Genomic DNA, 72089 nt, shown 5'->3' on the forward strand with positions numbered 1-72089 from the left:
CAAAGGTACTAGCTTGTGATGGTTAAAGGTTTGATGTAATGTGTAGCCATGTAAATTGGTTTATATTGGCTAATTGTTCATAAGCCCATATCTTTATTCATAAGCATATGCCAATGTCTTATGATGTGGTTTGTATTTATTTAATATATGTGATGGATTGCGGTTTATGACCTAAAGGTTTAATAGTTGAATGTGGCCAAATAGTCCTATTATTGAATATGATTTGGTATGTTTGGATTTGGTAAAGTATGATGCTATTAGCAAGATGGATGTGGGTATGTGATTGACATGTTATTGTTTGTTTGTGGTTGGTTTAAATGAATTTATATGCTTAAGATTGTGCCATGTGATGTATATGAATGTGCGCAAGTGAGGGTGGCAAAATGGCTTGGAAAATATCATTGTTTTTGTCCACACGGGTAGACACACGGGCGTGTGTATTGACCGTGTCTGACACACGGTCTGCCCCCATAGGCGTGTGATCCTGTCGTGTGTCCCCTGCACCTTAATTTTGGAAAAAAACAGAATGTCTAGAATTGAGCACATGGGCAGAGACACGGGCGTGTGTCTCAGCCGTGTGACGTCAATTTGATGATGATGTCATAAACATAATGCACCCTAAGATGGACACGGCCTGGAGCACGGGCGTGTGATATGCCACACGGGCATGTGGTCCTACTTTATGATGAAAATTTTCTATGTTTCTCAAAAGTCTCCAAAGTTCTCGGTTTAGTCCCAAACCACCCCTAATGTATGTTTTGGGCCTCGTAGGCCTATATAAGGGATGTTATAATTGAAGGTGAAAATTTTTAAATTTGGGTGGAGATTCATGTCTTAATTTTATATGTTTGCTTACGTTTAAACTTTTACAATTAGGTCGTTTTATGCATTTTCATCGAAAATCACTTAGTAAAAGTTGTTTCTCTAACCATAAACATACATAATCTACCATTAAACATCAAAATATACAACTTTCTAAAATGGGTCAAAACCTAGACCTTCATCATATCTCAAATTAATGGTAGAAATAGCTAGATCATGTTACAAGGATTTCAAAAACGTGAAAATCATTAAAAAGCGGGCTAGAACAAACTTACAATCGAGCTTGAAAGCTTGAAAAACCCTAGCCATGGCTTCCTCTTGCAAATTTCAGCCTAGGAGGAAGATGGACAAATTTTTGGGCTTTTATTTTTGTTTTCAATTCATTTTAATAACTAAATAACCAAAATGCCCTTAATGAAAAACTTTGGAAACATGCCTAACCATGTCCATTTTTGTCCATCAACTTAACCAATGATCTAATTACCATATAAGGACCTCCAATTTAAAATTTCATAACAATTGGACACCTCTAGCATGTAGAACTCAACTTTTGCACTATTTACAATTTAGTCATTTTGACTAAATTGAGTGCCCAAACGTCAAAATTTTCAAATGAAATTTTCAAGAAATCATTTCGTGAAATCGTAAACCATTAAAATATAATAAAAAATAATTTTTTTCTCGTCAGATTTGTAGCCACGAAACCACTGTTCCAACTAGGCCCTAAATCGGGCTGTTACAATACATCCATGACCCATTTTCGTACTTTGATAACTTTTCAAATTAATCTCTCAAATAGAGAGATTAAGCTATCCTGATTTCAAAATACCAAAATTACTAAAAACGGGACAAGGGAACTTACCCAATTAGGCCTTGAAAGTTTTTTCTCTCTCCTAAGGTTTCCATGTGTTTTAGGTTGAAGATGACGAAAATAAGATGATTTATTTCTTTTCATCTTTTAATTAATTAAGTATTTTAGTATTTCCAATTTAGTCCTTGCCCTTTTTCCATAATTCCATGGATGAGTCACCAAAAAAATCTACATACTTTTCTTAATGGTCTAATTAATATATAAGGACCTTAAGTTTTGAATTCCATAGCTATTTGATCTTTATAGCTACTAAAATTCAACTTTTGCATTTTATGCGGTTTAGTCCTTCTCATAATTAAACACTTAATTGATAAAATTTTCATATCAAAATTTTCACACATCATTTCTAACATATTACGAGCCATATGATAAAATAAAAATAAAATATATTTTGGGTCAAATTTGTGGTCCTGAAACCACTGTTCTGATTTCACTGAAAAATGAGCTGTTACACTACCATCATGTTTTTCACAACTATTCAATCAATTAGCTTAAACCTTAGCCACTTATTATTTTTCCTCTTATCTATCGACTTAAATCTTGAAGAATTTCTCCAATTTCTTTCCCTTTTCGCAAAACCTCATTATTGTCACTGCGAGTCTTTTGCTGCCGCAAGTCCATTTCAGTCGTAAGTCCATCACTGTTGCAAGCTTACAACCTTTGTAATCCCATTGCTGTCACAAGCTTATCGTTGTCGCAAACTCCTTGCTCCCATCCATTGCCGATTCTTTTCCTTCCTTTTGCCGAAGTTTTGCCTTTTTTTTTTTTGGAAAAATCACCATGTCTCGCAAAATAACTAGATCCTTTAAGACTTCTGCTAAAAATCCAATTGTGATTCAAGATGAGGAAGCGAAAGAAAGGTTTAATTCCATCTTCAAAAATCAACCCATGATGTCAGAAAAATGTTTTAATTTGGAGAGCAATGACAAGATGGTTGTGCCTTGGCCAATACGAAAGACAATTGATGCCCTCAATTGAAACTATTCTTGCAACACCCCCTAACCCATATCCATCATCGGAACAGGATTATGGAGCATTATCGGACTTTTCAGATTAAATACGAACATTTACATAATCATTTAACATACACATCATAAATTAATCATATTGTCCCTCTATTAAGCCATTGAGGCCCAAAATATATGTTAGAAATAAATCAGAACTTAATCGGGTATGTCAGAAATTTTTCATGAAATTTCAAAAGTTTTCCTAGATGTAAGGCACACATGCCCGTGTGGTGAAGGGCTCGTGTGACCATAGACACGCCCATGCCTCAAGCCGTGTCCAACCTTGTGTAACTCTCTAACTTAGATCACACGGCCAACCACACGCCCGTGTGTCTCACAGACATACGCTCGTGTCTATACTAATGTGAAATTACCTGAGTAGTCTATTTTAAAATTTTAAGGTTATAGGGGACACACGGCCAATTCACATGCCCATGTGTTAGCCTGTGTCTCACACAGTCTAGTAACACACCCCTGTGCCTGGCTGTGTGGACTCAAGATGAACCTGAAGCATCAAGTTTACCATACCTTGCAATCTTTAACAACAAGCAACTCAAAAGCCAATCATTCAACCAATCAAAAACACATTCAAATACATCTAAAACATGTCAAAACAATCAACTTATTGACCTTATCAATGTTCCCTCATAGATACTTCATATCTATTATCAAAACAATCCATTAAAACTTCATTCATGCTAATTTTAAAATCATGTCAATGTCAACCCATATATTCCTATATCATACTCACTTATGCATTTACTCAAACATCTCATATTAAACCTCAACATATCACACACACACACACACACACACACACACACACACACACACACACACACACACACACACATATATAAGCAACCAATGTCATCTTATGACATCATTTACAATCATTTTTCAAAATGACAAACATAAGACATCCTAGGTACATGCCATTGCCAAAAAGAAGTATACTTCACCATGTTTTGAGATTGGGATTATTGTGGATGCCGAATCAACGATCAACTTTAACACTTAACCAGCGCACAGAAAACAAATCATACGCTAAGTATGAACTCAGTGGTATTTCTATAATCCGAATGCTTAAAGGTAAATTAATATAACATATACATTAAATCATACAATAACCATATTTATATAATTAATTAATTCATAGGGATGCATTTAAAACACATTCAATTCTTATTATTTTCTATCCCAGATAGCTTTTTACAATGTAAACTCAATTCATTTGAACAATAATGTTGTTCATTTTTAACCAATTCATAAATTCACAATTCTTATGTTTCTATTCATATAGCAAATCATCATTCAATATCAATCATGTCACTGTTTACTTCAATTACCCCTATGAACATGACTCAGACTCGAATGGATACACGACCAAAACACACCAGTTTGGCACCCAGTGCCTTATTAGATAATTCGAAGTGACAAGTTGACACCTAGTGTCTCATCGACCTTGCCGAATTAAATTGGTACCCAGTAACTTATCAAATTTATTCGAAGTAATAATGTGACACCCAGTGTCTCATCAACTCGAAGTCGAAGTATCCCTGAACATTTCCAATCCTATGGCATGCCATCTATATCTGACTCAGCCCGATATAATTAATAAGGTTTCAAATCACTTTTCAATTTCAATCAATATTCATATCTATTCAAATAATCACATATACTCATAAGATCGATTTATTTCAAATCAATATCAAAATATCTTATACTCACCTCAACTATTTACCATGAACATTAAATCAAAATACCACAATTTAATAATTAGATTTAGATTATAGAAATACAAACTGTAATTTCTAAGCTACTCCTCGTTATCTTTATCTTTTCCTTTCTTAGCCGAGGTCTCCAGCACAACGTTAGCTACGGAATTGAAACAATTGAAGTTCATCAATACAATACAATTTCACATTGAATATTTCAATTTTTATTCAACTTTTTCCAAAATTCCAATTTAGTCCTTAAACCGATACTAAGTTTATTTCTTCAAAATTAGTTCCATATTTTCATTCAATTTTCACTTTAGACTAATTTCAACTCTCTAATTTCACTTAAATCCCTAAATTTTGAAAATTTCTCAATTTAGTCCCTATTACTCAAAACTTATAATTTATTTTACAATTCGATCATTTTTTTCATTTCTAACTTAGAATTCTATCAATTTAACCCCAAGTACTTAAATTATCCAACATAAACATCATCTAAAAATTCAACATTTTCTAAAATTCCAATATAAATTAAGTAGTATTTAACTCTAGGATTCTAAAAACATAAAAATTACAAGAAAATGGACTAAATTGACTTACCAATTAAGCTTTGAACTTGAAGCCCTAATTTTTCTTTTTCTTTTTCTTTCTCCCTTCCTCTTCCCTGTTTCATTTATTTCTTGTTCTTTTTATTCTTTTAGTTTCTTTCTTTATTTTGTTTTATGTTTTTTTTATAATAATATAATATAATATAATATAATATAATAAAATTTACTTAAATAATAAGTAAATATATATAATATAATATAATTATATGAATATTAATTTTACAAATGTCCTTTTCAACACCAAACACTTGTAAATTTAGATTTAATTACTCAATTAGTCCTTTACTTTTCTTTAATCTCTAATTAAACTTTCATATTTTATTCAATTTAATCCTTACACCTAATTATTCTTAATTCAAGCTAATTGATCTAGCCAAAACCTTATTAACCACGTAAATATAAAATATTTACGAATCTGTTTTACGAAAAATGAGACCTGAAAATAGACTTTCCGATTGCCCGTGACTATCGGGTCATTACAATTCTTGTGATGCATGATCATTACCGCAAGAGGAGTTAGTTCGAGAGTTCTATGCCAATTTAACTATGCCAGATGCTATTGATGTTCTTGTTAGTAAGAAGAAGGTACCCTTAACTTCTTAGTCCATTAATGGTTTGTTTAACCTACCTGATGTTGAAGAAGATGACACGTCGGTGTGAACAGGCCGTGTGCCTCAGTCGGTCACGGACACACCCGTGTCACAGGCCGTGCGAAAACAGAGCATACATACTGACTTGTATCACACGGCCAGAGACACACCCGTGTGCCATGGCCATGTGAAATCAGGAGGGTATACTGACTTAGGTCACACGGCTGGCCACACGCCCATGTATTAGCCCGTGTGCCACACACGACTAGTAGACGCGCTCATGTGTCTAAGCCGTGTAACTCGCTAACTTATTTTAACTAGCTTACAATAGGCACACGGTTAAGTCACACGCCCGTGTGCTCAATCGTGTGGTTCGAAATTAGGCTTGGTTTAAACCACATTTCTCACCCTTATCAAGCATACCTAAACCACATCATTTTCTACCATTTTAATACATTTATAGACATCCAAAACATGATATTTCATATACATTTCATGCCATTTAAAATTCCATCCATTCAACAATCATTTCATAACCAAAAACTTACCAATTCATCATCTTAAAACCAAGTCAAAACATGCCATACCAAACATGCCAAAACACAAGGCAATTTATACATCACATATCACTTACCAAACTCATAAATTAAGCCAACCTAATTGGCCAAATACACACCAACATTTACATCATTTACAAGCCAACTCTCATGACTAATATCATTACTCAAAACATATCATCATAACACTAGCTATACATGCCATATACCACATTTACAAAGTATCAAAAGTACCAACAAGTTGATTGATAGTGTAACAATGTTTCCTGATGATCCCCGAGTCCGAGCTAGCTTCGATTATCTATAAAACAGGGAAAGAACACACAAAGTAAGCTTAAAAAGCTTAGTAAGCCATAAAAAAATAAATTATTTTATGAAACATCATTCCTATCATATAGACAATTTATGAATAAGCACATATAAATTCATAAACCTTTCTCATTGTATATCTATTCAAGGAATACATGTAAATTCAACAAATACTTTTATTTTCAATACTCGTATAAATCTCGTATGTACCTGTATCACTTCATTCAATCACACATTCTTTCTCGTCTTGACATTTCCCGTTAAACCTTTTGGAATCGTTAAGGATACTCGAAAATCACATATAGTTCATACAATGCCATATTCCTAATATGATCTTACATATTATCACATATCGATGTCGATAGCCCAGCTATGGTCTTACACGAAATCAAATAAAGATACCAATGTCCCAGACATGGTCTTACATGTAATCTCATCTCGGTAATCCTAATGTCATGACATTAGTATCCTATACTATTCCTGAGGTTTGTACGCGGCTTTCAGATATTGTAACCCTGTCGATCCTTGCTCATATTTGATCATTCGATATTCAATGCAGTTTAATGACAAATAAACATATACAATTCAATTTAAAGACATTTATTTGTATATGGACTTACCTCGTATTCGGGATAGACGGGCCGGATCGACTATTCGATAACCTTTGATTTTCCCCGATCTAAATTTGATTTCTTTCTTTCTTGATTATATAAACATGCAAGAGCCGAACCTTCAAAGCTTGTTAATGGCTTTTCTGCTTTTATGAATCAGTGAAGAAGATGATAATTAAGAAGGAATTTGGTTTGTTTTATTTAATCTTTACTTATTTTACATTTTACTATTTTAACCTTTATTAATACATCAAAACATGTTTAATATATGTCCATACATGTCCATCCTATTATCCATGGTCTAATTTCATAATAAGGACCTTTAATTTAATATCTCATAGCATTTAAACACTTTTAACAAATAGAATGAAACTTTTGCATTTTATGCGATTTAGTCCTTTTTCTCAAATTAAATAATTAAATGATAAAATTATTTCACGAAAATTTCACACATTCATACTTTCATGCTGTAAACACCAAGAATAACATTAAAATAAATTTTTGACATCAGGTTTGTGGTTCTAAAACCACTGTTCTGATTTAACGAAAAACCGGCTGTTACACAAACAATCCAGAATAGATAAAGGAACCATAAGTTTCTAAACCAAGAGAGGAGTTGAATGCTAATAAGCCGTGTTGATCTTGAGTTGACCATTATTATGCCAACTTCTTCAAATACTACGAAGAAATTAGAATTTTCAATGATGATGGATATGATGAAATTTATGAATAACCAACAACAGGCTTATTGGAAAGATGTGAAGATTAAAGATGATTCTATAAAAAAATGCTTTCAAAAATATCTCTAATAATTTTGTTCCTAAGTTCCCAGATTATATCTTTGGATTATGAAATAGAGAGGATAAGGATGAAAGCGATGATGAAGCATCAAAGGAGGAAGACAAGAGGGATAATTCAAATAAATAAAATGGGGGAATTTCTTGTCTTTAATATTTATTTATTTTCGGTGTTTATTTTTATTTCCTAACTAGTATTTTACTTTAACATTAGAAACAACAAAGTGATATGGTAATGGGAATAAACATGTCTAGGATTGGATTGTTAAGAAAGACTTAGTACTTAAGCAGTCTTTATGACTCAACTCTCTTTTCTTACAACCCTACTTGGTGTTCAATTTTCAGTCATTACTTTATTTTCTCAATGAGGACATTGCTTCTTTTTAAAGGGGGTAAGATAATACTTTGCATGAATTTTTAAATTTTGCAAGTATGTTTCAATCTTTTCACCTAAGTATGCTGGAATAAGTGAATGTTCAAAGAGAGTTTTTGTTCATAACTTTGTTCAAATACAAGCATGATTTTTTTTTTATCTAAGTTATTTTTATGTTATCTTGAGTGATGGAATGCTTGTATGTTTTTTAGTCTTATGTAGTATTTTCCATGAAAATTTAATTTCTTGGAAAGTAGACATGCATGAAGGTTTAAGTCTTTAGAATTGACTTAGTAACTTTCTTGAGGCAAAATCCTAGGAGGTACAATAATCTAAACATGATATAGACACTCTTTTTTGGATCGTTTGAGCCTTTTAAGCCAACCTTATTAAATTAACCCTTGAAATTTTACTTTTAAGCTTACTGGCCTGTTTATTAAAAATTACCTTCACCATGAGCCATATTATTATCTTTTTAATTTTATCCTATTTCTTGTACACCTATCTTAACTAAATTTGTCTTGGTGATCAAAGTTTGTGTAACAACCTGATTTTGGGCCTAGCCGAAACAATAGTTTTGGGACCACAAATTTGAGGTCATAAAATTTATTTTAATATTTTTTTGAGGTCTACAACATGATAATATGATTGTGTAAAAATTTTGTTAAGAAATTTTACCGTTTGAATGCCTAAATTGTGAAAAAGGACTAAATCGCTAAAGTGCTAAAGTTGTGTTCTATTAGTTAAATGTGTTAAATAGCTATAGAAATTAAAATTTGAGGTCTTTAATTAGAAATTAGGTGATTATATGTGTGGATGGCTGTACATGGAGTGTAATAAATGAAAAGTCAAAATTTGGTGAAAGTTGGTATTTGATGACAAAAGCAAAGATTAATAAAATAAAATAAATGGCCACCTTTCTTCTCCATCTTTTATCCACCAAAAAACACAAGAGGAAATGGGGTATTGAAGCTCAAATTTTCAGCAACTTAAATCCTTTGCATGTAAGTGAAATTTGTGCTTGTTTTTGTTGATTTTTATGTTTTTGGAACCCTTGTAACTTAATCTAACTAAATAGGGGACTAATTTGCAATATGGTTGGAAATATAGAGTTTTTCCATGAGAAAATTTTTGATGTTTTTGAATTTTAATAGAATAAAATGAAACCTTGTTTTGTGTTGAACAACTTTTGTTAAGGGACTTTTGATGAAAATGTGAAATAGGGACTAATTTGTGAAATGTGAAATTTATGAGTTAATGTGTGAACTTCTGAAATTTGTGAGCTTCTATAGGCATGAAAATGATTCGTCTATGCATGGGTAGTAAAGAAATTGAACACATTTCATTTTACGAGCCTAGGGGAAAATTGTAAATATGTTAAACATTATGGCAAAAATGTAATTTTGCCATAATATGATTTTTGGATCATATTGAATAATGTGACTAATAAATAGGCTAAATGTGATCTTATAGATCAAATAAAATGAGATTTGGGCCTAGAACGGGGGAAAAATGTGAAATTGATGATTAGGTCCCTTTTTGCCATTTCGGTATCGAGGTAAGTTCACGCGTAAATAATGCAACCTTATGTTGTGTATTTACTATTTTGATATTGCATGAATTGTATACATTTGTTTTTATGAAATTGATTAATGACGATTTCAACGAAGTTTCGAGAAATGAGAAATCTCGATTTAACCTCAAGGGTAGAATACAAATGTCATGTTATTAGTACTACCTTGATTCTGTATAAGACCATATTTGGGATATGGCATCGGTATGTGATTTCATATAAGACTATGTCAGGGACATGGTGTCGATATGATATTTCATGTAAGACCATCTCCGGGTATGGCATTGATACGGTACTAAGAGTATGAGAATGAAATTACTATGAGTAAACAGGCATGTACATAAGCCTAAATTGTAAATTCATGATTATTGTGGAAATAATTGTTTACTACACATTGTGGTTGATAGTGTACAATGAAATTACTATGAGTAAACAGGCATGTACGTAAGCCTAAAATTGTAAATTCATGATTATTGTGGAAATAATTGTTTACTACCCATTATGGTTGATAGTGTACATACTTGTGATGCTGGATATATGATAAATATAAATGATGATTATGTGTTAGGTTGTTGGGCTGAATTAAGATATGATCTAATATGTTTATATGCTCGAATTGTATTTCAACGAGTATGTTAAGAACGAGAAAGTATGTGACTATATTATAAGTGGTACAAGTATGTACACAGTACTCATGTGAAGTGAATTTGATATGTGATGAATTCTTGGTGAGAATATACATGAACAAGTTATACTTGTGAAACATTGATAATCTTGTGACAAGTGATCTACATTTATGATGAATGGATGCACGATAAGATTTAATAATGATAATGTGATAGGCTTAGGAGCCTAATTGATTAGTGACATTTTATGTTTCATTTATTTAAACAGAGTTTTCTTGGATATGAGGAAAAGAAAGACGGGGACAATTGCTGAACAAAGTCATTATGGGAATATAGTAAGATACGAGTTTAGACAAGTGAAAGATGGTTAAACTATATGATGAAATTATGATTACTCCCAAATAATGTGCATGTAATTAAGAGGATGGAAATAACTTGATAGTTAATGCGATATGTTATAGTGGGGAGACTATAGTGGCTAGGCTAATGCAAAGGCATGTAAACGGTGTTTATGAGATAAATAAGCAAGCACTAAGAATGAATAAGCGGAAATCTTATAATTTAAGGTCAATTGTAATTATGGTATTCTTATAGATGAATAAAGTAAATAAAAATTAATGGTTGTTTATTGTTTGCATGTGAACTTACTAAGCTTTAAAACTTACTCCCCTTGCCTTCTATCTTTTATAGGTTAATTTAGCTAGCTCGGGTTGGAAACCGTCAGAGATGCCATCACACTATCAAGCTATCACTATGGGTATAGTTGAATTCAAGTAGTTGAGTCTATGGCATGTAGAAGGACTTTGTCTCTTGAGTAATGATGACTTTGTTAATGTGGCCAAATGTGTTGACCTAGAATAGCTTGTGGTCCAACTTGTATAAGGCCATTAGATGTGGCTCATGTTGATTATTGGGTTGTAAACCTAATTGTTTATGTATGCATGCGTCGAAGTCTTGGTGATGTGAATGCTTGATGATGATGGATGATATGATATGGCACATAAGTATAATGAATGAATGATGACAAATTGGTATGGCTATGATCATGGTTTAAACGTGTAAATTGAGAATAGATTAATAATAATATTGATTGGATAAGAAATTATTGTGGAATGCCTTAAGTAATCTTGTTAATTTGAGTATGTGAAATGGTAGCATTGCTTGGGCATGAATTAGTCTTGTTTTGGTATGAATGATTGTCAAAAAATGTTACATGATGTGTGCCATGAGATATGTTTAATTATGCGAGTGTCAAAGGGTGACAAAAGGCTTGGAAAATAGCCTTATAGTGGTCCACACGGGTCGACACACGGGCATGTGTCGAGACTGTATGTGACACACGATCTGTCCCATATGCGTGTAATCCAGCTGTGTGTCCCCTGCACCGTAATAAAAGCAAAAAAAATGCTTAGTAGTAAACACATGGGCAAATACACGACCGTGTGTCTCAGCCATGTGAAGGACACAGCCTCAGGACATGGGCACGTGCTCTGGCCGTGTGAAGTCTAGACTTGATTTTGGAATTTAAGTTGCCACACGGCCTAAGCACACGGGTATGTGACTTGGCCGTGTGAACCTATTTAGTTGATGATGTCATAAACAGAGAGTTACACGGGCTGATGACACGAGCGTGTCCCAAGCCACATTGGCGTGTGTAACCACACGGCCTACCCACACGGGCGTGTGACTCTTGTGTTGAAGAAAGATTTTCTAAATGATATGAAAGTTCCAGAAGTTTTCAGTTCAGTCTCGAACCACACCCAATGTATGTTTTGGGCCTCGAGGGCCTAGATAAGGGACGACATGTATGTGAATGAAAAGTTTAAAATTTGGACAGAAATTCAGGACTCGATTTTGTATGATTGTGTGAGTTTAAGTCTTGTAATGCCTCGTACCTTGTTCTGGTGTCAGATATGTGTAAGGGGTGTTATAGTTTGAGGAAAAATACAAAAGATGTACGTGCTCTTCACATGTTCAAAAAAAAAAAGAAAAGAAAAGAAAAAGAAAGGAAGATGAAAGAACAAAGGAAAGCTAGACCACCTCCTTTTAAGAGAGAGCTGATGCTTGTTGGGTATTTTGGTTTGACACTGCTTCACACCCAAAAAGAAGCGAGCTATGTCTAAATTAAACTTGGAGATGGAAGCCTTCTTTCATTTCTCGAGTTGTTCAAAAGAATAAAGAGCAAAGAAAAGTTTGCTTAAATTTTGAAAAATAAAGGTTGAGCATGAGTTCAAAATAAGTTTGGGGGGTTGTAGAGGCCCATGAAGATTATGACACAAAAGAATCCAAGACAATGTTAGAGTTAAGATGATTAAACCTAAAAATTCACTTCTGTTTATCCCTACCTTTAGCCTAGCCATGTTACAACCTAATAAAAGACCTATTGATTTGATGATTATACCGACTACATTAGTGGAGAGGAATTGCTAAGTTCAACATATGGTGACCACTAATTAAGCCTTGTGATTGCTATGTTTACATTGATAAGAAAAGCTTGTTGATTGGTGACTGTTATATATGACTTTGAAAAGCATGCATACTATTACTCATGTTGACAATATTTTTACTTAATATAAAGTTTGGAAATAATATTTTCATTCTAGTTCCTTATCAATAAAAATAATTTATGAGCATGATTTTATAGATGTATGACTTGTACAAAGATTGATGCTGCTTAACCATATTGCAAAAGTTACCTTAACAAAAGTTTGTTGTGCCTGAACATTGCTCGGGACGAGCAATGGTTTAAGTTTGGGGGTGTGTAAACTTGAAATTATATAGGATTTTTCTAGCAATTTTTACCATCTTTTGACTTAATAATTATATTAATCTTGGAAAATTAAGTGGATTTTGTTTAAATGTTAATATTGGACATGAATTTATAAAGCAAGAAAAATTATGCTTTATTACAGGATTTTTGTGCATAAATTCTATTATTTTCATGTTAATTTTTATTATGCAGAGGGTCCATGGAAGATGATATTATCACAATGTTGCATGGACATGAACACATCCACCTTACTTAGACAGCAAAACCATGCAGAATTAGGTCATAAGGATGTTAATTTTACCCAGCTAAAGTGTTGTTACAAAGTGGACATGTTTAGTTATTTATTGGATCATGAAACCGTCCAACAAGAGAATGTCAAGCCCAAATTTGGCACAAGCACATGACTGCCCAAAAATCAGCTTTGGGATATTTTATTGAAGGTCTCTGTAGTTGCAATTTAATCAGAAAAGAGCCTTGGAATATTGCCTTTAAAACCGTTCTATGCCTAATTGTAGCACGATTTTGTGCTTAAAATAAACAACCAAATCAATTCAATTTCTACATATTGTGGCCAGCCAAGCAATAGAGAAGATGGAGGGACTCCAATCCCTATTTTTATTAAATTTCACCCTCAACCTCACCTATAAATACCACACTACTCCCACCTCTCAAAACATCCCTCATCCTTCATTTTCAAAAACATCATTCATTCTCTCATTCCCTCTCTTGTTTTATTCTTCCCATGCATAGCCATTCCATTTTACCTTCCATTTTAGCCAACAAAAGCCTTGAAAAACCACCTCTTGGCCAGCCACCTGAGGAACCATTAGCAAAAGAGCAATGGGTGGATCGGTGGAACACTTTTAATCCAAATTTAAAAGGCTGTTGAATTGAAATAGAGTTAACTCTTTCCATACTAGTTGTGATAATACTCTAAAATGACATACTTTTATGTGTTAATTACATACATATTTTGAGTACGATCCTACTAATTTGGTTTGTTTATGGTTTTTTTTAATCTTATAGGGACTAAACGATAAAAGGAAAATTGGGGGCAAAAAGCATGAATTTAAAGACAAAACGGGTGAACATGAGAAATAGAGAAGAAGTGGTGCCGAAAATGTAAAGTGTAAAAGACTTGGGGAAAAAAAATTTCAAAGAAAAGATTTATGAACGTAAGACTTTATTTAAATTTGAATTTTATTTTTAGGATTATTGTTAGGATTATTATGGTATTGTTTAGATCTAATTTCAAATTTTATCTTTTATTAGCTTCTAGAGTTTAAATAGGAACAAACTAGGTTTTTTATGTACTATAAATAGGGGATGGAATGACATGAATATTCACTCATCATTTCTGGAAACAACTCCTTCCTCCTAAGGCTTTTAGCATTTTTGTTCCTTTTATTTTCTAATAAAATTCCATTCCACTAAACTTGTGTTTTATTTCCTAAAAAACATGAGCCACTAAACTCATCTAGCCAAAGGTTATCAAGACTCCTCCAAAAAAATTCATGAGGCTTAGAACCCGTACTTAACCCGTCTCAATGAGTATTCATCATTTCTCTGCATTACGAGACTGACACTTCTGTTCATGTCCTTCCAAATGTAATCTTTTCATCTTATGCAAAGGCGACTGCTTTGTATGTTTTACGAAGCTTGAACAGTAGATTTGCTAACTTACTGCGTCAATTGTTGTTGAGCCCAAGAGACGAAATGGCATGGCATTTGCCATTGAGAAATGGTGATCTAGTGTAAGACGGTCCCACAAAAGTGACGGTTGGCTAAAGTCAAGTTCCTCTAAATTGTAATGTAATAGCTCGATTTAGACCCTAATCGGAATGGTGGTTTCGGGACCACGAATTCGAGTCAGAAAAATATTTAAAAATTATTTCTTGTGTTTATTTTGTGTGAATTTATATCTGTGAAATTTTCGGGATTTAATTTTGTAGTTAAGGCGTCCGATTAAATAAAAGGACTTAATTGCATAAATTGAAAATTTGATAGTTTAAAGTAAAAGGGCCAAATAGTTAGTGGTTTTCTAAGTTGGAGTATTTGTAATGTAATTATTCCATTAACATGTGGCTTGTGTGGTAATGGACATAGGTTATATAATTTTATTATTATTTCATTAAGGTTAGTTAGGTAAATTAATAATAAATTAATATATGTTATTATATCATAAAATAATAAGCCATATTCATGTTATTTCCTTCATCTTTGCACCGAAACTAAAACAAAGAAACAGAAAGAAAACAAAGTAGGGTTCGGCCTTGTTCAAGCTAGATTAAGGTAAGTGTTCAGCTCGGTTTTTGATAATTTTTACGTTTTTGAGATCGTTGCTTCGAGTACTACAAAACCCATGCTTGAATTTTTTATTTTGATGAATATTTTGAGTTGTGCCATTGTTGATAGCTTGTGGTTTTTGTTGTTTGATGATGTAAAATGAAATATATGTTTTAGATTAACATATTTTGTATTGGAGTTTTTGATGATTTTGAGTAATTATGACTAAATTGCAAAAAATAATAAGTTGAGGGACTAAAATGTGAAATAAATTGAATATATGGACTTGTTTTTGAGTGAGTAAAATTCGACCCAACATAAGTATAGGGCAATTTGGTGTATTTTGTGTTTTATGCAATAGGGACTAAATTGTAAAAATTGTAAATGTTAGGGGTAAAATGGTAATTTTCCTAATTATGTGTTTTTGGACTAAATTGAATGGAAATATTTTTAATGAGCTTAATTTGAATATGTTTAGATCAAGAACTAAAGAAATCAGACTTGGATCGGGGAAAAACGAAAGTCGTCGACTAGCTGCCCGATTCCGTTTTGTATCGTCCGAGGTAAGTTTATAAGCAAATAAATGTGTTTATTGGTAATTTAATATTATATTTATGTGCTGTTATGAAATGTTCGAATTTAAATATACTATTGTCGAATATGATTAAATGTGGCTACTACACTTCTGAGTTCGATTCGACCGAGATACATCGTCCGAAAGCCCCGTATGAACCTTAGGAATAACTAGGATACGTATGTCATGACATAGGATTCTGATATATGTGCGAGTAAGTCCATGGCACCGATTTATGATTTTGATATGTGTTTACGAGTAAGACCCTGTCTGAGACAGTGGCATCGATATGTGGCTACATGTAAGACCACGTCTGGGACATTGGCATTATACGATTTATGTGATTATCCGAGTGTCCTATCCAATTTCGAATGGTTCATCGGGCAAAAGTAAACCGTGTACGGATTGTATAATATGAGCTAAGTGGTCAGGTACGAGTTAATTTGGTATTTACTCAAGACAAGGTAAGAAAGTATTGTAGTTGTATGCTATAAATCATATATTTTGCAAATGAGAAATCCATGTATATTTGGATATGTACATTCGGCTTGTGATGAACAAATTATGTGGTATTGAAATGTCGTTTAGTATGTGTATATGTATACTTGCGTATTCGGCTACTTAGGTTTAAGCTATACAAGTGATGTTATCTAATGATTCTTATGTTATATAAGTGAATAAACGGATGTGTGATTTATTATGACTATTTGGCTGGAAGTAAATTTACAAGTGTTAAATGGTCATATATGCATTCGACTTAGGTGTATTATAGCTTATGGAAAATGTTTCACATATATAATTTATAAGTTTGAGGTCAAGCATAAAAATGTTAATGTATTTGTTTGATTATCATAAGATATTTATAGTAATGAGTTGTTTATTTGCTTATGACTTACTAAGTTTTGATAGCTTATTTTGTGTGCTATGTTTATTCTGTTTTATAAATTTTGAAGTCAAGCTACAAGCTCGGGGATTGTCAGCCAAGCTCATCACACTATCTATTGTTTTGGTACCTTATAAGCTAAACTTAAATTATGGCATGTATAGACTAGTTTTGGGATTAATTATTTTGAATGTGTTTGTATATTAGCCATGTGAAAATGGCTTGCTATTTATGTTTGAGTTTGACTTTATGTGGGCTTTGTTATAATGTCTTGTGATCTTGTTTTTCATAATTTTGGCTGTATTTTGTATTGTGGTTTGAGCACACTTTTGCTTAAATGCTATATCCTATGCAAGAATAATTCACATGATAGACGTTATATGTGTTAGTAATGGTTTGACAATGGTTGGTAAACTTAAAATGGATGGTGTAATGATCATTGTGTGTATGCATTTTCATAGCATGTTAAATTGATTTGGTCAAGGTTTTGAACATGTAAGACATACATGAATTAGTTTGAAACTAATTCAATAATATATTGGTATATTCGGTTATAATATACAATTGAATAAGAAAATTTGATTTATTTGTGGCTTGGCATTACTTATATGAATATTTTTGTATATGATAATTTGATTTGATATATTTGATATAAAGTATGTAATAATTACGTTCGTATATGTCTATATGTGTGATCAATATTTTGAAATTTCAGGAATAAACTCTTTTAGTTATTAAGTATTTTCGATCAACTAGTTGAATTATGGATGCATGTTTTTGGATGGGTATAAGTTGTTTAAATTTGGCTGTGGAAGCTAATCAATGCCTTGAGCTAATAATGACAAGTTGGGATTATTATATGAAATCATTAATTTATATTGTATCATATTTTGGTAAATGTGATTAATATAGGTAGTTATAGTAAATTTGTGTCCAATCTGTAGCATATTAAATGTTGTAATATTATATTATAGAATAAGTATAATGATTTAAACAATTAAAGTATATATATATATATATATATATATATTTATAAGTCAATTGATTTGAACCGTGAATGAGTAATAGTTAAGATCAAACTTGGCTTAGCTAAATGCATGAAAGAATGACTAGATGAATAATGGCATATGCAATAATAAATTATAATAATTATATGTGTTTTGGTGTGGTGAATAAGTGTTTAACTTAATATTAAATGAATGTCTAATTTGATATGATTTTTAAATAAAAAAAATAGTGGTACATTTGCGTAATGTAATTGTATATGGTTACAGTGTGCGATTAAAGTGTAATGAGGTCTGTATATCTGCATGTATTATGAGTTTGAATTAAAAGTATATTCAACTTTGTAGTACTAGTAATTAAATAGACTATGAAATTACTTAACGATTGTTTATATTTTCTTCCTTTTAGTTATTATAAGTGTGTGTGTGTACATGATTATCTGAAAACGTGTTTTTGACTGGTGATACCTTATAACCCTATTTCGACGACGGATAAGGGTTTAGGGTGTTACACGTAAGGCTAAAACCTAAGTGAGGCTGGTTGTCGTAGGCATCCTCTTCCACTATAACTGCCTTATTCGGTCATAAGAAGGATCACCTAAAAGCCTATGATTGAATCCAAGAAGGATTGAGATAACTGGAGGCTGGAATCTTTCAAATCGAAAAACCCTTTTCTCAACTCTATTTCTTTTTACAATTGCAATTTCAATTTATTCAATTTCAACTCATCCTTATTTTTAATTTTGTTTTTTCTTTATTTTTTCCCAAGTTAGACGTTTTTCTTGGGCACGACTTTGCCTAGGATTTTGAATAACAAGAAGCTGTAGCGATCCAATCCTCGAGGATTTGACCTTACTTCCCTTATACTATTCTTTTCGTTATTTATTAGGGATAGATTATTTTTGGTGCCTTCAATGATGCACCAAAATTTGGCACCATTTCCGGGGACTGGTAACGTACTAATCTTGTTTCTTTTTCTTATGACCAGATCTGCTTCAAGAAATCTTGCGTTCAATTCAGAAATAGAAAAGACTGCAAGAGCTAATCACAAGGAAACAAAGCTACAAAAAAAAATAGTTAGAGGTGGTAGGAACTCAGAGTAACCCACCATCGAAAATAGAAGCAGGCAATGAAGCTGGCGATGAAGCTAAGTGTAGGGTTAACGAAAACCCTACTCAAACACTAAAGAATGAAAGAATAGGAGTCGATCTACCATAAAAACTGCCTAACGCTGGGGTTAACATAAACTCGAATCTAGCACAACAACCTATGGCTCAAACGATTTGGAAAATGGCCGAAGCTCCTGGAGAACAATAGCCGTTATGCATTGTGTATCCTACTATGGATACTAATTTTGAACTTAAGTTAGGATTAATCTAGTTGCTGCCAACTTTTCGTGGATTACAAAATAAAAATCCACACAAACATCTAAAAGAGTTTCATATAGTTTGTCTTAGTATGAAACCTCAGGGTGTAATTGAGGATTAAATCAAATTACGTGCTTTCCCTTTTTCCCTAGCAAAGTGGAATGGTTATTATATTTACCTCCTAGATTTATCACAATGTGGGCTGATCTTTCCTGTTTGTTTCCCAATAGAGTTTTTCCAATATCACGCGCAGTTGAACTAAAGAGGGAGATTATTGGGATAAGGCAAAAAGATGTGGAGTCTCTTTACGACTATTGAGAGTGATTTAAGATGTTTTGTGTAAGTTTCCCACAATAGGGGATACAAAACAGTCTCTACTCCAAGACTTCTATGGGGGCTTGAAGCCCATAGAAATGAATATGATAGATGCCTCCAATGGAAGGGCATTAGTTAACATGACCCCCAACAGACAAGGGACTTGATATCCATGATGGCTGAAATACATAGCAATTCTGAGCCAATCCCGAACCCACTAGAATGGTTCACCAGTAAAGTATTTCAACTTAAGAAGACAAAGTTGAAAAACTTACTAATATCATGAATTATCGTTTTACAGTAAAAATAGTACCAGCCTAACTATTCGTAAATTGTGCAACACTCGAACATACAACAGATGCATGCTATAGTTTGTGTGACGATACTATGGCCCATTTGGATGCTATGGGGAACTTTCCTAGACCACCCCAAAGGCGATATGACTACGCTAATACATATAACCCGAGATGGAAGGACAATCCTAACTTGAGTTATGGGGCTAACCCACGGTATAACTAGCCATACCAAAATCGATTTCCACAATAAATGCGAGATTCAGGTACCTCCCTAGAAACCATGGTCAATAAATTAGCAGCTAATGTGCTTGATTTCCAACAACATATACAATGACAAACTTTTGATTTCCAAAAGGAAATAAAGGATTTTCAACAGAAAATCGAGGCATCTAGAAGAGAGTTGACCACATTAATTGAAAAAATGAACTCACAAGGAAAGCTGTCGTCACAAACAGAACCTAACCCAAGACAAAACACAAATGCAATGACGTTGCAAAGTGGAAAAGAACTAGAACCAAATCCTGGAAAAAATCTTGATCATGATTTTTCCCAAGGAAAATAGGAGAACGGTGAACAGGTTTGAAAGAAACCTCTATTACCCACAATTCAACCTCCATTTCTAAGACGGTTAAACCAACATAAAAAAGGTAAAGAGGAAAAAGGGATTTTCGAAACATTCAGAAATGTTGAGATCAACATACCATTGTTCAATGTCATTAAACAAATTTTGCGATATGCCAAGTTCCCTAAGGAACTTTGCACCAACAAACGAAAATTAACTGGAAATGAAAGACTAAGTATTGGTGAAAATGTATCTTCAGTATTGCAGTGGAGAATGCTAGTAAAATGTAAAGATAAAAGCATGTTTGCAATACCATGCAAAATAGGCCACTTAGGAATTAAAAAAGCTATGTGTGATTTAGGGGTCACCGTAAATGTAATGCCTTTTTCCATTTATGAATCACTTAACGTGGGTTTTTTGATAAAAACAGGTGTTATCATTCAATTAGCAGACATGTCTATTGTGCATCCCAAAGGAGTCCTTGAGGACGTATTAGTGAAAGTCGACGAACTTATCTTTCCTACGGACTTTTATGTGGTGAAAATGGAAGAGGATAACGCTCTTGGGTCTTTGGACATATTGTTGGGGCGACTTTTCCTTAGTACCGCAAGTACTAAGATTGACGTGCGTAGCAGAACCCTTACGGTGGAGTTTGACAAGGAGATCATGAAGTTTAATGTTTATGACGCTATTAGTCACCCAAGTGAAATCTTGAACGTAAACCGTGTTGACATAATTGACTCATTAGTAGAAGAAACTTTTGAGTCGCCTTATGAAGATAAACTTGAAACATTGTTTGATGATAATTTTGATTCAGAATCTATTTGCGAATTTGTTAATGAATATCGGCTCCTATGAACACTAAACTTCTACCTTCTGTTGTGCAGGCACCAGATCTTGAATTAAAACCACTTCCCAAGCATCTCAAGTGCACATTTTTAGAGAATGATGAGACCATTCCCGACTTAAAAGGGATTAGCCCCTTGACATGCATACATAAGATTTTCTTGGAGGAAAATACGAAACCAAAGCAAGAGGCACAAAGACGGTTGAACCCAAATATGTTGGATGTGGTAAAAAAGGAGAATTTTCAAGCCCATATGATCGAAAGAATCTAGCTGTAACAACCCCAATACTAGTTGGGGCGTCAAGCTCACGACGTTAAACAAGCGCTTGTTGGGAGGCAACCCAATTTCACATTTATTTTTTATTTCGTTTATATTTTATTTTTATTTTCTATTTTATTTTCTTGCATGTTAATATATTTTATCTCTTTTCTTACGTCCAGGAGAATCGAGGAAACAGAAAATTAAATTTGGAAATGGGTGGTGAAAACAGTAACGAAATGGCATGGGGAATGTTCTAAACCCTTTCTTTTTCATCATATTTGTTAATATTATTTTTCACATTGAGGGCATTGTGATTTAAGTAGGGGGAGAGACATTCCTCATTATTTCTATTGTTTTATCTGATGTTTTTCTATTGTGTTACTGTGGTTGCTGCCTTGTGCTTTTTTTTGCCCACATTTATTTTTTTAATATATCCTACCCCTTTTCATGCCCAAGATTTTTACTAAGAATTACCCACTGTTTGACCTACGAGCATGATTCTTGTCTACTGAGTTAGTTATGATTTTACTATATTGATTTCATCTACATTGTTTTATTTCTATTAGGCTAAAATAATTATGATTAATGAAGTTAATCCTATCTTGCTTATGGTAAAATCAATTAAGTCTAAATGCAAAGAGAACACTTAATACTAATGTATGCTAAATTTATTTTCATGACTGTTAGGTAGTTGCCAAAACTTATGTTTGACACTTGATTGTTTTTCATAATCCTCCAAAAGTAAAATTCCATTTAAAAAAAAAAGGAAAAAAATCTAATGATTCTGTGGTTATGAACACAAGCTTACAATTTGACTGATTGAGTGACCGGGGTAGGGTGCTTGGGTTGTCATCCTATTTCGCATAAAAATGTTGTGTGACTTGTTAGGTAAAACTTCGCTAACTAGAATTAAATAAAAAAATTTAAAAGTGTGTTAGGCTGAGTAACCGGGTTGGGGTGCTTGGGTTGTCATTCCACTTCACTTCAAAAGGGCTAAAATATTCTTAGACCAAATATATATATAATATAATATAATATAATAAATTAGGAGTATGTTGGGTTGAGTAACTGGGGTAGGGTGCTTGGTTGTCATTCCACTTCGTGTCAAAAGGGCCAATACATCCTTAACATTAAAAAATAATAAAATAAAAATAAATAAATAAATAAAATGAAGGAAAAAAGAGAATTACATTTAGGGACTAAGAGTGAAACAAATTGGGTGTCTTGATAAGTTTAGTAAATTACCTAACTTTCATGAAATAATCCAAGTTGATTTAATTTTTGTGTCTCTAAGTTGGAGTACTTTTCGGTTTTACTTAAAGCAAGCTAAATGTTCTCTTTATTTTCATATGCATTATGCCAAATTTTTATAAAACTTTGGAGTGATATTTCTCTCATGGTAAAATCTAAATTACGTAGTGAGATAAGAACCATACTTGAGGGCAAGCATGGGCTAATTAGGGGAAATATGATAATACTCTAAAATTACATACTTTTATGTGTTAATTAAATATATTTTTGAGTACGATCCTACTAATTTGGGCTGTTTATGATTTTTTTTATCTTATAGGGACTAAATTGAAGGTAAAAAGGAAATTTGGGGGTAAAAATGCAAATTTAAAGACAAAACTGGTGAGCATGCGAAATAGGGAAGAAGTGGTGCCGAAAATGCAAAGTGTGAAAGACTTGGGGCAAAAAAATTCAAAGAATAGATTTATGAACATAAGACTTTATTTAAATTTGAATTTTATTTTTAGGATTATTGTTAGGATTATTATGATATTGTTTAGATTTAATTTCAAATTATATCTTTTATTATCTTCTAGAGTTAACTAGATTTTTTATGTGCTATAAATAGGGGATGGAGTGACATGAATATTCACTCATCATTTCTGTAAAAAACTCCTTCCCTCTAAGGCTCTTAGCCTTTTTGTTCATTTCATTTTCTAATAAAATTCCATTCCATTAAACTTGTGTTTTTTTCCTGAAAAGCATGAGTCACTAAACTCATCTAGCCAAAGGTTATCAAGACTCTTTCAAAAAAAGTTCATGAGACTCAGAACCCACACTTAACATTTCTCAATGAGTACTCATCATTTTTTCGGATTACGGGACTGACGCTTTCGTCTATGTCCTTCCAAAAGTAACATTTTCATCTTGTGCAAAGGCGGCCACTTTCTATGTTTTACGAAGGTTCCAAAATCGATTTGCTAACTTACTGCGTTAGTGGTTGTGGAGCCCAAGAGACAAAATGGCGTGGCATTCGCCATTGAGAAATGGTGATCTAGTGTAAGACAGACCCACAAAAGTGACAGTTGGCTAGAGTAAGGTTCTTCTAAATCATAAGGCTAAAATTTAAGTGGAGCTAGTGGTCGTAGGCATCCCCTTCCACTATAACTAGCTTATTTGGTCATGAGAAGGATAACCTAAAAGCCTATGATTGAATCCAAGGAGGATCAAGATAACCGGAGGCTGGAATCCTTCAAATCGAAAATCTATTTTTTCAACACTATTTCTTTTAAAATTGCAATTTCAATTTATTCAATTTCAACTCATCCATATTTTTAATTTTATTTTTATTTTTTTCCTAGGTCAGACGTTTTTCTTCGGCACAGTTGTGCCTAGGATTTTGAAGAACAAGAAGCTGTAAGAATTTGGTCCCTGAGGATTTGACCTTACTTCCCTTATACTATTCTTTTCATTATTTCTTAGGGATAGATTATTTTTGGTGCTTTCAACGACGCACCAAGTTGTTTAATTTAATTATGTTTGCTATGTGTTTTATGATTTTTTTTCCATCAACAATGATACTTTAATTCTGTTTAGCTAGGATGATTGCGTTAATTCAATAATATTTGTTTGAATCATGTTAAAGTGTTTGTGCCTCAGTAGATTAGATTTTCAGTTAAAATCAAAATGTATTTCATTCATACATAATTGGATGCATTCAGATTGGCTAAGTGATCCTAACCAGACGACGGTTAGTAGACACAATAATTGAAAAGTGCATGCTTAATTTAGATCATTAAACCTGACTGAATTGAAATTTCATAATAACTTTAATTAACTCTATTATCTTGCATAGTTTTTTGGTTTATGCGATTAAACCGTTTCAAACCTAATCTATCCATGTTGCCTCACATAAATACTAAGAAACCCTTAGTTTAATATGATTAGTAAAATGCATATTTCACTAAGTAAAAGATTCTGAAATGACTTAATTTGGTTTCCAAACTCATGAAAGATTGAGTTTCCATGGAATGTTTTACGAACATTGTTAAACATGATGGAAATGAATTGATTTGATTAATGTAATTATCCTAGCCTATACATGTTATTGATTATTGAAGTTGTGTTTCTGTTGCTAAAATCCATTCATAAATTTAGATAAATTTGCATACTTAGCTTAAAATTGCATTAGGGATCAATCTTACATTTAGTTAAATTAATCTAGTTTAATCATCATTACTCAAATTATTTTGTTTTTATCACCAAATTGTTAACTTATAATTTTTGTAGATAATTGATTAACATACACGGTCCTTATGGAGACGATAACTCATTTTACTTACTTATTACTTGAACTACTGTGTACACTTGCACAAAAATCTCATTAGAATAAGGTAGGTGTTAAACTAGTCTTTGAATCTGATAAACTTGTACTTTCCCAAAATGGAGATTATGTGGGGAAAGGTTATTTGAATGAAGGTTTATTTTTTTATTGAGACTATGTTTAATAATAATAAAGCCACCACTTCTGCTTTTATTATTGAATCATTTGACATGTGGCATGCTAGATTAGGATATGTGAATATTCATTCTTTGGAAAAACTCATAAAAATGAATCTACTTCCTAATCTATATGATAGTAGCATTAATAAATGTGAAATTTTTGTTGAAGTTAAGCATGCTAGACCTTTTCTAAAGATTATTTTTGAGAGGAAGACTGAACTTTTAGAGTTAGTTCATACTGATCTAGTAGACTTTAAAAACAAAGAAAGTAAAAATGGAAAATGCTATTATATTGCCTTTGTAGATGATTACTCTAGGTATACAAAGGTTTATCTTCTATGAATAAAAGATGAAGCTGAACAAATCATTCTCTTTTATAAAGCAGAAGTAGAAAACCAGCTTGATAGGATAATAAAACATCTTAGATCTGATAGAGGTGGCAAGTATGGCATTAACTTTCTTAAAGAGGTTTGAGAGTAAGATGAAATTATACATGAGTTTTTTGCTCTCTATTTCCAAAAAAAAAAATGACATAGCTAAAAGAAAAAACAAAACTCTAAAAGAAATGATAAATGTTTTACTACTTAATTCTGGTTTACCTAACTGCATGTGGGGGGAGGCCGTACTTTCTGCAAACCACATTCTTAATAGAGTGCCTCATATAAAATTAGAATGTACCCTATACGAATTGTGGAAAGGTTATGCCCCTAATCTATAATACTTAAAAGTGTGGAGGTGCTTAGCAAAAGTAGGCTTGCATGCTTTTAAATAGAACACTATCGAATATTAAACTGTTGATATTGTTTTTGTTGGTTATGCTTTAAACAGTGCTGCTTATAAAATCATGTCTTTGCATGATTCTTCCATATATGAATCTAGAGATGCTGTTTTCTTTGAAAATATTTTTCCTTTAAATAAATCTGGCATAAATCCTGATATACAATTAGATGAGCATGTTTCTTCTTTTAGTACACATAATAGAGATATTCTTAATGATGATGTGAAATCTAGGAGAAGTAAAAGACAAAAGACTGCCACTAGTTTTGGACCTGATTTCCTTACTTCCTTTTAATTGAGATTAATGATTTAAACTTAATAAGTAATTTTATTGCACATGCATTTTTTATAGATGATGATTCAAAAACCTATGGTGAAGCCATAAAATCAATGGATGCTAGTTTTTGGAAATATGCTATTGGTAATGAGTTTGAATCTATTCTGTCTAATCGCACTTGGAAATTAGTAGACTTGCCTAGAGGTTTTAGACCTATTAGTAATAAATGAGTCTTTAGAAAGAAACTTAGACTAGATGGGTCAATACAAATATATAAGGCAAGACTAGAGGTTAAAGGCAAGACTAGAGGTTAAAGGGTTTACTCAAAAATTTAAAGTAGATTATTTTGATACATACCATCCTATGGATAAGATCTCAACCATTCAAGTTTTATTTTCTTTAGCTTCAATTCACAAATTTTTGGTACATCAGATGGATGTGAAGACAACTTTCTTAAACGGTGATTTGGATGAGGAGATCAACATGGAGCAACCTTCAGGTTTTGTGGCATCTAGTATGGAAGATAAAGTTTGCAGACTCAAAAAATCTCTGTATGCTTTCAAACAAGCTCCAAAACAATGGTATGAGAAATTTTATAAGTCTATTCTTAGTTTCAGTTTTATAGTTAATGGTGCAGATCCATATGTGTATTCTAAGATGTTTGGTTCTGATTGTGTCATCATCAGTTTGTATGTGATGATATGTTAATTTTCAGTTCCAATATAGAATCCATTAATAAAACCAAGAATTTTTTATCTACCAGATTTAAATTGACTACTTTGAGAGAGGTAGATGTAATCTTAGGAGTTAAGGTTACAAAATCTGAAAATGGATTTGCATTAAACCAATCTCACTATATAGAGAAAGTGTTAAAAAAATTTAATAGCTTTGATATAATCTCTGTGAAAACTCTTTATGATTCTAGCATACAACTATTAAAGAATAGAGGAAATAGTTTTTTCTCAATTAGACTATGCGAAGATTATTGGAAGTCTTATGTTCTTGATGAATAATACTCGATTAGATATTGCTCATGTAGTTATTAGACTAAGTAGATATACCCATAATCCTAGCAATGATCATTGGAATGCTCTAAGATGTTTGCTTAAATACCTTAAAAGGTACAATAACTTGGGAGTTAGAATTTTTAGATGCCCTGCAATCCTTGAGGGCTATTGTAATGCAAACCTGGTAACTAATAATGATGAGATGATCTCTACAAGTGGGTATGTCTTTACATTGGGCGGAGTAGTCATTTGGTGGAAGTTTGCTAAACAAACCTGTATTGCTCGCTTCATGATGGAGTCAGAGTTTATAGCTCTTAACTTAGTCGGGTAAGAGGTCGAGTGACTTAGGAATCTACTTGCAAAGATTTATTTATGAGGAAAACTAGTACCTCCCATATCTCTATTATGTAACTTACAAGCCACAATTTGTGTTGCTAAGAGCCAAACTTACAATAGTAAGAAGAGGCATATTCGAATAAGACATGAATTTGTAAGACATTTAATAAATAATGGAGTACTAGCGTTGGAGTATGTGAGGTCTGAAAGGAACCTAGCTGATCCACTAACCAAATGGTTAAATAGGAAAATAGTTCTTGATTCGTCGAGAGGGATGGGTTTTAAGCCCAGTGGTTGAGGTATTCATGGTGGATGCCCAACTTAGTTCTCTAAGTTCAATGTGGTCAAATGAAACCATGGAAAGACTCATAGTGTACATTTTACCTATCCCTATGGCGAATGATGTACATGTATAAGGTTGAGTTCTTACTCTTAATGAATTCATAGCCCAGAGTTTGGGTGGTTCTATTGAGACAGACTTAATGAATTCACCGACTTGAGAAGTTAATTTTATTACTCTTAATAAGTTCATATCCTAGAATTTGGGTGGTCCTATTGAGCCAGGTTTAATGAATTCACCGAATCTAAATGTGAGAGGATGAGCTTAATAAATGGTCTTAATGATTTCATAGTATTGATTTGAGTGGTCTATATTGAGATAGACTTGACAAAATCACCTACGTAAGTGTGAAGAACTAACCACCTTCTATGAAAAACTTGTTGATTTATCATGGAATATCAAGTGAATATGATATTAGTTGTGAGTCATGAGTTAATTCCTATCATAACAAGTTCAAGATTCGTTCACTTGTTAAAGAGAAGAATCATTCATTTCTCTATGTACTAGTTCAAATCCACAAGATATTAGTGCTTAAGTGACTAATTCCGCTATTGCTCTTCTCACGTTTTAACTAGAAAAACCTTTACTCTTTCTCGTGATTATTAAAAAAATTCAAAGTACTTTGCACTAGCGGGGAATTGTTGGTAATGCAAAGGATTGTTTGTAACACCCCTTACCCGTTACCGTCGCCGGAACAGGATACAAGGTATTACCAGAACATAACATATACCAAGATAGAAATATGTCATCCCATTTGATAATGCATCGTATAACATATATCTTGAACAATATTAGCCAACTTTTATGGCTTGTACAAAGTAACTGGTCGAAATCTTGTAACTAATATTTTAAACCTAGACAAATATGACACATAACAAAATAATTTTTGCCTACTATACATGCCATAATTCAAAACATTTAGTTCAAATACCCCAAAGTATGATAGTGCGGGTAGATCTTCACGATCCTTGACTCCTGAGCAAGCTGGAGAACACTATAAGACAAAAGAGAGAAAACGAAGTAAGCTTATAGCTTAGTAAGTAGTATGTAAATACTAATTTAAGAATCTAACATGTTTACACAACAATTCAAGTATGTCTACTTTAACTTCACTACTTATTCCACTTCGATTAAGCTGTCTCTGCTGTGTCATATTCACTAAATAAATCATAACTCGAGTTACAAAACTCGAAATTCATATCCGTAAAATTTCCCTGAATCTAGACTCATAAAGCTTCTTGCTAAATTTTTTTTTATAATTTTTGGTTCAGCAGATTAGTACAGTTTATTAGTTAAAGTTTCCCCTGTTACACAGCTCGACTGGCCTAACCTTTGTCCACTACGAATTGAATTTCTCTCAGTACATAACTCAAACAACCCTAAAGTCTGTTTTATTTAAAACTAGTCTCAATAAGGAATTTAGGCATGTAAACTATATTTCTTAGTTTGCTTTGTACAATTTTTAATGATTTTTCAAAGTGGAAACAGGGGATCACGTATTCATCCTGAGCAAGTCAGTTACAATTGTAAATATCTCAAAATATAGAATTCCTTTGCTTGCCCTGCTTCTTTTATATGAAAGTAGACTCATTAAGCTTTAATTTCACATCTCATTCAACCTCTAATTATATTCCTCCTATTTTGGTGATTTTTCAAAATCACGTCACTGCTGCCATCTAAAAACAGTTTTAATACTAATTTCACTCTTTCACACATTCTTTATGCTAACCTCATTTTATCGTATATATGTATATGCCACAATTCATTTTCACCACATTTCATTCACTATAAGTGTAGGTCCAAACCACAATGTCACCACAAAACCATCCCGTTGAACAATTCGGATCAATCCTCGATATTTAACGGTTTGAGACTGACCCCACCATCATACTTCATTTAGTTCGGCTCTCTTGTACACATGGGGAACACTTAGTACCACTCATGCGACCTAGCCGATTTGTCTCGTAGCTCTCTTGTCTACATGGTGTCCTTCACTTGGAATCACGCATGCGACCTAGCTACATTTATCTTTCACGTAGCTCTCTTGTCTACATGGTGTCCTTCACTTGGAATCACGCATGCGACCTAGCTACATTTATCTTTCACGTAGCTCTCTTGTCTACATGGGATACATCTCGTATCACGCATGTGACCTAGCTACTACAGGGTGTCTCGTAGCTTTCTTGTACACATGATGTGCACTCAGCATCATACATGTGACCTAGCTACGCCCTCTATTTCATTCGATCTCTCCAGAATGTTCAACAGGATCTCCTCTCTGTATTTATTTCCATTCTTCCCATAGTCAATTTATATTTTAACATCAGCTAGTATATTTATATAATAGGCTGAAATATAAGAATGTACATGAAATTATTGTAATATTTACATACAACTTACCTTGGTGCAAAATATGGAAATTTTGCAATTTAGTCCAAAACTTTTTCTTTCCCTGTTCGAGGTCGGTTCAGCGCCTTTCTTGATCTATAATAACACATTTAGCTCATTTAATACTCATACTATTTATTTCAATCCAAAAATCACATTGTAGAAAAATTACATTTTGCCCCTAACTTTTACAAAATTACAATTTTGCCCCTAGGCTCGGAATTTAATTTCAGCCCTTATTCTTATGTTTTATGATATGCTGAACATTTTCTCTTCTACAACAACATCAAATTCCCACTCTATCATATAGTTATGAACATTAGGTATTTTACCGATTATGCTGTTTACTCGTTTTCACTTAAAACCGAGTAGCACAAATTATTTAACACAATTTAAAACCTCATATTCTATCATAAAACATCAAAATACACAAATTTCACCTATGGGTATTTTTCCAAATATGAACCCTAGGTTAAATTATTACTAGCATAAGCTTAATCGAGCTTCCGGATTCCAAAAGCGTAAAGAACATTAAAAGCGGGCTTAGAATCACTTACTATGGAGCTTGAAAGTTGAAGAATCCCTAGCTATGGAGAGAGTGAAGTTTCGCAGCAACTAAATGGGGAAGATGACTATTTTGTGTTATTTTTCCCATTTTATTTCATTTAATATCAAAATGACTAAAATACCCTTACTACTAAACTTTCCAAAAATTCCTTCCATGTCCTAAATTTGTCCATGAACTTAAAATTGGTAGAATTGCTATTTAAGACCTCCTAATAAATATTTCAAAACAATTTCATACTAAAATTTCTAGTATGCAAATTTTGCAACTTATTCGATTTAGTCCCTACTTTCAATTTAAACACTTTAGGCATAGAATTTCATCACGAAATTTTCACACAATCATGCAATCATATCATAAACCCCAAAATATTTATAAAACAATTATTTCTATCTCGGATTTGTGGTCACGAAACCACTATTCCGATTAGGCCCTAATTCGGGTTGTCACAATTCTCCCCCTTTAGAGATTTTCGTCCCGAAAATCTTACCGATAAAGAGGTTTGGGTCTTGTTTCCTCATAGCTTCCTCGGGTTCCCACGTAGCCTCTTCTATCCCATGTCGTGCCACAATACTTTCACTAAGGCTATACTTTTGTTTCTTAACTGTTTAACTTCTCGAGCCAAAATCTTTATTGGTTCCTCCTCATAGGTCATATCCGATCGAATCTCAATTTCATTGGGAAATCACATGTGAAGGATCGAACGATAACGTCGCAACATTGATACATGAAACACGTTATGAATCTTTTCTAACTCTGCGGTAAGGCCAACCGATATGCCATTGGTCCAATTCTCTCAAGAATCTGACGGCCCAATAAAACGCGGACTCAACTTGCCTTTTCGACTAAATCTCGAATCTTTTTCCATGGTGACACCTTCAAGAACACTTTATCACCCACTTGAAATTCAATCTCTTTTCTTTTAAATCTACATATGACTTTTGTCGATCTCAAGCGACTTTCAAGCAATCCCGAATTACTTTTATTTTCTCTTGGTTTCTTTAACTAGATCAACTCCGTGAATCTGTTTCTCACTAAGCTCGGTCCAATATAAAGGAGTCCGACACTTACGACCATATAAGGCTTCAGACGGTGCCATTTGTATACTTGATTGATAAGCTGTTATTGTAGGCAAACTCAATCAAAGATAGATATTTCTCCCAACTACCTCCAAATTCTAAAACACAACATCTAAGCATATCTTGAGTACCGGATTACTCTTTCCGTTTGACCATCTGTTTGTGGATGAAATGCGGTACTAAAGTTCAATTTTGTACCCAAAGCTTCTTGTAACTTTTTCCAAAATCTCGAGGTAAATCTTGGATCTCTATCGATATTATAGACATAGGTACTCGTGCAACTTCACAATTTCAGCAATATATAATTCGCTAATTTATCAAGTGAGTAATCGAGTGCGTCTTGGTATAAAGTGGGCTGACTTTGTTAATCTATCAACCACTACCCAAACAAAGATCCTTCTTTTTAGGAGTTAAAGGCAAACCGGTTACAAAATCCATGGTAATCTTGTCCCATTTCCACTCGGGCACCATTACGGTTGAAGTAATCACGAAGGTACTTGATGTTCACTTTTACTTGTTGACAGATCAAACACTTAGTTACAAATTCGAAATGTCCCTTTTCATACCGCCACCAATACTGACTTCTTTAAATCATTATACATTTTGTGCTACCGGGGTGAACTGATAAATGCCATTGTGCGCCTCATGTAATATTTTCGAATCAATTTATCATTTTTCGGCACACATATTACGTCTCGAAACATCAAACAGTCATCCGGTCCAACTCGAAAATCGAGTCATAACTTCGATTCGCATTGAGTTCTCTTGATCCGCAACTCACTATCATTCTTTTGAGCATCACAAATCAACTGGAGAAATAACGGTTTAGCTCTCATCTCGCTAAAATTGACCCGTCATCGACAATGCTAACCCGTGTTCATGGCTCTCAAAGTGAAAAGAAATTTTCGCTCAAGGCGTCAAGAACTACATTTGCTTTTCCCGGATGATAATCAATCACTAGATCATAATCCTTTAATAATTCAAGCCATCTTCATTGTCGCAAATTTAGGTCCTTTTGATTCATCAAGTACTTCAAACTTTTGTGATCGGTAAAAATTCGGCATTTTCACCGTATAAATAATGTCGCCAAATCTTCAAGGCAAAAACAACAATGCCGCCCAAATCATGTGTAGGATAGTTCTTCTCATGCGGTTTTAAGCGCCTCAAGCATAAGCTACTACTTTGCCCTCTTGCATCAACACACATCCAAGGCACATCAATGATGCATCACTATAAATTACGAACTCCTTTCTCGACTCGGGCTGTACTAAAATTGGTGCTTCATCAATCGTGCTTTCAACTTTTCAAAACTCGTTGACATTTATCAGTCCATTCAAACTTAACATTCTTTCGCAACAATTTAGTCATAGGAGAGGCAATTATCGAAAATCCTTCAACAAAACGCCTGTAATACCCGGCCAAGCCTAAAAGCTTCTAACCTCAGATACATTCTTGGGCGGTTTCCAATCAACGATCGCAGAAATCTTGCTTGGATCCACCCGAATACCATCACCTGAGACTATATGCCCCAAAAATCCGACTTCACGAAGCCAAAACTCACTTTTACTAAACTTGGCAAACAGTTTCTTTTCTCTCAAGATCTGCAATATAGTTCTCAAGTGTTCGGCATGTTCAAACTCATCTCGAGAATAAATTAAAATGTCATCTATAAACACTACTACAAACTTATCCAAATATGGCCGGAAAATCCGATTCATTAAGTCCATAAATATGGCTGGAGCATTTGTTAAGCCAAAAGGCATCACCAGAAACTCATAATGTCCATACCTTGTCCTAAAGGCGGTTTTCGGCACATCTGACTCCTTAACTCTCAGCTGATAGTAACTAGACCTCAAATCAATCTTTGAAAACACTGTGGCCCCCTTTAACTGATCGAATAAATCATCAATCCTCGGCAATGGGTACTTGTTCTTTATAGTCACCTTATTAAGCTGACGGTAATCAATGCAAAGTCTCATTGAACCATCCTTCTTCTTCTGAATAATACAGAGCACCCAGGGAGAGAAACTCGGTCTCACAAATCCCTTGTCATTAACTCCTGCAATCGAGCCTTCAATTCTTTTAATTCAATGAGCCATTCTATATGGAGCAATCGAGATCGGTGCGATGCAAGCAACAAATCAATGGCAAAATCTATCTCTGTTTGGAGGCAACCCATGCAATTCCTCTCGAAATACATCTGGAAACTCACAGACTATAGGTACTGATTCAAATTTCAGTTGAGACATCTCAACATTCATTACATAAGCCAGATAAGCTTCACACCCTTTTCTCATGTATTTCTGTGCAGACATGTGCGAAATCACCATAGGCAATTTATTTGATTCGTCTGTTTCAACCCACAGAATTTCTCCATTTTCACATTTTAACTCTAGTGTCTTTTGTTTACAATCTACCTTAGCATCATACAATGTTAACCAGTCCATTCCCAAGATAACGTCAAACTCACCAAATGGTAATGACATCAAGTTGGCGGAAAACAGTGACCTTGAATCATTAATGGGCAATTCTTGCAAACCTTGTCAACTAGCACATATTGGCCTAAGGGTTCGACACTTTAATCGTAAACTCATAAATTCAACAGCAACTTTTTATTGGATACTAAATTCATGCAAATATAGGAATGGGTGGACCGGGATCAATCAATGCAATAACAATAGTATCATAAAGAGAAAATGTACCAAGAATGACATCGGAGATGATGCATCTTCTCGAGCACGTATAGCATAAGCTCTAGCAGGTGCTCTAGCTTCGATCTTGCCGTTAAATCTTTCATCACAGTTCTACTACTAGTCCCACCTCCGGTATTTCTCGGTGGTCTACCTCTACTAGCGGTGGTATTCATCTAACACTCAAATCTTTCTTCTTTAACCTTCTCCGGACAGTCTCTAATAAAATGCTCACGAGAACCACTTTTGAAACAAGCTCGCTCGGTCCCCAACACTCACCATAATGTTGCTCGCCACATTGTCGACACTCGGGCTTTCTAGGTCGCACATTACCCACACTTGCCACCAAGTAGCTTGAGCTTTAGACCCGAATATGCTCTACCACGATCTCTCTGTAAATCCCCAATTGAAACTGTCATTCGAGGGTTTGTCTCTTTGGACCTCTTTGATTGAGATTGAAATGGCTTACTTATCTGTCTTTTTCTGACATCTCGAGCCTCAATAGTAGCTTTTCTTCTTTCTTTGTTCAATTCTTGACTTTAAGAGCTCGATCAACCAATACTACAAATTCTTTCAACTCCAAAATCCTACAAACACTTTAATGTCCTCATTCAGCCCATCTTCAAATCTTCTACACATAATGGCCTCGGTGGACACACATTCTGGGCATACTTCTTTGAGTCTTACAAATTCGCGTTCATACTCTGCGGCAGACATTTTCCTTGCTTCAATTCAAGGAACTCCTTCCGTTTTGATCAATAAATCGCTGACTTATGTATTTCTTTCTAAATTCTTCCTGGAAGAAATCCCAAGTAACTTTTTCTTTTGGCACCACTGCAACCAAAGTCTTCCACCAAGAGTAGGTAGAATCTCTCAAAAGTGATACAAACACACTTTAAGCATTCCTCGGTGTACATGAGAGCTCATCAAATACGGGTAGAATTTTCAAGCCGAATTCCGCTTTCTCGGGATCATCATCAACCTTTGCTCTAAACTCTTGACCCTTGTTTTGAATCTTGTCAACCGGAGGCTTGTTCATTCTTACCAAATTTATACCTTGAGCAGCTACTGAGAATCGTCGAGGTATAGGAGGGGTGGAGGAGGTTGAGCATTTGGATTTGCTCGAATAAATTCAATATACCAATTGTTCATCATTTGGAGAAAGGCGTCCGAGCCTCATCTCCTTGTCCCAATGTCTCAGTCTACTTTCCACAGTAGCGGTCCCTTGTGCGGGAGCGGTGCATTACTAGCAAGATCATCATCCGCAGTTCCTTGGGATCCATTACTATATTAAAACAAAACACGCTTTAGAATAATCGAGTCACCACACTATCACAATATTTTTATGGCATGTATAGCTAGACTTTTACACACACTTTATTAGTCCGAGAACCGACTAAACCATAGCTCGATACCACTAAATGTAACACCCTTACCCGTTACTGTCGTAGGAGCAGATACAAGGTATTACGAACATAACATATACCAAGATAGAAATATGTCATCCCATTTGATAATGCATCGTATAACATATATCTTGAACAATATTAGCCAACTTTTATGGCTTGTACAAAGTAATGGTCGAAATCAGTAACTAATATTTTAAACCTAGACAAATATGACACATAACAAAATAATTTTTGCCTACTATACATGCCATAATTCAAAACATTTAGTTCAAATACCCCAAAGTATGATAGTGCGGGTAGATCTTCACGATCCTTGACTCTGAGCAAGTGGAGAACACTATAAGACAAAAGAGAGAAAGCGAAGTAAGCTTATAGCTTAGTAAGTAGTATGTAAATACTAATTTAAGAATCTAACATGTTTACACAACAATTCAAGTATGTCTACTTTAACTTCACTACTTATTCCACTTCGATTAAGCTGTCTCGCTGTGTCATATTCACTAAATAAATCATAACTCGAGTTACAAAACTCGAAATTCATATCCGTAAAATTTCCTGAATCTAGACTCATAAAGCTTCTTGCTAAATTTTTTTATAATTTTGGTTCAGCAGATTAGTACAGTTTATTAGTTAAAGTTTCCCTGTTACACAGCTCGACTGGCCTAACCTTTGTCCACTACGAATTGAATTTCTCTCAGTACATAACTCAAACAACCCTAAAGTCTGTTTTATTTAAAACTAGTCTCAATAAGGAATTTAGGCATGTAAACTATATTTCTTAGTTTGCTTTGTACAATTTTAATGATTTTTCAAAGTGGAAACAGGGGATCACGTATTCATCCTGAGCAAGTCAGTTACAATTGTAAATATCTCAAAATATAGAATTCCTTTGCTTGCCCTGCTTCTTTTATATGAAAGTAGACTCATTAAGCTTTAATTTCACATCTCATTCAACCTCTAATTATATTCCTCCTATTTTTGGTGATTTTTCAAAATCACGTCACTGCTGCCATCTAAAAACAGTTTTAATACTAATTTCACTCTTTCACACATTCTTTATGCTAACCTCATTTTATCGTATATATGTATATGCCACAATTCATTTTCACCACATTTCATTCACTATAAGTGTAGGTCCAAACCACAATGTCACCACAAAACCATCCCGTTGAACAATTCGGATCAATCCTCGATATTTAACGGTTTCAAAGACACAGCCCCACCATCATACTTCATTTAGTTCGGCTCTCTTGTACACATGGGGAACACTTAGTACCACTCATGCGACCTAGCCGATTTGTCTCGTAGCTCTCTTGTCTACATGGTGTCCTTCACTTGGAATCACGCATGCGACCTAGCTACATTTATCTTTCACGTAGCTCTCTTGTCTACATGGTGTCCTTCACTTGGAATCACGCATGCGACCTAGCTACATTTATCTTTCACGTAGCTCTCTTGTCTACATGGGATACATCTCGTATCACGCATGTGACCTAGCTACTACAGGGTGTCTCGTAGCTTTCTTGTACACATGATGTGCACTCAGCATCATACATGTGACCTAGCTACACTCCCTCTATTTCATTCGATCTCTCCGAATGTTCAACCGGATCTCCCTCTCGTATTTATTTCCATTCTTCCCATAGTCAATTTATATTTTAACATCAGCTAGTATATTTATATAATAGGCTGAAATATAAGAATGTACATGAAATTATTGTAATATTTACATACAACTTACCTTGGTGCAAAATATGGAAATTTTGCAATTTAGTCCAAAACTTTTTCTTTCCCAGATTCGAGGTCGGTTCAGCGCCTTTCTTGATCTATAATAACACATTTAGCTCATTTAATACTCATACTATTTATTTCAATCCAAAAATCACATTGTAGAAAAATTACATTTTGCCCCTAACTTTTACAAAATTACAATTTTGCCCCTAGGCTCGGAATTTAATTTCAGCCCTTATTCTTATGTTTTATGATATGCTGAACATTTTCTCTTCTACAACAACATCAAATTCCCACTCTATCATATAGTTATGAACATTAGGTATTTTTACCGATTATCTTGCTTTTACTCGTTTTCACTTAAAACCGAGTAGCACAAATTATTTAACACAATTTAAAACCTCATATTCTATCATAAAACATCAAAATACACAAATTTCACCTATGGGTATTTTTCCAAATATGAACCCTAGGTTAAATTATTACTAGCATAAGCTTAATCGAGCTTAGGATTCCAAAAGCGTAAAGAACATTAAAAGCGGGCTTAGAATCACTTACTATGGAGCTTGAAAGTTGAAGAATCCTAGCTATGGAGAGAGTGAAGTTTCGCAGCAACTAAATGGGAAGATGACTATTTTGTGTTATTTTTCCCATTTTATTTCATTTAATATCAAAATGACTAAAATACCCTTACTACTAAACTTTCCAAAATTCCTTCCATGTCCTAAATTTGTCCATGAACTTAAAATTGGTAGAATTGCTATTTAAGACCTCCTAATAAATATTTCAAAACAATTTCATACTAAAATTTCTAGTATGCAAATTTTGCAACTTATTCGATTTAGTCCCTACTTTCAATTTAAACACTTTAGGCATAGAATTTCATCACGAAATTTTCACACAATCATGCAATCATATCATAAACCCCAAAATATTTATAAAACAATTATTTCTATCTCGGATTTGTGGTCACGAAACCACTATTCCGATTAGGCCCTAATTCGGGTTGTCACATTGTTGGTAAGTGGGTATATCACACATTGGTTAAGTATGGGCTATTAAGAAGGTTTATGTATAACCTTCTTAATCTCATTGAGTAATTGGGTTATAGACCTAACACATGAGCGTCGTTGCCGCCCTCTCGACCTGGTCTGTGTTAACATGCCTATTGCATGTATTTCTTTTTGGATAAAACTCTTATATTATTTTCCAGAAAAGGGTTTCTTTAAAAGCAATTTTACTTTTTCCGGTTTTTTGATTGCTACGAAAATCTAGAATATAATGTATTTTTTTACTGTTGCACAAAAATAGTGGGTCAATTTTGTAACTAACCTTGCGATTTTTACTCTTTTGCCCTTGCATATTTACTATTTTACCTTTCTGTTACTAGTATAAATGGAGAGTTGTTTTCCTCATTTTTATACAGAAAAAAAAACACAACAATTAGAATTCTCTTTCCTCCTCCTCGCCTTTGTTTTCCATTCCCTTTTAAAATTCTGCCATTTTTCCTTAAATTACATTAGAGGAAATTCTGTCAAAGAGTTTGGATTTTAAGTGGGACTGACTGTGACCCCTCCAAACTTTCCTAGGAATTGATCCTAATGTGATTTCCCTAAGAAGAACAATACCAATTGTGTTCCACCTTTCTTATTCGGGTGTACGAATATTGAAGCACTGTGTTAACCTTGGGAGACAACCTCCACTATAAGATTACACAGACTAGGGAAAATTTGTTTCTAAGGCAATGGTTTTTCCATAGCGCAGTAAATTTTGATTTCTTAATTCTTGGTTTATATTTTAGTCAATGTTAACAAATTTATTTTTCAATATTATATTTCTAATATCCATCAATTATTTTTAACTCTTCATTTTATTTAAAATATGAGTTAATTGTATCAAATGTTCTCAAATTATGACCGCCATTCTATATTGGTTCTTAAGCTTTAAAATATTGTAATTACATCCTCAAACTATCATGTTATACCAATAAGGTCCTTCCATTATTAAAAATCATTATTTTAAAATGAAACTTGTAAAGATAGATGTTGTAAAAATCTTTGTTTTGAGGTTTTCGAAACTTTTATAGTAACTATCGTCCACTCTCTTTTTTCAGTTTTAATTTATTTTTAGTTTTTAATTTTAAAAGTTATGTGGTAACATTTTACTTTTCTCTAAAGTTTTCATTTGAAATTATGTCACATAAAATTTCTCATATCATTTAATGGTTAAATTAATTGTTTCAATAATGAAAAACCCGATTGATATAACATGATAGTTTTGAGATGTAATTAGAACATTTTAAAGTTTGGAGACCAATTTAAAATAAAGATTACAGTTTGAATATGTATGATGCAATCAACTCTTAAAATTCATATATTCGATACTTTAAACATGACATTTATTATAAAAAATTAAACATATGGTATGGCCATGTAGACTTGGCATGTCAAATTGATTTTAAGTTGATTCAATTTGAGTCTTGGATGTTTGGATAATTTTGATTTTAAAATTTTCATGTCATTTCAGTTTGGTTTGGTTTTGAATTTGAGTCATTTGAGTCCGAGACATTTCAAATATGGGTCATTTTGTGTTTGAGATTTGTGTTAATTGAATTTAAGGCTTCTATTTTTTTTTTTTTTTGATGAATCATTATAGGTTTGAATCATTTTGAGTTATTTGATAGTCATTTTAGGCTTGGATCAAAGTAGCAATACCGTACTAGTGAGTATTTCATCTTTGTCTTGATTCTTGTACATTATTAGTGTGCTTTAGTGTATTATTTTAGGTTTATAAATGTTTTATTTTCATATATATACACACACATTTATAGTTTAATTTTAATTTTGTAATAAATTATAAATTTTATATACATTATAAATATAAGATTTAATGTTAAAAATATATTATTTAAAATTATTATTTAAGTTCAATAACTTAATTATATTTGAAGTTGAAAAGTAATTCTTAAAATGTTTAAGATTTTAAAAATAAAAGTTAGGTTTGAAATATGAATGTGAACCTAAATTATTTAGTAGTAATTGAAGGCTGGAATGGTACATATTGAATGCAGATTAGTTTGAATTTAGGTTAGAGAAATTGAATTTTAAATTTGAATGAATGGATGGCTAGATGGTGGGTTATAAGACCAAAAGAGCTGAAAAGAAGAAACAAATGCTGGCTACGCCAATTTATAACATAGTTTTGGAGGGGATGATGTGTCGGGAATGGAAAGACCAACCTTGTTAGTTTTCTGTTATCACCATCATGACGATATTGCTATTTGCTAGCTATCTTGCTATTTTCTTATTCATTCTACACAACACCAAATACGAGTTTTTCACAGGGGAAAAGCGCTTACCACATTTACAAAGTTGATCCAAGATGCATATTGGTCATTGAATGATCAATGTTGTTGTAAAGGAACAATCCATTACTTATGGATGGATAGATTATATAACTTGTTACTATGCACCATGGCAACATATTGCATCAAGATGTCATATATGAGCATTAATTCAAAAGCTAGTAACTGTTTATTCTCCTTAAATCCGCCGGCCTCTTTTTCAACGTTGCCTTAGCCAGTTGGATTAGTCGACTTGAGTGAATTCCTCGATCGAGTTTTCTTTTTTATTTTAGAGATCAGAGCAGGGGTCTGGATTTTATGTCTTGGCTCTATAATTGTTTCTTCTTCCTTGATGAGGTCTTTAATTAGCTTAAAGTCTCTTGTGACGATCTCCCTTGGGGAGGCAGCTTCTGAGTTCTGAACGAAAGAGAGAAGACTAGTTGACCCCGACTTAGATATGTGCTGAGGTGGAACGGTGCCATTGCTTATGACGTTGATCTTCGCCTTGTGTACAATGTATATTGCATTAGTATTAAACTTTTTCTACTGTGTCAGGCTTTTGATTTGTTGATAGAGACATGGTTCGGGGATTTCATTTGTCTGCGTCGCTAATCTATCTCGTTGGGGAGGGCTGGGTTTATCGATCAAAATGTTCGGACTAGTAGATCGGTAACCATGGTTTCTCCCTACCTTGTACTTGTTTTCTTAAAGCCGTTTTTTGTTTTTTTGGTTCGCTTGTGGGTAAGGCTGTTCCATGTCGGCTTACGACGTGGACGTTCTCTTGGGTCTGTTTTGTACTGATCTCTCCCGCTCTGGGAGTTGAAAATGAACAACAAAAAAGAACCTATATCAGGTAAGGTTTAGAGGAAGTTCAGATGGTGAAGTTCGGATGTTCATTGTTTGATATACAACACAACTTGATTAACTCAATTTGGACCTCAACTCGTTCCAACAGGAACTCAAATTGACTTGAATCCAAACTGATTTGAACCTAACTTGAAATGATCAAAACCGAATATAAGCCTCAAACCCGGAATGATACAAAACTGAAACAACCTAAACCAGAAGTGCTCTAAACTAGTAGAATCAGAATTATCCAAGGAAAACATGAGTCTTGAACCCGAAAGATACAAATTCAAAACAATTTGAACTTATAATGGCTTAAGCCCGAAATACCCAAAAGATATAAAATTCTAATTAATATATCTAAATTGATTCGATGCAAAACTAATCTAATTTGCTCAATTAACAAGTCTAGTTGGAAAATCGATAATTTAGAGAAATCCATTAGGCTACTACTCCTACTAGTTAACCTCGCACCAGTAAAATCAAAATGCATCATCTGAAATAGAGAGCCTCAAACCATGTGCTCTGAAGTGTAATCAAAGGACCCCAATAGGTGCAGTAAAATTGAAATGCATCATCTTTAGTACTAAAATGCATAATCAAAGGAGCCCAGAATTGTACACATATAGTTAATCAAATGAAAATTTAAAGAGATACATTATCTTCTCAATTAAACTATAACAATGTGACACCAAAGTTGTATAAAAAAAATATCAAAGCAAAACCCAGAATTTACATACCTTTCCAGCTTTAACCTAAAACCCCTTAGGTCCAGTTTCTTTCAAAACAACAGGTTTCTCGGCCATGGCGAGACAGTACTTTGCAATCTCTCTAAACCTAGGGACGCTCCTAAGATCAACCTTAGTTCCATCTTTCAAGGTTATGATAACGTCACCCCATTCACCTATGAAACGCGGCACCACCTGCACGTCCTTAATCACCTTGTAAGAGAAATCGCTCCTATCCTGACCCGTCAGTCCCGAAATAACCGTCACCCGCAGGTTGGTGAACCTGTACCTGAGGAAAAACCCCCTCGAAACGGCGGCTAGAGTCAACGGCAGCCATAGAAGAGTGAAACCCAGAAGCAGATTGGCTAAGAGGTCCCCGTAGTGGGCTCCGCCGTCGAAGAAGATGGTTTCTTCTTTGGGGCTTTTGGAGGAGGGTTGGGCGGGAGTGGTGGTTGCGGCGGGTTGGTCAGTTGGGGAGGACACGTGGAGCCTGGAGGACGGTCTGTTGTTTCCAGAAATGGATTTGAAGAGGAAGTTACGTACAGGAAATTTGGAGGAGGGATGGAGGGAAAGGTGGGTGATAGAAGTGGCGCCCGCGGCGGTGGCTATGGCGGCCGGTGAAAGAAGAGAAGTAGAGGCCATGAAGGATTATCCGTTTGAGAAGAGGCAGATGGGGAGAGGCAGTTAAGTTGAGCCGTTGCTGGTCGTGTATTTGCCACGTCACACGCTAAAAACTCACTATTTAGTTCTGGTCAAATTCTGCTATTAGTCCCTGCATTATGCATAAATTATTTATTAGTTTTTAATTTGGGTCAATTTTAATTTTTATATTGTTTTCAAATTTTAAAACTTTAATTCTGATCAGATGAAATATGTCAAATTCCTTAATGCTCCATTTCGAAACATGAGTCGAAAATTTTAAATCTAAACTTCATTTATTATGTAAATGATAAGAATGAAATGCATATATTATGGATAGAATAATTGAAATTCAATCTAATATATTAGAAAATTGTAAGGGTAAACTATACCCATGGTCAATCTAAAATAGAGATTTTCCTATTTTAGTTAATTAATTTTTTTCTCAATTTAGTCCCACTGAGTAAAAAATTTTCCAAACTAATTACTATTATTAAATTTTTCATCATCTTCTACAAATTATTGACGTGACACATTAATCCCTTGAGTGACCGATACATGGCAATTTATTTTTTGTTGACTTTTTCGAGCACCATTTCATCTTTGAAGAAATCTTATTTTCTTTGTTGAACGTCCACCAATTCCCTATCCTACATTACCCTTATTGCATCTGTAACACCCCTAACCCGTATCCATTGCCAGAATAAGGTTACGAGGCATTACCGAATAATACACATCGTTCACATACAATTATGCATTCATAATCAATATCCGTTCAACTCATACACATTGTCCCTTATAAGGTCTTACGAGGCCTTAAAACATGCCTAGAAGTAGTTTGGGACTAAACCGATAACATTAGTAAACTTTGAGAAACTTTTAAAATTTTCAAACATTAAAGGGTCGCACACTTGTGTGAATAGGCCGTGTGTCTCACACGGTCACCAGAAACACCCTGTCATAGGCCGTGTGAAAACAAGGCATACATACTGACCTGTAGCATACGGTCGAGGACACGCCTGTGTGCCATGACTATGGAAAAACTGAAGGGGTTACTGACTTGTGTCACACAACCAGCCACACGCCCATGTGCCAGCCCGTGTGTCACACACAGCCAGTAGACACGCTCGTGTGTCTAGACCGAGTCAAACCTGTAAGGTATACTGACTTTAACTCGAAGGGTATCCCAGGAGACACACGATCGTGTAACTTAACCACATGTCGCACATGGCTGAGACACAAGCCCGTGTCTCTGCCCGTGTCTCTGCCCGTGTGGACAAAAATAGGCCATTTGTAAAGCTAAATTTCCACCCTTTTCTCATGTACACAAAGTAACCAAATTGGTACCAATTCAACACATATATAGGCAGCCAAAACATGCCAAATCAATATGCCACAATCATCAATTTCACATAACTACTAAATGCATTTACTCATCAAATTATCATCTATATCATGACACAAATTTTACCATATCATTCAAAATCAAACCACAATATGCCAATCTTCCAAGCATTAATACATCAACTACGAATTAACCAAATAAACAACCATTTGGCTATATCAACAACTATGGCAAACATACCAAAACAGGCCGACATATAGGGCATTATATACATCATATATATCACTTATCAAACATATAATTCAAGCAAACTTAAATGGCCATATACACCAACATTTACAAGCTAGATCTCATGGCTAATATCATAACTCAAAATATACCAAGGTGACACTAGCCTACACATGATATATACCATATATACAAAGCTTCAAAAGTACCAACAAAATGATCGATAGTGTGATGACACTTCCTGACTATCCTCGAGTCCAAGTTAGCTTTGATTCTCTATAAAACATAAACAAATAACACACAGTAAGCTTCATAGCTTAGTAAGTTCGTACTAAATATACTCAACAGTTCATAATATACAAATCATCAATTCGAACTAATTAATATTTAAATCATGATGACTAACAAACTTTTCTCATACTTACTCAATTGTTTATGAATAAGTTCATAACTTCTTCTATTTGGATTTCATGCTTTAAATGTACATACCTGTACAAATTCTTATCGAACTCATACCTTTATGTGATACTGTTGAATACTCGATATCTCGCACACTAAGTACCTTTCATAGCTGAAGCTATTATAATCTCGCACACTAAGTGCCTTTCATAGCCGAAGCTATCTCAGTCTCACACACTAAGTGCCATATATAGCCAAAGCTATTCCGATTTGCACACTAAGTGCTTTATATAGCCGAAGCTATCTCGATACGCACACTAAATGCCAAACATAATCGATTCGTCGTCATACACAACCATCGTCTCATATATATAATTTATGCAATATTAAAGCATTAAAAACATAATTGTAACAATGTTTATCACGTACAAACTTACCTCGGACGTAAAAACGATGAAACTAGTCTATTAGTCGAGTACTTTGTTCTTGTCTCGATCTAAGTCCGGGTTCCTCTTTTCTTGATCTAGATTATAACAAATTCAACTCATTTATTCACATAATCTTTCAATTTAGTCCACAAACAGATATTTAGGCATTTTTGCACTTTAGCCCCTAAATTTTCACATTTATTCAATTTAGTCCCTATTTTACAAAAACACAAATTACACAAAATTTAATAAGACCCATGCTTATTCGAATTCTCTATAGGTCACTAGCAACCCATAGTTCACATTTTTTTCACAATTTAACCCCTCAAATTACACTTTTCTCAATTTAATCCCTAATATGCATTTTTACTCAAAATTACTTTACAAAACATGTATATCAAACACCAAGCTTTCGTATTTCATCATCAAACATCCAAAAACACATGAATTTATCAATTTTAGCTTTCAAAATCATCAACACTTTCAAAATTTGAGGCATGGGCTAGCTACAATACAAAGTAACAATTACAAAAATCAAAAATCGAGCTCAAATCACTTACCAAATAAGCAAGGAGAGTGCCGAATGTAACAAGCCCTAAATGGTTTTCTCCTTTGCTATAAACTGTTGAAGAAAGATGAATGAAATTCATCTTTTTGTTTTTTTTAATTAAAACTTAAGTTAATAACTAATTTACCAATTTGACCTTGATTTAAAACATTAATAAATCACATAATATAAGGCCATTAATGTCCGTTAACCTTATAAATGGAAAAATAACATCATAAGGACCTTTGGTTTAATAAACCATAGCAATTAGGCACTTTTATCAAATAGAATGCAACTTTTGCATTTTACGCGATTTAGTCCTTTTCTCAAATTAACCACTTAAACGATAAAATTATTTCACGAAATTTTCACACATACATATTCACATGTCGTAACACATGAAATAATATTAAAATAATTTTTTGAACTTAGATTTGTGGTTTCAAAACTACTATTTTGATTTAGTTAAAATCGGGCTGTTACAGCATCACTTGCACCCTTCGTGTTTCTCGATAGTGAGGCACCTTTGTGCAAGTGTAACACCAGAAAATGATAAAAAAAAATAGCAACAACAAAACAAAACATATCAAGAAACTCATTTTCCTATTCAAATCTAGTCGCATACTCAATGCCCACTACATCTGCTTCATAACTCCCTCAACCCTCTTTCTTCTCCTAGTCTCTTTCTTTTCATCCATTTACCCCTTTATCTATCAACTCTTTTCTCCCACCTTTGAATCCCACCTCAGTTTCCTTCAAAAAAATGCCCCAATATTCTCTATTAAACCCATCATCTTAAATTTCCTCTATACTTTTATCTTCTTTATATTCTCTTTCTTAACTATATTACTTACATTGTTTTTTTACGTATTTTATGTCCGAACCCTTAAGCTTTTATCCTCTATTAATGTAACTTTCACTTCCTTCTTCCTTCTCCCCTCGACTTCCTTTGTAACCTAATTTATCGTTTATGGAATTAAACAGCCAAACTTATATATTGTGTTGCAAATTCTTCATCAAGCTTTCCATGTAATAACATTTAAGAAAAATTTTATATGTATTATATGTCCTGAATCATTTGGTGTAATATGATTGAAAATTTTATCAAACATTTTGAAATTATTTTTGAAGACTTGCAAAATACTAAAAATTATGCTTTAAATGTGTTTTAATTTATCTAAATATTTTTGGGTTAATACTAAAATGTTCTAAGTTGTTTAAAATGGTTTTAAGGGACTTCGGTATGCAAGTCTCAAGATATATGACTATATGTCTTCAGATAAGAAAACATCGAAGTAAAATTCTACTTCAGGAGTTGCATGTCTTAAGACAAAATCCTATTTGTTTCGAAACAAAAGCTTATATGCCTCGAGACATGGCATCCTAATGACTATATAACGACTATTTTTTAGGTTTCCCTCGAGATATCTTGTTAGGTCTCGAAAGATGACGTGTAGGGATAATTTTTAAGCCCAAAATTAATGTTTCCAAATTCATCCCCGATAGCCATAAACATCCACAAACTTATTTCTTGGAATTAATACACTTTAAAAACACTTCTACTCTCAGAAGAGAGATATCCAAGCATCAAGGTCAAGAGAAAATTATTCAAATCTTTATTCTTTCATTTTCTCTTGTAAAAAATATTCTTTAGGAGCTTATTATTAGATTTTTTATCACTCTTATTTTATTTTTTTGAGAGCTTAATTTTTGTAAACACATACCATGTAGAGATATTTTTGTTTACTCTCTTTCATATCACCAATTTTAAATTGGGAAGGTTTTAGTTGAGCCACAAAAACTAAGAACGATTTTAGTTTAGCCATAAAAGTTAGAGGGAAAGGTTTTGTCACACCCCAAAAATGGCAAATCCAAAAAGGTTAGTGACGTATGCATGTTAATGTTGAATCTAGTGCCTTAAGTGTAGTATTTTTGTTAATATACACTTGTAATTTTTTCGAATAGATTGGTTAATAAAAAATTTTCATTGGCTATATTAATATACTTTGTATAATTTTCCTCACATTATTTTTGCATGCAAAGAAAAATGGAAGCAAATATTGCTCGTTGGTTGTCTAAATGTTTAACTAATACTAAGTGGTATTACATGGTCAGATCGTAGTATGGAAAGACAACTTGTATTAGTAGACGAACCTAAACATGTCCCTAGTCTAATCGAAATGAACAAACTAATTGAAAGACTAATATGTCGTCTATCAAGTCTAATTGGGGAGATGTCTTGTCTTGGGCATCAGAGCGAATAACTCCCAAAAGATAGAGATATAAATGTGACTAACTGGACTAACAATACATCAGACTTGACTCAAGTAGAATAGATCCTGAATCTGTTTATGGAGTTATTCACTTTTGACATTCATAGTGTGGCATACCTAAATCTTGAGTGGATGGCGGACTATGTATGCGTGACTCGTACACTTTTATGTAAGTAAAAGCCTGAGTTCAAATAGATAAAGAATCGAAAGTTGGTGCATTAAGCGTACAACTTCTGTAGTATGTAGTGTCATTCACAACAGTGGAATTCATAGCCTAAAACATGGGTAAATTATTTCCTCTCATTGGCATTACATGGTTGATGAAAAGTAAGCGTGGCAACGAGTTGTCCATCTTTGTGATGGATAACTTGATCACTATTTGATTGTGATTAACTTTTCATGAAGTAAGATGTAATAGTTTCCATGAGATAAAATAGGATCATATTGGGAGATTGGATATTATCCCAAAGAGATCTAGGATATCCTATGACGGTAACGCACTTATGATAAGGTCATTGGACGAACATTGAGTAGTTGCTTTCGTAAATGGTATGTCATTGAAGAGATCTGAGTCACGATACTATAGTGGAGTAACTTTGTGACTGAGTTTATAATTTATAGGCGAAAATCCAAAACTTAGTTATAAATTATTTGAGTCTCAATTACATATGTCCAATCGGTCCCTCCACTAGCTCGTTGAAACAATAAATGAATTGCATGTTGAATAGAAAAAGAGAAATGAGAAACAATGAATGATTAGGTTTTATTCGAAACGAAGAAATGGAATCATTTGGAAATGAATGTAGGTTTCTAAAAGTTGAAATGGAAATGGAAATAAAAATGAAAATGGAAATTTTCAATTCTATATAGGATTACTTAGAAAATGATGGAAGACTGAGTTTATATTTTTGGACTATTTTGAAGCCCAGAAATGAAAATAAATTATTCGGGCATAGTGAACATGTTGAGTTGTGACATATTGAACGAATTTTCTTGAAATTTTATCGGGGGTAAAATTGTTAAAATTTTATCAGGGGTAAAATCGTCAAAATTTTACGAAGGATAAAATTGTCAAAATTTTACTGGGGTAGAATTGGGGTGAGAAAACTATTTTATTTGTAAATATTAAAGTTTGTTTGGGGAAATAGAAAAATTGAATCAAGTTGGATCATAATACAAAGTATTCTGTTAAAAAGGCCCAAGAAGTACTTATAATTGGACCAAATATGAGAGATGCCCAAAACCCCTCATGTAAGGAGGTGGGACAACAAAACCCTAGTATTATTAACTAAGGTTTTTGCCCCCTATATAAACTAGGGTATTATTTTTCTAGTGAAAATAAACTTCTACAACTCTACAAGGATTCTACCTTCTTTTATATGAATATATGGCTTTGGTAGAGTTATTTACACAACTTTTGAGGTATTGTTATTTTGCCAAAAAATAGAGAGAATTTATTCTAAACTTATAAACATATTTTTTAGAATAAAAATTTTAATAGTTTCTATTAAAGAAGAGAGAATTTCTATTTTCACCCCAAAAGGAAAAATTTTTCTAGTTCTATGTTTTGATTCAATTAGTTCGAGTCCACACTCGAATCAATTCGTGGTACGAGAATAGTAAAGAAGATCGTTTGGTTGAAACATGAAAAATATTAAGAATCTGCTTATCCAAAAACACAGGTACGAATTCAGTTAAGGTTTATTGTTATAAATATCACAAATCGAGACAGTTTTCAAAATTTTAAAAGTTCGCTATGCTAGAAAATCATTTGAAACTGAATATTTTTCAACAGTTAACTGTTTTGCCTTATTATGCTAGCATAATCCTCCACCCTGTTGGCTTGCTAGTGAATTAGAGTATTGGCGCATACTGGCATAAAGTATCCGTCCATTTACGGTATCTAAAGATTTAATTATAAGGTATCTTCAAGTGAAGAAAAATACGCTCAAGAAAGAGTACGCCGAAGGAAAAGTATGCCCCAAAGTTTTGGCTGAGCATGAAGAGCCTACCAAGGGTATGAGAAAGCTATAGGAGAATAAATTGTATCTAAGACCACTCTATAAGCGAGTCACCGCCATATAGTACACTCAGTTTTCCTGAGCATTGTTCAAGTTGGTTATTGTAACGAGACTAGTCGAGAGTCAATTAGATTGATTTGACCCTCCCCATAACTGTCAAATAGTAACATAGATCTTCACTAGATTTTCTTTTACCAACCTCCATATTTGGTAAGGAAATCAAAGAAATCGAGAGTATATATAGAGTGAAGGGGGAGTTCGAGATAGTTTTTTTCTCTTTGCTCGACATTCTAGTCACTCCTTCTAACTTAAATGTTCTGATCTTCTTCGTTAAGCTATAGATAAGATTTCGTTGAATCCGTGGATAATCCAACCTTCTGGTAAGTCTTATAGCTATGTATGTTACAATTGTTAAAGAGTAAGGTGTTAAAAGATGTAAGAACAGTAGGGTGTGAAAGGAAAACCCTGCACGTAGGTCGCATATAGTTGAAACATTAATAAACAATCTATAATGAGGATTCTAATAGAAATTCCATAATCTTTTAAGTAGTTTCTGCTACTAGTTTGGGAAGGTCAATTAAAACAGAAACTCCAGGCCAAGGTAAATGTGGGTCTTTGGTGAGTCTTTAAACCTAACTCCTGCACATTATTTTATAATGATTCTTTGTATGGTTGATGTCCATGTAGCTGTGCATCTCTTCTTGAAGAGTTTTTGTATGTATGCGTGTGTGAGTTTCCTATGAAACATCTGTATGAATGAAGTGTATGATGTGTTGCATGAATATGACGATATATGGTAAGCATGCATGGGAGAAAATTATGTGTTGGGTAGTATGATTTCTGTTATGAGTATGAGTGAAATCTATGTAAATGTGTCCATTATGTTAATTGAGTAATGCATGACAAATATGGTTAATGATAAGGGGGTTCGGGCAGAGTGTCGGGAAAATATGTAATATGATAATGGATCTTGCGATTGTGCTTTGATGACGTTCGTTGGGACATTAAACATGAAAAAAAAGGGCCAATGTAGCAAATATGTGGAAAGACCATGACCATAGCACATTTTGGAAATGACAGATGAGTCGCATTTGTCTACTAGTGTTTTTGTGTGCCCCGGGGGATGATAGGAAAATCTTATGCGATGCTGAGTTTAGGCAAATCCATATTGTCAAACACAACAGTTTAAGTGGTGCCTTGGTGGCAAACCCAATAGGCATATGTGGCATTATTGCCTTTGTGGCAAGTTACCTGAAAGACCTATGTGACATATTTTTTGGGAATCCTTAGTGGTGAAGTTATCTAGAAAACCTTTGCGACAAATCATTTGGGTATGCCTTTTAGGCATTTTCTGAAAGAGTTCTCGACAGGGTACCCGACTGATGAACTCGCCATAGTAACCCACTAGGGAAAAAAGTTGGCATATCTGTAATTGTAGGTGGTGTAAGTGTTCGCCAAAGCTGGAAGTTTTCACATTATGTATCGAAGTCTTAGGATTTTCTATTAGATGATTTAAAATATTGCATTCATCAAACCAAGTTCGATGTCTGGATTGATTTGAAGATATGGTGTGGCTTGAGTACTGACAGCCTGCTAGAGCCAGTATAAGAATCGACCAAGAGTGGTATACGTATGTTATCATTCAAAGGAATGTATCCAATTTCTATCTTCAAAGAGATTGTGAATTAGGATCCACAATAAGGTGTGAAGTTTGGGATCTGCCAATCGAGCAGAATGTGCATAAGAGAGTCAAGTACAAAGGTTGTGCAATACCCTGAAAATTTTTACAGTAAGATATTATCCTTGATATAGTAAAATAAGGAAATAAAGTGACAAAAAGGGAAATTTTGAGTTATGTCAATATTGAGAAGTATATTATGATATATTAATTCAAGAAAGGACTAAATTGTAAAAGTGAGAAAAGTTTTGTTGCACAAGAGTAAACATTCATAATTTGAGGGGTTAAAGTGTAAATATGAAAAAGTTGAAGGACCAATAGTGTAAATAATTTAAGAGTGGAATGATCTAGAAACTAAGGAAAATGGATGAATTAGGACCAAATTGAATAGATAAAGAACTATGAGGGACTAAATTGTAATTTTACCAAATTAAATGATGACTCAAGGATGGAATTTTAAAAGATAATGAAGGGCAAAATGGTCAATTGGAAGAGAGAGAAATCTAGAAAGTAATAATGATGCTAGAGATATTTTGATATTTTATAATTATTTAATTAGATAAATATTATTTTATTAATACTTTAATAATATATTTTATTATTATTTTATTAGTATATAAAGAAAGAAAGATGAGAAATTCTCATCCATATTTTCCCATGCACTAACGTGAGAGAAAGAGAGGAAGAAAGAAAGTTTTGTTTTCTTTACAATTTGGTTCTTTTACCAAAAATTCACCATTTTCACCCAAAAATCAAATGAATTTCCATAGCTACCAAGAGACAAAAATGTTAAGGAGAGCATGGGGAGTTAGAATATCAAGTTGGATTCAAGAAATAGAAGCTGGAGGAGAGAGAAAATCAAGTTAAAGATTAGTATCAATAGAACAAGGTAAGTATATCAAGATTTCAATATATTTTTAAGTTTGTTATTATTGACAAAGCATGGAAATAATGTTATAGTAGAGTTTTCTTACATAAGGTCCTATGTTTTTGATATGTTAGTGAAGAGAAAATAAGAGAAAGTGATGAGAAATGGTGTAGAAAAAGAAAATAAGGGTGTTATAACATGGTAATTAATAGCTTGCACAAAAACAGTTTGGACAAAGACGAGAGACTAACTTTGAAAAATCACCATAAATTGTAGAAATCAGATTAGAAGATTAAAAAAATATGGAATTAAATCTTATTGAGTATAGTTTCTCATAGAAGAAATAGTGTTGTAAGAAATGGATTTGTAAATTTTGAGATATAATGAATTTTGTGAGACAAGGTTAGAATGAATTCTGGTTCCCCTGTTCTGACTTTGAAAACTCATAAAAAAGTGAATAAAAACAATTAGGGGCTTAAATTTATATTTCTAAAATCCTGAATGAGTCTATTTTTAAGAGAAACAAACAAGAACATCATTTGAATCCTGTATGAGGAGATAATTAATTTTTGGTGAAGAGGGGTCAGAACTGTCAGACAGCAGAATAGGGGTAACTTTAAAGAATAAAATGTACTTATTGGCTAAACCAAAAATTATGAAATTTTTATGGTAAGAATATATATCAGTCTAGATTCATGGAAAATTATCGGATATTAATTTGGAGTTCTATAGATCCAGATATAAATAATTTAGTGACTATGATGTAGATAGACAGCTTGAATATTCATAAAAGTAAATAATAAAAATTATGGATAATGTTACTTACAAGTGTGTTATCTACATTAAGGATGTGGAATGGAGAGGAGGAGGAGGAAAAATATGTATGAATATTCATCTAGCATGGCTAATTTGCATATTTTAGGCTCAGAGACTAAATTGAATAAAAGTAAAACTTTATGGGCAATTTTGTAAACATGTCAGAAATGACCAAATTGAATGAAATGGATTATTTTATTATTTAAATTAAAAAATTGAATGAAATTATTAATTTAGTTCAAGATCGGGGGAAAACATGTTTTAGGGATTAAATTGAAAAGTGTTGAAATTATGAAAAATTCTGATATTTTATAGAATTCATGGATTGTTGTCAATATATATGAGAATAATAGCTGGAAATAAGGATTAAATTGCAAGAATTTTATTTTCCTGACCCTAAGGATGAAATCGTCATTAATTAAAAGTTTAGGAGTAAAATGGTAATTTTACCTAGAGCATTAATTAAATGCATTAGAATATGAAATAAATGAAAATGATGATCAAATTTATTTATAAAGATCCGGACGACTCAAATATGAGACTTGATCGTGGAAAAGAAAAGATATCAGATTAATGAAATTATAAACACAAACAAGCAATGAGGTAAGTTCGTGTAACTTGAATTATATTCTTAAATGCTTGAGATTGTGTTATTTATGTGAATATGATTTGAATGTTCATTGTATGAAAATTTATGAAACATTGATAAATTTGATAAAAGGAGAAGAAATCCCGGTTGAATGAAAGGAAAATTCGATGGATCTCAAAAAGAATTGGTGTAAAAAGGATCTAGCAGGACGAGTGATCCTATCCGATATAGCCCTCTGAAGAATATGTGTAAAGCGGATTTAGCCGGACGGGTAATCCGAATTAGGGTCTGAATTTAGCTCTGACTGGTAATTCATGTAACACCCGTGCAGAATCTAATTCTATCGAGTCGAACACAAGGTGCTACAGACTTAACTTAATTGTTTTCACAGTCCATAAAAAAAAATTTCCAGACAAGCTGGTTACTGCATCATTGTCTCCTTAAAAAATCATATCTTGAGTTTCAAAACTCGAAAATCAGTTTCATAATTTTTCCCTAAAACTAGACTCATATGTCCATCTACAGATTTTTTTCTAGAATTTTTGGTCAAGCCAATTAGTACAGTTTATTAGTTAAAGTCTCCCCTATTCCAGGGTTCAACTACACTGACCTTCATGCATTACGAATTGGATATATCCCTGTACAGGGCTTCAATACTGATGCCGTTTGTTTCTATAGAAACTAGACTCGAAGAGGAATCTATACATATATGGCATGACTCCTAATTATCTCTGGTTAATTTATAGTGAATTTCCAAAGTCGGAACAGGGAATCCAGAAACCGTTCTGGCCCTGTTTCACGAAAACCTAAATATCTCTTAACATACAACTCATATGACCGTTTAGTTTCTTCCATATGAAAGTAGATTCATCAAAGTTCATTTACATAATTTATTCACTATTTAATTCCATTCCTTCTATTTTTAGTGATTTTTCACATCCACACCACTGCTGCTGTCAGCATCTGATTTCAAGGTAAACTTTACCTATTTCATGGTTTCCATGGACCACTAGAGTTTTGTCATACATAGGTCCACATATGACCATATTTAACCATTCCAAGGGCTGATCATTGCCCAACACTTCCATTCAGTCCATATTCACATCATGAAACCATATACATATACATATACATAAACACAAATGGTCCAATGCCATACTCCACTTCTATGAGCCATTTTCGCATGGCTGTACACACATACATCACAAAAAGTACTTGAAAAACAACAAAGGGTAGTCCTATACATGCCATTTCAAAGCTCAACCAAAATTGTACCAAAATGGGGCTTTGATAGTGTGGGAGACTTCGACTTCCAAAAATCCCGAGTCCGATGGTGACGAGCCAAAATCTATAAAACAGAGAACAAAGAAACGGAGTAAGCAATTTATGCTTAGTAAGTTTTGAGCAAGGATTCCAGCACAACAAAAGCATAGCATTCATATAGCTAAACGGATAATTTCATATGCACACATTCTCAATATCATACTTACTTCACATTACCAACCCTTATGTTCATACACAAAAGATCAACTTAGCCAAAGGCGGTAGCTCGTTTATCAACCGGCGAATACTTACTTGTAAGGGCTCAACTAATTCAAGCACATACGAACATACCTCATTGCTGGAATTTTTGCAAGCGTATTAACTGAAATTTTACAGCAAGATTGCTCATTTCGAATCACGCACCTCGAATTTAACCGGATATAGTGACTCGCTCGATTGTCTTGGGACATAGCCCGGTTATAGTGATTCGCACAATTGCCTTCGGGAATTAGCCCGGATTTAGTAACTCGCACAAATGCCTTCGAGACTTAACCCGGTTTTGGTAACTCGCACAAATGCCTTCGGGACTTAACCCGGTTTTGGTAACTCGCACAAATACCTTCGGGAATTGACCCGGATTTAGTCACTTAGCACAAAAGCCTTCGGGACTTAGCCCGGATACCATTCGAATAACCAAGCACATATATCAACAAATCAATACACATTCTTATTACCAAAGCTCAAACACAAGACACTTATCATATTTACAATTTCGGCTCAATAGCCACACACAAAGAGCATGATTTCGATTTGCTTAAAACATGATCTAATCAAATCATAATTTAAGCTCTATTACTCAAGAACTTACCTCGGATGTTGTCAAATGATTCCGATGGTTATTCGACCACTTTTTCCTTCCCTTTATCAGATTTAGCTCCCCTTTGCTCTTGAGCTTAATTTAACAAATAAATTGATTTAATCATTTGAGCATCGAAAGAGGAATTCAAGGTACTTAGCCCACATATTTTCATTAGACCTTAAAGTCACATATGTACGGAAATCATGAATCAACTCAACACATTAGTTAGTACTCTCCTTAGCCGAATTTTCCAAGCCAAGAATAGGCATCAATATGCTTGCCTCTAACCGAATGCATGCACACCAATCCCCCTCATATGGCCGAATATGCATGTCCATGTTGAGGCCAATTATACACTTAATACCACACATAAACGGCATACATTTTACTAACTAACGCATTCCATATTGTAACTCAATACGCATCAATCATTTACTTCATAACCGAAATATCATCATGTGAAAATATATACCTTGAGATAGTATATATGTCATACCAATACATCATGTGCAAACATATATATATATATATATGCTAGAGCCGAATCTCAAGTTGATTGTAACTAAACATGAACATAAATCCAAAACACAAATCTTACTTTCCATGCAATGAGCATAAATCATACTTATGGATGTACCATGGCCGAATACATCACAACACCATAATTTTTGGTCATGATTAAACAAAGAACTTAATGTCTTACTCAAAAATGCTAAAAAAGAAAGTCCAAGAGCCATCAATCCACCATTACATGTATCATTAGCAAGCTTCATATTTAACATGCAATGGCATTAACACAAAATCCACCTTGGCCAAATACCATCCCCATGATATAACAAAGATTTGAACCATGGGCTAATAAGAGCATCAAGCTAGCAACTAAGAACAAGCATGAATCTCATGGCACAACCTCAAACATACCTTAATCTAGATACAAGTATGGCCAAACCTCCTCCTAATCCTCTTCCAAACCAAGCATGAAGCAAAACTCCTTCCTTCTTCCTTAGTATTTTCGGCCAAAAGGAATGAAAAAGGATGAACAATTTTTTTTTCTTTGCTTTTCTTCAACTCACGGCAAAGGGGGGTTCACTCACACATTCTTTTTTTTTTTCATTTCTTTATTACCCATACTTATTAATTTATTTTTTTCTCCCATGATGTACCAACATAACATGTCTAGGACATGGTTTGCCCATAATTCCTTGTCATGGCCGTCCACTAGCTATTAGGGGGGGAAATTTGACATGCAAGTCCTCCCTTTTGATTACATGCACTATTAGGTCCTTATAGATTAGCCCATCACATTTCAAAAGTGTCACACAAGTCCTAATAACTGAATTCACATGCAACCGACTAAATTGAAGCTTGAAATTTTCACACATTCATAAATACATATTCTAGACAATAATTATTAATGTCAAACATTTCGGTGACTCGGTTTAGCGGTCCCGAAACCACTTCCCGACTAGGGTCAATTTTGGGCTGTCACAATTCAGATCCAAGCTCATTAGAGTAATTGTCGTTGCAGGGGATTTAGCCTAGACTGGTAATCCCGACAATACTCTATGAGTTTATATTACAGGGGATTTAGCCTGGATTGGTAATCCCACTGTAAGGATGAGGTTCTCGGGAGTGTGCTCTCTGATATGAAATGTGTCAGACCATGGTTGAAAGATACCATGGCAACCTGATATGAAATGTGTAAGACCATGGTTGAAAGATACCATGGCAACCTGTGTGTAAGACCATGGTTGAAAGATACCATGGAAACCTGATATGAAATGTGTAAGACCATGGTTGAAAGATACCATGGCAACCTGATATGAGATGTGTAAGACCATGGTTGAAAGATACCATGGCAACGTGACATGAAAAGAATAAGACCATGGTTGAAAGATACCATGGCAACATGACAGAAAATGAGTAAGATCATGGTTGAAAGACACTATGGCATCACGTCAAAGATAAATAAGACCGTCGATGTGAGACGCTATAACATCTGTTGAACAATTGATATTCAGGTAAAATGTATCAGATGACGAATGGTTATATGAAATGGTTGTGTGAAATGTTTACAAGAACTGGTCATATGGAAATATATGTACAAAAGCGTTGTATGAAATAATTATGAAAATGGATAAACAAAATAAGTATAAGTACATGGAATATAATTAATGTTAAATTTGATATAAGCTATTACCAGAATAAATATACATAAAATATATGGAAACGATGAAGCATAAAATATTGATATAATGAAATGAATGATATATGCTTGTGAAGAAACGGTAAGAGCATGATATGTTTCATGACATGTACATATATGATTATCTTTGATATGTTGATACAAGGAAATTATGTAATTGAGACTATTATTAAACTCAAGTGCGACATGTCAAGAAAATAGATATATCAATGTTGAATTTTTATGAGATATGTGCAAGTATACTAACAATGTTGTTGTTTGATGCTTATACAAGTGCCAAACTGTTGATTGGATGGTAATATATTTATTTTATATGATGCATTGAATCGGTAAGTATTTTAATTTTTTTTAAGTGATCTGCAAATGGTAGTAATGCTCCGAAACCCTGTTCTGGCAGCGGATACGGGTTAGGGGTGTTACATTTAGTGGTATCAGAGCTACGGTTTAGTCGGTTCTCGGACTAAATGTAGTATATGTGAAGTCTAAAAACACGTGTCATTATAATATGTGATAGTATGATATCTCCCGACTCTGATGAGATTTGTTTTGCTTATAAAATGAGATGCTTTCTAACCCAAGATAATTCTAATAATGCTAAAAACGATACCCATGTATATGAGTACATAGTTGATTAGAATGAATCGGAATTCATAAAGGTATGAATAAATACATGTCGATGATGAATGTTATGTGTATTATTAAAAGTAAATTATATTGCTACACGAAATATTGTGCTGATGACTAAATTACAAAATATATAAAAGTGGTATATGAAGTACATGATAAGGATTATTAGTAAATTATGGATGAATAGTGAATTTTGAAAAACATTACATGTATTAAAGGTAGAGAAGACATAAATAAACTGATTATTGGTACAAGGATTAAATTATAAAGCATGTAAAAGCATTATGCGAAAGGTGTAAAAGTGATATGCGTGCATGAAATAATTTGCCCAAGTAGACAAGATTAGAACTACTAGGAAATTAAGGGACCTCAGCATGCTCTCTGATTACTAGCACGTTAGTGCTCTCTGATTATTTGCACATTCAGCACATTCGTACTCTCTGTCTAGTACTTCAGTGTTCTCTGTTTAATAGTGCATAATAACGCACCTCTGTATAAGTCCCGTATATCCGAAGTGTTCATTTAGTCTACTAGGCCTCTGCTAAGTAAAAAGTAAACAATTTTCGTTATGAGGAAAAAGGATTATCTCTGAGTAAAATGTTTGATAACAAAAATCTAGATTTTGTTTGGATTTCTAAATTTTTTATTTGAAAATCATGATTTACAAATTTTGAATTAATTCTCAATTTTATTATTTGAATAATTCAATTTTATTTGGATTTCAGTTACTTTTAAGCTTTAAAAACATTATTTTATAAGTAGTATACATACATAAAAATTATTGACTTAAACCACTTCAAAACCATTTACAAAAATGTTTATTAGATTTGTATTTTAAATCCTCTAACAAATTAAACTAATAATTCAATTATAATTAAAATTAAAATTTTCTAAAATTTATTTGACTTACCACCATAATAACTAAATAAATATGGGTTGAAGAACATCTTTATTAATTTGATTGTGTTATCTAAATTCTAATGCGTCTAAAAATCATACACTTACAAAAGAAAGTATATATCTATTCAATATATTGAAATTGATAAAAAGTGTTATGATTAAATTATAATATATAAAATATATGAATTTGTTAATTAATTATATATTACAATTTTCTATAATTTTGGATAATTTGATTTTTATCACCCAAAGAAAACATGAAACAACTACATTAAAATCCTCTACAACAATTGAAAAATGAACAAATCTTAATATGTTTTGTTGAAAATTATGGAATTGACAATTAGTACTTGATAGAATACTCACTCCCTGACCATTGAAGCTGGTTAAGATAGTTTCCATATTTATGATGTTGGTAATTTATTGAATCAAGTTTATTGGTTGTGCTGATTATGTGGATGATATTTAGCTCATTAATGAATATTTTATCACTTGGGGTGTAACACCCCATACCCAGCCCGGTCATCGATGTAACACCCCAAACCCCGGCCTAGAAGTTTGGCTCGAATCTGGCATTTCACATTGAAGTGTTTTTCAAAAACCATGTTTCCATTAAAAACCCTTCTTAGTAATTAAAAACTTATACCATTTTTAAACCTTGTTAGAAACCTCAGCTGAATAACATTCTTAACAACTTTGTAAAAATCTTGGCAGTTGCGGAAGCTTGATTTAAAAACAATTGCGGTTACGTGATGTTTTGAACAACAATAGTTGATTTGGAAAACCGTGTTCTAATACTAGCAATTATAAGAATAATAAATAAAATTCCAAATTTGAAATCCAGAAAATTGCAACGGCTTTACTACAACCCACATAAAACATTTAAAAGTAATAATCAAAACTATAAAATAAACAAAGTGTGTGGCTTCCTCCGAGCCCCTCGCACTCGATCCGTCTAAGGTGGAAATTACCGAAGGTTAATAAACGGGTGAGTTTACCAAAACTCAGTGAAATCCCTACTATAAAAGGAACATCGGTCATATAAAAGAATTAAAAGTCCGCCCCACCTTACTTACGTTTCAATACCAATTGGGCCTTAGCCCATTATAACAACCGATGCACTGATGGCCTTTAACCCATTATAAGAAACATTATCGAACTAGAATCGAATTAGAATCGAATTAGGTGACGTAATCAAAATCGAATCAGATCGTAATAGAATCAAAATCGAATCGATGTCGTAATGTAATCAAAAATCGAATGTGAATGCAATCCCAACCCAATCCAATTTATAACCAAACGCCACGCTCCACCACACCCAAACCCTACACTCCACGCTGCTAAAGATTGTCGCTCGGTTATCGATATTGTGATAGAGTCACCAGATATGAGATATTGTGGCGAGCCACCGTATCAGATATTTGTGGCATAGCCACGAAGCGAATAATGTGGCAAAGCCACTTAATGTAATATGTGACACAAAGCCATCGATAATCGCATTATGTTAGGCACATAGCCATCAACTAGAGTAACATAACCGCACACGACCTTAGGTAAATGTGATCGACACGAGTCGTCAATAACCATATATTGGCACATAGCCTTAGGCAAATACGTTTGGCACACGACCATAATCAAAGTTGGCACAGAGCCATATATAGGTTGACACAAAGCCATAATCGAAGGCTTTAAGCCATCGGTAGTCAGATCGTGTTAGGCACATAGCCATCAGTGACGGTAATATAGTCGGCACACAGCCTCGGGTAAATATGATCAGCACTCAGCCATTGATCGGTCCACAGTCGTCTTGGGCTCTTAAGCCTTTGGTGGATCCACAGTCGTCAAGCAACCATGCGATCCTAACAGATCAGATCTTCCTCCGTACAAAATCCCAACCCATGCAACATGTCATGTATGCAGAATGTCATGCCCATATTTGAATCAAACAATCACAGTCAAGTCATTCATATACCAACATATATTCATAATCAAATTCGTCAACCACACAGTCCAAGTTAGTCACTTGGCCACAAGGGCAAAACAGTCATTTAACACCTTAGGGGCAAAATGGTAATTTTACCCCACAAGGTATCTTGGTAATTCCACTCTACAGGGGTATTTTAGTAATTCTACCCTATAGGGGTATTTTAGTAATTTTACCCTACAGGGGTATTTCGGTAATTCTACCCTACAAGGGTATTTCGGTAATTCTACCCTACATGGGTATTTCGTAATTCTACCCTACAGGGGTATTTCAGTAATTTCACAATCGAGGGTAAAACGGTAATTGTGTAAACTGAGGGTAAAATGGTAATTTTGTAAATCGAGGATAAAACGGTAATTCTGTAAATCGAGGGTAAAATGGTAATTCTATAAATCGAAGGTAAAACGGTAATTTTGTAAATCGAGGGTGAAACGGTAATTCTATAAATCGAGGGTAAAATGGTAATTCTACAAATCGAGGGCATTTCAGTAATTTTGTAAACTAATAGTATTTCTATAATTTTTAGAAAGTCAAGGGTATTTCTGTAATTTTGTAAATCAGGGGTATTTTGGTAATTGTACAAATTAAGGGTATTTCGGTAATTTCACAAACCAGTGGTATTTTAATAATTTTACAAACCAGGGGTATTTTGGTAATTTTACAAACCAGGGGTATTTTGGTAATTTTACAAACTAGGGGTATTTTAGTAATTTTACAAACCAAGGGTATTTTGGTAATTTGGTAATTTGGTAAACTAAAGTATTCTAAACAAGGATAACAATACGAATGGCCCTAAAGCCTATTCTCGGCCCAAATGGGCCCACACGCTCGTGTGGCCCTTTTAGCCCAAATCTAGCCACAGATATGAGATTCACCTAGCCTAGTCCAATATTTACTACACAATCAAACAACTTATCCAATTGGGCTCAGAGGCCCATTGGGCCCACATGGCCCATTTCGCCCATTCATACCAAGTAGCCATCCTATGACTAGAGTAGCGAGAAATACACACGATTGGAGACCTGGAGTTAATCCACGCCCGAGCACTCTTAGCCGACGCCCAACCCAAACGAGCACGCCATAAAGCGAAAGGATCACCAAGAAAGGTACATTACTCTCCTCATGGTTCTCTCTATTTAAAGCCGACTTCACATCCACTCTTATGTTAGCTTCCGATGTGGGATCCTCCATCATCGAGTTTAAATTCAACACCAACTCTTGCCGCCCCATGTTAGCAAAATAAATGTTTTTGCTTGCCATGGGATTCGAACCCATGCCTCCCTTAAATGCTCCACACGCTACTTGCCACTAAGCCACAAGGCTTTTTGTGTCACAATTTCTCCAACAATATTCTTAAGGCCTACCTACTACACCTGTGGTTTGATTCACCTTAAACCAAAATTTTTGCTAGAGTCCGTGTTTGAACCTGGACTTCTCCAACACTTCTCAAAGACACTTAACCACTAAAACAAGCCTTCAACTATGAAATTTTCACGCACAACAGAATATTATAAGCTGCCTTCAACCGCTCCCATGCTCAAGGCCCAAAACTTCTAGGCCCAAATTCAGGGTGTTACAATCGAGCATGAATACTAGGACGCTACACCACCATCACACATCATTTACTTAGCAAACAGTTTCACAAGTAACCAATCATCATCTTTATTCAATCATGCATAAGATTTGTAGTTGTTCAACCACTACTTATCGTTAAAACATGCCATACATACACTAAGGGTATTAAAAACATCAATCAAACCTGCAAATGGGCCAAATTGCAAAATTTCCAAAACTATTACATAGGTATATTGTCTCAAGGGTATCGATATTTTCTTTAAGTGGTATCAATATCACATGAAAATCGATACCAAACAAGCATTCTGTTTCTCACCAAATATCAAACATCGAAATTTATCGTTACTTTTCAGAAGGTATCGATAAACTTTCCTCGAGTATCAATACTCAGGCCAAGGTATTGATAATTCTATATTTTGTTTCCCTACACTTTCGAAAATATAGAAGTGCCATTTTAAAAAAAATATATATCGATACCTCTACTCCAGACTATAAAATCTTATTATACATCAACATTAAAACCATTCAACCTTAATCCTAAACAACATGTTTTATTCACCTAGTTAAAGAAACATCAAAATATCTAAAATAGCAGTCCCAATATCATATTTTAGTCCACGTACTTCTAAACATAAATAGCATGCAAACAACCCAAAAATTGACTTAGCAAAATCGATATAAAATCTACCACATTGGCCTATCACATTGCTTTATTCCCCAAACATAAATAAGCATATAACACTTACTAATGGAAGCTAAATAATCGGTTCGGATCACATCTCGAGACCACACCGCTTACACCAGCACTGTGTATCTACAATGGTTAAGAATGAGGGGTGAGCTTAACAAGCTCAGTGAATGCTTAGAATAATCACTACATAAACCAGCCATTATGTATCAACTAAATAGATATATTTCATATTCATAACATATTTAAATCTAATATCATATTTCACACATTTAACCACATGATTATTAAGTATATATCACAACACAGTAAACCATATATAGTCACATTCAATCATATTATAAGATAGTTTGGCTTTTGAGGTTATGAAACATAATGTGGACTCAATCACCACATATCGGATACACTGATATAATGACTCATAGAGTCGTACATGTCCTATAAGTATAGCGTATAGCTAACACTCTCCAACACACCAATAATGACTCATAGAGTCGTACATGTCCCAAAGTGTAGCGTATAGCTAACACTCTCCAACACACCAAACACATATATCCCAGTAAATGGATCTTACTCACATTCCCTTATCTATTTGAAAACTATCCCTGGGCCTCAACGCCCCATATATCACAACACGAAGGTGAGTATCACAATCCTATGGCATGCTAACTATATCCAACGGTCTCATAATAACACAAGACCAATGTAACACCCCTAACCTGTATTTGTCGCCGGAGTAGGGTTATAAGGTACTATCAATCAATTCACAACGTAAGGCATACATTTATCAACCGTAAAGCATTCATTCTCAAATATCATTCAACACAATCACATTGTCCCTTATAAAGGCCTACAAAGCCTTAAACATGCTTTAGAAATGGCTCGGGACTAAACTGATATCATACGAGAATTTTGGAAACTTAATAAAATTTCAACCATACAGGGGTCACACGCCCGTGTGAGTAGGCCATGTGACTCACACGGTTTCAAACACACCCATGTCTCAGGTCGTGTGAAAATAGGGCATACATACTGACTTGGGGCACACGACTAGACACACCGGCACACACGGCCAACCACACGTCCGTGTGTCTAGCCATGTGCCAGGCTATGTTCTAGGCCGTGCCAAAACTGTAGGGTATACTGACTTATGCAACACGGCCAAGTCACATGCCCGTGTGCTAGGCCGTGTGTCAATTAGGGGGTATATTGACTTGTGCCACATGGCCAGTCACACATCTATGTGTATAGCCGCGTGGAGCATACTGACTTCATTTTAATAACCACACCAAGGGACACATAGCCGTGTAACATGACCATGTGTCACACACAGCTGAGACACACGTCCGTGTGGACAAAAATAGGCCATTTGCAAGGCCAATTTGCCACCCTTATTCATTCACACCTAAACAATCAAAATGGTACCATTTCATCATACAATTAAGCAGCCACAACATCAACCAAATGTACAATTCATATAATATTCATTTTAACCAATTTCAATACTCAATTCAATGCCATTTGCCTAATCAAATACTTATCAATTCAACTTATAAAATCATACCTCATCAAAGCATTTCTCAAGCCTTTAAACTCCACAATTCAATTTACCATGTTCATACCATACATGTCAAAATAAACCATTTCTATTAGTCAAACACACATCAACATTAACATCATTTACAACCCAACTCTCATGGCAATAAACAAAATCAAAATACCACACTTAGCCTATTTATGCCATATACCATATATACACAACTCAAAAGTACCAATTAGATGTCTGATAGTGTAATGATGTTCTCGACGATTTCCGGATCCGAGCTAGCCTTGATTCACTATAAAACATAGAAAAATAACACGAAGTAAGCTTCATAGCTTAGCAAGCTCGTATGTAAATAACTAAATTCATCAAATAAATACAAATCAACCAATTATACACATTAACTACAAACCTTTCTCATGTCTCAAAATATGACCAAATACCATCTCATCGAACTTTCTCTATTTAATACTCGAATAGGTTCTGTACATACCTGTATCCCCTTGTACTAACCTCTTTCACAACCACATCATTCATTTACCCATTGAACCATTCTGAATAAAGATTAGATACTCATGAGCCTCGTACGATAATTACCTATACCATGGCCTGTAGCCAAATTAAGGTAACTTATCTGAAGAACTATTTTCATGACTCGAAACCAAAACATCTGACATGCTTGGCCCGAAGCCAAATCAGTATAACTTGCACCCGAAATGCTAATATCATGGCTCGAAGCCAACTCATCCAATATGCATGGCCCAAAGCCAAATCGGTTTATCATCTTATAACATGTCACAAGTATCCAAATCTATTCCTAAAGTTCAATCGGGTTTTCTAGCTTATCGATTCCATCTTCGAATAATTTCGTAGAGTCGTATTTACATTTCATACATTAATGAAAATCTCATAATCATAGTCTAGGCAATATCGAAGCATTTAACATAAATTTATAATGAAATCGTCACATACAAACTTACCTCGGGTATGAAAATGGCGAAATGAGTCAATTACTCGATAACCTTACCTTTCCCTCAATCTAATTTCGGATTCCTCTTTTCTTGATCTGAATATATTCAAAATTAATTTCTTTAATCAAACACTCATTCAATTTAGTCCAAAACATACATTTAGTCCTATTTGCACTTTACCCCTAAACTTTCACATTTAGTCAATTTAGTCCCTATTTCACAAATACCCAAAATTCACAAAATTCATTAAACCTAGGCTTAGCTGAATTACCATAGTGCCCCTAGTAGTCCATAACTTTCATTTAATTCACATTTTAACCACTCAATTTGCACATTTCACAAATTAATCCGCATTATGAATTTTCATCAAAAATCACTTAACAAAACATATAAAACTATCATCAACTATTCAAAATAAGTCATCAACCATCAAATTACTCAAGTATTCAACAATGGAAACATGTTAAATCTTTAACAATTTCAAAATCTAAGGTACGGGCTAGCTAGAATACGAAGCATCGATCTCAAAAACATAAAAATCATCAAAAACGCATCAAAAATCGTACCTTAATTACTTGAATTTGCCTAGCCGAATAAAGAACCCTAGTTCTTCTTTTTCTTGTTTTTAATTTTGGTTAGTAGATGATAATAGGAACCCTTAATTGGTTTTGTTTTATTTATTATAAGTTAAATTACTAAATTACAAATATAACCTTAATAAATAACCATTTAAATCATTCATTTTATACCGATAAATGTCCATTAACGTTTAAAATGGTCTATTTACCATTTAAGGCCATCATATTTAAAATTCAAAGCCAATAGACACCTTTAACAAGTAGAATGTAACTTTTGCATTTTACGCGATTTAGTTTTTTCTTCTCAAATTGAACAATTAAACAATAAAGTTAGCTCACAAAATTTTCACACATACATGCTATCATGTTGTAAACACCAAAAATAATATTAAAATAATTTTCCAACATCAAATTTATGGTTCCAAAACCACTGTTCTGATTTAACTAAAATCGAGCTGTTACAACCAAAATATCCACATTATTATCACATATTTACTTACCGATCTTATGCACATATTCATTGTATATTCACATCATTAGCACATTATAAACACTGTCACATGGCATGAATAACATACCCACATATTTATTGTCACATGAAATGAACAACACACCCTTATATTCACTTTCACATTAGTCATCATAAGCTTATAGCATATGTCGTAGCAATCTCATATATGTTTATCATTTCACAATTTCACAAGCTTACATATATAGCACTTGACCATAGGCACGAGAACACTTACTCTCAAAATTTAGAGTAGGGGTTTATGCTACCTTGAAATTCCCAATTACACAATGAATCATCTACGAGCAGAGATTCCAGAACTCTCACCGAATATCAACTTTCGCCAAAACTCGAGAGCTCGAAGTAGCTCTTCCTCTAACTCGTAAAAGGCTCTAATGAATCTAAGACTTAACACATATCAATCACACAATACACGCAGACAAATGATAGCTAAGGACCCACTTAAACTAACCAAAACATAAGCTTAAGCTACCTTCTTATGTAACCAAACCATTTAGCATGACAGACTTAAAACACAAATATCTCGGTCTAAACTTAACATTTTCACATGAAACAAGTTTCATTCATCCCCATATTCATCTATGCTTAAACCCCAACCTTTAAACCACACAAAACTACATGTTTTAAGGTATCGACATTTTTCGACAAGTTTTGGCCATAATAACGAAAATTCATTAAAACACAAGAAATTCTTAACGACACTTCGAAATAATTTTAGAAACCTTCTAATCAAGTTAAAATAAGTTGAAAAACACTTTTAAATAACATTTTCATCTACAATCTCAAATTCCACCATTAATGACCCAATATTTGGGTTTTAATTAAAACATGCAATTTCATTACTAAAAACTCAATTTTAAAGTCTAGATAACATTAAAAACTAATGGGAAAGTGAATGGTTACCTTTGATGGAAGATTAAACAAGTTTTTACACAAATTCAAGAAGGGAATGGTTACCTTTGATGGAAGATTAAAAGAAGATGATGAAACCTATGAAGTTTTTGAGTGTTTTTCTTTGAGATTTATGAAGATAATTGACTTGGGAATGGTAGGAAATCAAAGTATTATGGTTTGGGAATCAAAAAACAATTGAAAGATCAAGGGGATAGCAAGGGACGACAATAGCAAACTTTGGAGAGCAACTATCGTGAAATAGAACTGGGAATGGGGTTTTATTAGGTTCACTTTTAAAAACTGGTAAAATTGAAAAATAAATGCTCACTATTTTGACCCTGTAACACCCCATACCAGTAACCCACTCGGAGTGGAATACGAGGCGTCACCTAACTCAATCTCATGCATAAAAATGTTCTTCAAGTCACCAAGACTTGGTCCAATTTAGAACTTTTTTAATTTCTACTTTAAACTTCTTATTATCGGCCTACGAGCCCCAAATCGACCATTGAAAACTATTCGGGATCAACCGGGTCCTTAAACCATCTATAGAAAATTTGACTTTGAAACAAGGCACATGCCCGTGTGGCCATTTCAACATGGTTGTTAATAGCCCGTGTGGCTCACACGACCTAAGTAATATAGGGACACGCTCGTGTCCTAGCCCGTGTACAAAAACATGAACATTTTGTTCCTGACGTCAGCATCCCTAAAATGTCACACGGCCAAGGCACATGCCAGTGTGCTAGGCCGTGTCTCACACAGCTGAGACACATGGCCGTGTCTCTGCCCGTGTGTTTTCTACTATGTATACTAACTTGAAATTTTTACGTGCAGAGGACACACAGCTGGACCACACGCCCATGGGGTAGACCGTGTATCACACATAGCCTAGACACACGCCCGTGTGTCTACCTGTGTGGATGATATAAGGCTATTTACCAAGCCTCTTTGCCACCCTTACTTACACAACCTACACAAAAGAAACGAAACCAATACAAGAATAACTTATTTAAACCAATCAGCCACGATAGACTATATATCAATTAAGCAATTACTCATTCATAAGAGTAACTTCATTTGCATATATCAAAATGAATATTTGCCATCATTCAAGGCTTGATACAAAATGAAGGGTTTCCAACCCAAGCCAACACATTTGGCCCATTCTAAATGACACAAAAAAAGTAAAGTCTAAGTGCTATACATGCCATATTCAAAAATATAAATCAAACTATACCGAATGCTTCGATTGATAGTGTGATCGATATCTCTGTCTTCCTTTGGTCCTTGAGCTAGATAGGCGACACTATAAGAAAATGAAAAAAGAGAGGGAGTAAGCATAAAGCTTAGTAAGTTGCACATAAATAAATATACAACATAACTTTACCATTCATCAACAAGTATCATAATACATAAATGGCATAAGTAAAACTTACTCATCAATATTCAATACACTTCATATAGCATATATTGAGCTCACATTTCATACATACTATATAGGTACCTGTACCACTCACAACACGGTTATACTTTCCTTGTTAACTTGAAATCATACTTTCACCGTTGAACCATTTGGAACATCATCAGATACTCATTTAGCCTCAAACATGGAGTCAGGTGCTGATGTCATGACCCAGACATGGTCTTACACAAGTTCTAGCATATCTGAGTCGATGCCATTCCCAGACATGGTCTTACACTGACCCATCTCGTAGCCGATGCATGTACCGACATGTCTTACACTAGCTTATATCTTGAGGCCAAAGCATGTCCCAGTCATGTCTTACACTAGCACTCATCTCAATGCCGATCTATGTCCCAGACATGGTCTTATGCTGGCTCTCATAATGTGGCCAATGCATGTCCCAGACATGTCTTATCGTAGCTCACACAAGTGGCCCAAACATCATGGCATGAATATCCGATTTATTTCTTAAAGTTCAATCGGGAATTCTACTATCTCTATTCTTATCACATTTTCTTATTTCCACAATCAAGAAATTTATGCTATAATAGTTTCAATACAATTCAAATACATATATTATTAATGTAGTTGTACTATTTACATACAACTTACCTCGGATTACAAAATGTGACGACTAGTCGATTTAGTTGATTTGCTTTGTAACACCCCAAACTCGGCCCAGACGTTATGGCCAGATCCGACATGCCACATCGAAGCGTTCAAAACATTTTATATTGTTGATCCAGAAAAACTTACTTAGTGTTTTAAAAGATAATTTCATTATAGGTTAAAGTGAATGGAAGCTGTGCACCAGGTAGGAAATCGGAAAAGAGGAGGTGAGTCCATCGGACTGCTTAAGTACCAAGCTCCCTTCGGATCCAATCCTAGACATGTATACCGCCATTGCCACACCTTAACGTCATGTATATTTCTAGGAAACCGATTTGATTAAGTCATTTTTAGGAAAAGTGATTAATTTTGGAAAATACTTTCATTGCGGAAGCTTTGCTTGTTGTCGTGTTATTTTGAAATCAATTGTTGTTTTTGAAAACGCGCCTAAAGCTATCCAATTTCAACAGTTAAAATAAGTAATACCTATCTTAGTAATACATATTAAAACCATCAAAAATAATTAAGCGGCCTTATGACATTTAAAACCCAAAACTTCAAACGTAAATAAAAGGATGTCCAGTTCACGTAAGAAAATCAAACTTTTAGAGCGGGTGGCCACTCTCAATTCCCTCACGCTCCAAGCCCACTATGGTTGGGGATTACTGCGTGGATGAAAATAAAA

At 33.9% G+C, this 72089-nt stretch overlaps 1 protein-coding gene and 1 long non-coding RNA gene across 2 annotated transcripts; one reads left to right on the forward strand and one right to left on the reverse strand.

Moving 5' to 3' along the window:
- The first annotated feature begins 13916 nt into the window (after positions 1 to 13916).
- Positions 13917 to 19174, forward strand: LOC128286456 (uncharacterized). Its single transcript, XR_008277021.1, has 4 exons — positions 13917 to 14135; positions 14262 to 14410; positions 16000 to 16084; positions 18971 to 19174. It is a non-coding gene; the product is annotated as an uncharacterized LOC128286456 (long non-coding RNA).
- A 23556-nt stretch (positions 19175 to 42730) lies between these two features.
- Positions 42731 to 43604, reverse strand: LOC108482351 (uncharacterized). The gene has a single exon (XM_017785478.2). It carries the CDS (start codon positions 43519 to 43521, stop codon positions 42907 to 42909), a length of 615 nt encoding a protein of 204 aa, XP_017640967.1. The 5' UTR covers positions 43522 to 43604; the 3' UTR covers positions 42731 to 42906.
- Positions 43605 to 72089: the final 28485 nt, after the last annotated feature.

This window comes from Gossypium arboreum, chromosome 13 (genome assembly GCF_025698485.1).
Source record: "Gossypium arboreum isolate Shixiya-1 chromosome 13, ASM2569848v2, whole genome shotgun sequence".
Classification (NCBI taxonomy): Eukaryota; Viridiplantae; Streptophyta; class Magnoliopsida; order Malvales; family Malvaceae; genus Gossypium; species Gossypium arboreum.

What these genes read in the sequence shown, in the direction of transcription:
- LOC108482351 (XM_017785478.2), bottom strand. Translation starts at nt 43,521, where the DNA reads ATGGCCTCTACTTCTCTTCTTTCACCGGCCGCCATAGCCACCGCCGCG.